The sequence below is a fragment of the Malaclemys terrapin genome, chromosome 17, assembly GCF_027887155.1.
Source record: "Malaclemys terrapin pileata isolate rMalTer1 chromosome 17, rMalTer1.hap1, whole genome shotgun sequence".
Taxonomy (NCBI): domain Eukaryota; kingdom Metazoa; phylum Chordata; order Testudines; family Emydidae; genus Malaclemys; species Malaclemys terrapin.
The window spans coordinates 26620033-26691508 of NC_071521.1; the positions used below are offsets into that span (position 1 = coordinate 26620033).

At 49.1% G+C, this 71476-nt stretch overlaps 1 protein-coding gene across 5 annotated transcripts; it reads right to left on the minus strand.

Moving 5' to 3' along the window:
• Nucleotides 1–5525: 5525 nt before the first annotated feature.
• WDR31 (WD repeat domain 31) lies at nt 5526–38528 on the minus strand. Of its 5 annotated transcripts, XM_054007118.1 has the most exons (12): nt 37369–37435; nt 31520–31645; nt 29454–29583; nt 29222–29329; nt 28424–28498; nt 21015–21159; nt 20828–20928; nt 17308–17375; nt 15882–16023; nt 14266–14428; nt 7266–7362; nt 6899–7034 (listed from the first exon to the last, which is right to left on the minus strand). In XM_054007118.1, the coding sequence occupies exons 2-12, from the start codon at nt 31564–31566 to the stop codon at nt 6974–6976; spliced, it is 1137 nt and encodes a 378-aa protein (XP_053863093.1). In that variant the 5' UTR covers nt 31567–31645; nt 37369–37435; the 3' UTR covers nt 6899–6973. The 5 variants fall into 5 exon arrangements, with proteins under 5 accessions (XP_053863091.1, XP_053863090.1, XP_053863094.1 ...); XM_054007116.1 differs by lacking the exons at nt 7266–7362; nt 37369–37435 and adding an exon at nt 38315–38528 and having other exon boundaries at nt 5526–7034; XM_054007115.1 differs by lacking the exon at nt 7266–7362 and having other exon boundaries at nt 5526–7034.
• Nucleotides 38529–71476: the final 32948 nt, after the last annotated feature.

A 71476-nucleotide genomic window follows, 5' to 3' on the forward strand; every position in this document is an offset into this window, starting at 1 on the left:
GGGCAATTATCAAGTGATTCATCCCCTGTCATCTAGTCCCAGCATCTGGCAGAGGTTTAGGAAACCCAGAGCATAGGGTTGCATCCCTGACAATCCTAGCTAATAGTTAATGGACCTACCTTCCATGAAAATGAAGGCTAATGAAGGTGCAAATTTAGGGTAAATGTATTTACACAGTAAAGAATGTAAAGTGCCATAAGAGCAACAGTTATTACAATTTACCTTTTTAAATGGAGACTGTTAGCTTTTGGCCTAATGCTTGTCTAATCTAGACCATAGCCCACAAAGAGCAGGGAAGGGAGGGAAAGGCAGTATTCGTCTGAGCTGACAGTGTTCTCGTGTCAGGTACTCAGCCTCGCCTTCACTACAGACAGATGGAGCCTGGACTTGGGTTTGCTGATGAGCAAGGGGTATCCGGCAGGACCAGCTTTAGCACTGACATAAGAAGGCAAATCCCACTGCCGTTAATGCAGGTGTGTCCACTGCACCAGTACAGTCGGACTTGGCAGCCATCTAAGATGATTTCATAGTTATTCAGTCTCATCTCTGCTTTGGCTAAACTCCACCACATGCAGATATCTTGGCCTAACTTGCAGACAAACAGGTTACTTTCCAAAGCTAGGTCTCAAGTGTGACCTTTCTACACTGCTGCAACTTGGAGTCTCCTGCCTCACTGTGCATCCCTTACAAACACTCTTCTCCCTGGCTCACATGGCAGCTCCCACAACAGGGTTTGGTTACCAGGGGTCAGCAGCTGGGAGTGAGGGGTTCTGTTACTCCCACGCTGCATCAATGGCAGCTTAAAGATACACTGGTAGAGTCCTTAGTGTAAAACTTTAAACCCTGGATGGTCAGTTTCCAGCCCCAGCAACCATGACACGGCCTGAAATGGGCCATGTGTCCTGTGCACTGTCTGGCCCCAGTGAGGGGCACAGTTTGACATAAATCAGAGATGGGTTTTAAAAGACCCTTTGATGTGCTGTAAGTGAAAAGGTGCCAAAGTGCTACAGAAAGAGCTGTACACTGGTATTAATCCAAATCCCTACAAGAGAAAAGGGGAAAAGACAGATCACTGAGGACAGACATGAAACAACATTACACAACAAGACAACCCAGCAGCCATTTTAACTGGTGGGCATTTAGACAATTTTTAAAAAATTGGTTGGCTCAGGTATAATCGTGTGAAAAAAGTGCCCAGAATCCAAGCCAGTGCTACAAGTGCTACCCCACTACACAGTCTCATCAGTCCAGGCAGAGGAGTCCCAAGTGACACGCTCTGCAGTGGGCATCGCCCCTAAACCTAGCACAACCACCATGTTAGATCACATCTGGGTGTCACCATTAGGTTCAGTAGAGGGGAGCTGCTAGCATCCCCTGTATTTAGGTTGCCCTACACTCTCCATTGGCAGAAGTTCTTGTGACCTTCCTTTGAGCAGCTCTCACACCTCAGCCTCTGAGATGAGGCACAGGTTTGGTCTTGGAGGTCAAGATGTGTCTTTTGCTGGCTGCACGTAACCCTGATCAGGTCTGGCCCAGTTAGAAGGGGCTGACAATCACCATTTCCCAGCTGTGTTTTCACAAAGCACAGCTCACCTTGGAAGCATGCCCTGCAGATCCTAAAGGATCATACATGCGCCCTGCCCCAGTGCCTTATTACAGCACCCCCCAGAGAGCTGGGTCTCTGGGCAAGACATGGACACAGTGAATCCAGGGGACATGGAGCAGGGGAAAAGGGGACATCTTTGGGGGACCACTACAGATGGGGGAGCCAAGGGCACAAAGAACATTGGGAAGCTCAGAAGGTCACAGAACCCTTGGGGAGGGGACAGAGAGGAGCAAACTATCCTTTGGGGAACAAAACGGGGGTTAGAGCTCAGGGGAGGCACAGTTTGCTCTGTGTTCCCTTCTAATGCCACAGAAGGGAACAGCCTTCTCCAGCATCCAGACCCTGCAATTAGACTTTAGCTCATGGGGTATCAGTTCCCAATGTGGACCTATGAAAGTGTTATTAGCCATAGTCACATACGTAGCAGGCAGCTCTGTCAGACAAGACCAGTAAGGGAACAGCAGCAGCAAGGACACAGCTAATGCATGTGAACTGGGAGGGTTTCACCTGGTGCCATGATGGAGAAAAACCCCCAGTCACAGTTCACATGTGCTGAGGGGATCTCCCAGGAAGCCCAAAGAGGCAAGTCCTTGGGGACCAATAAGGCAGCAACTCAAAATACCATTAATTATTTAGTCAGATGGGAATATTCCAGGTATGTCAGGGATTACAGTGCACATTAGCACCACCTGTTTCATCTAGTTCTATCTGCAGCACAGAGAGCAGCCAGATGGGTCGGGAGCCCATAGCCCAGGGTTTCCTCCTTCCCAAAGACTCCATCTCTGGAAATGTAGATCTACAGAACCTCACCTCTGGCCAAGGAGTGTACAGCCACATTCAGGAGGCAGCGGGAACGACGGCGCCAGCCCAGGGCCAGCTGCCTGCCAGGCCACACCCCCAACACAACTCAGAGAACCCTAAGGCAGTGCCAATTAGCCTACTAACCAATTCTCCCTTGGCCTGTCCAAGGAAGAATACCCTGGCCAGGGACCCCCCTGGTGATACCCCTATGCCACAAACAGGGAGTGGCATAGCTGCCAAGTTTTATGCAGCTACATGTGTGAAATTTCTCACCAGTGAGAATCACCAATCTCCCCCTTCCGAGCAGTGGGAAGAACCTGAGAGGAGGAGGAGGGGCTGAGGTAATGCAGGAGGTGTCCAAGGGCAGACTACAGCAGAGGTAATGGGCTTGTTTATAGCAGAGAAGGACAAGTGAGCCTTAGGCAGCCTGGAGGGCTGTTACGGGTGGGGCTCTCCATCCTTCTCCCCATTACCCTGCATCTTCCATTCCTCCAGCTTCTCCTCATCCCACCAAAACCTAGCCACATTTCCCTCTGCTCCAAACCCCCTGCTGAAAAGTGAGTGGGGCAGAGAGCTGCTTCTGTCTCCAGTCAGCTGGAGGTAGGCTGGGTATCAGCCCAGGGAGCAGGGAAGAGACTCCCTGCTTTAGTGCTGGTGTCTGGCACCACAGCTGCCCCAGGGCGATAAATGCAGGAAGAGTCTTGCAGCCCTGCTGGAAGCCTGAGACTCCATCAGGGCTGCAGGCAGGCATAAGGCAGAGGGGAAATGCATGAGTGTCAGGCCCAGTGGGTGACACTGGACAGCACAGTGAAGGGGTGACATAGCAGTTGCTATATGAGCTCTGTGCCACCACAGCATCCCCACTGCAAGGGGGTGACCCTTCCACGGGCAAGCACTCTGAGAGCATAGCACAAAGCATCTACATCACATGATCTGGGCCGTAGCTCCTAGTGCCCAGTAATCAAGCACCAATCAAGGATATTAACCAACACAGTCGGCATTTTCCAGGCTGCCAGCCAAAGATTGGCTAGCCCCTGCAAACCCCACAGGGGGAGCCAGATCTGTACATACATGGAACTCTCTCAATAGCCTTTCTTGGTGGAGAAGCACCCTGTATTATACTAAGCATCCTCCTCAACCTCTGGCACACAGAGGAGAGGAAACGTCTCTTGCCTACTTCTGCTCTCACTCAGGGCATCTCAGTCAGCAGTAACCCCACAGCAGTCACTGGAGCTGGCACTGTGAGCTCCGAGCCTATTGAATCAGGAAAAGAAGCCTCTGCCAGTGGTGGACAGACTCTCCCCATAGCACTGTGAACCTCAGAGCCAAACACACCCATGGAAAGGAAGGCATCTAAGAGCTGGTTACTGACTCACTGGACCACTTTCTGCACTGAAAAGCTGGCTACCACCCTAGGTACCACACCAGGGCAAAAGGGGCAGGCTGAGACCAGGCAAACCTGTTAAAAACCCCGGCCAAACCATCTGCAGATTCAGCTTTACCTGGAAGTTAAAACTCTCCCTAGCTCCTCTTCTGGGGTTCTCCCTGCGCCACCTCTCCCTGAATTCTTTAGCCATGGCTTCCGCTCAACAGGCTGGCAATGTGCCAAGAACATGTGATTATTTCTTATATTCCCTTACTGAATGAGGGAGGCAACCTAGTGACCAAGGATGTGGAAAAAGCTAATGTACTCAATGATTTTTTGCCTCTGTCTTCATGCACAAGGTCAGCTCTCAGATTGCTGCACTGGGCAGTACAGCATGGGGAGAAGGTGACCAACCCTCTGTGGAGAAAGAAGTGGTTCGGGACTATTTAGAAAAACTGGACGTGCACAAGTCCATGGGGCCGGATGCGCTGCATCCGAGGGTGCTAAAGGAGTTGGCGGGTGAGATTGCAGAGCCATTAGCCATTATTTTTGAAAACTCATGGCGATCGGGGGAGGTCCCAGATGACTGGAAAAAGGCTAATGTAGTGCCCATCTTTAAAAAAGGGAAGAAGGAGGATCCGGGGAACTACAGGCCAGTCAGCCTCACCTCAGTCCCTGGAAAAATCATGGAGCAGGTCCTCAAGGAATCAATTATGAAACATTTAGAGGAGAGGAAAGTGATCAGGAACAGTCAGCATGGATTCACGAAGGGGAAGTTGTGTCTGACTAACCTAATTGCCTTCTATGATGAGATAACTGGCTCTGTGGATGAGGGGAAAGGAGTGGATGTGTTATTCCTTGACTTTAGCAAAGCTTTTGATACGGTCTCCCACAGTATTCTTGCCGCCAAGTTAAAGAAGTTTGGGCTGGATGAATGGACTGTAAGGTGGATAGAAAGCTGGCTAGATCGTCGGGCTCAACGGGTAGTGATCAATGGCTCCATGTCTAGTTGGCAGCCGGTTTCAAGCGGAGTGCCCCAAGGGTCGGTCCTGGGGCCGGTTTTGTTTAATATCTTTATTAATGATCTGGAGGATGGTGTGGACTGCACTCTCAGCAAGTTTGCAGATGACACTAAACTAGGAGGCGTGGTAGATACACTAGAGGGTAGGGATCGGATACAGAGGGACCTAGACAAATTAGAGGATTGGGCCGAAAAAAACCTGATGAGGTTCAACAAGGACAAGTGCAGAGTCCTGCACTTAGGATGGAAGAATCCCATGCACTGCTACAGACTAGGGACCGAATGGCTAGGTAGCAGTTCTGCAGAAAAGGACCTAGGGGTCACAGTGGACGAGAAGCTGGATATGAGTCAACAGTGTGCTCTTGTTGCCAAGAAGGCTAACGGCATTTTGGGCTGTATAAGTAGGGGCATTGCCAGCAGATCGAGGAACGTGATCGTTCCCCTTTATTCGACATTGGTGAGGCCTCATCTGGAATACTGTGTCCAGTTTTGGGCCCCACACTACAAGAAGGATGTGGAAAAATTGGAAAGAGTCCAGCGGAGGGCAACAAAAATGATTAGAGGTCTGGAGCACATGACTTATGAGGAGAGGCTGAGGGAACTGGGATTGTTTAGTCTCCAGAAGAGAAGAATGAGGGGGGATTTGATAGCAGCCTTCAACTACCTGAAGGGGGGTTCCAAAGAGGATGGAGCTCGGTTGTTCTCAGTGGTGGCAGATGACAGAACAAGGAGCAATGGTCTCAAGTTGCAGTGGGAGAGGTCCAGGTTGGATATCAGGAAAAACTATTTCACTAGGAGGGTGGTGAAACACTGGAATGCGTTACCTAGGGAGGTGGTGGAGTCTCCTTCCTTGGAGGTTTTTAAGGCCCGGCTTGACAAAGCCCTGGCTGGGATGATTTAGCTGGGAATTGGTCCTGCTTTGAGCAGGGGGTTGGACTAGATGACCTCTTGAGGTCCCTTCCAATTCTGATATTCTATGATTCTATGATTCTTCCACCCCATTAGTCTTTTTTATCAGCTTGCTTCTGCCTTGGATTGTGGAGAAATAGCAACCTTCACAGCTGCTGCCAAAGCTTTTGGTGACAGGCTAGGAGCATGAATTCTCTCCCCCTTCCAGCAGGGTGCATGTACACCAACCCTGGTTGTAGAACAAGCATTCGTTTTGGGGCACAGCATTCGACACCATTAAACAGCACACTGAACCTGAGCAATGAGAACTGGGCTGAGCTTCTCTAGCCGACATCTTAGTATGTTCATTCAGTTAGCCAATCACTGGTATGTTCCGAAACAAGCCATTCATTCCACATGCTGACATCTGAAAGGTGGTTTTCAGATCCGTAGCAAGTTTGCTGCTTCACAGCACAGTACTCAGCTTCTACGTGAGATAACAGAATGGACCCTTTGTTCCTCAGTCTGCTACTGCACACAGCATCAATAACCCAGGCTTCTCGGTGAGCCAGACTCTGCCCTGGTGGCAACAAATGGGGAACCCGACGTAACATTGATAAGGGAAGAGGGACAACGATCCATGATTTTTCCTTACCTCTGCTGACAAGCATCCAGGCCTTCGTTTATAGGTTCTTTGTAACAAGAAAAGCAACGCAACCTGCAGCATAGCAAGGAATAGATGCTTGCACGACAGGATGGAGGCTACCCCACTGTGGTCAGCAGGATGTTCCCAGAAACACACTTCCCTGTAGGCTGGCAGCCTGTTTCACTAGAGTCTCTGCTTGTGTCTCTTTTCTCATCTAACTGTTAGACCTATAACTTGTTTGCTTGTGATTTTGTGTGTCAAATGCGCAAGGCTTATTTCAAGTTAAAATTTGGCCTAAATGCATCTATGACTTGGCTTTAAAAATGGATGCAGCTAGTTTCCATAATCTCAGAAACTGGAACCTGATGACCCTGCTGGCTCTGTACTGTTGCTTATTTGGGGCTAGGGACATTTCAGGTGCCTGGCCATTAAACCTAGTCAGCCAGAAAATGAGTACCAGCAACCGAGAGACTTCTTAACCAGAGAGGCAATTCCTGTTTTGGATTTTGACCATGATGGTCTGGGGCAGACAGGGTCACTACGAATCAGAACGTTGCCACCTCCTGGAGCTCCAGGCCTTTAACGCTGTTTATTCTGAGTAAGTGAATTCCTGAGTTGAAGCTGGCACAGAGAAGTGTGGAGCTGTCACAGACAGCCAGGGAAGCAAGGGGTCCAGATCCGTCGAGGCACAAGGTGACCAGGCAGGCTGTGGAGAGAACAGGGAAGCATTAGTCAGTCAGATGTGTTTCGGTGTAATTCAGAAGTACATTGAGACAACAAACAACTCACCTACAGAAAACAGGGGCTTTTTAAAGGGGAGGAGGGTGCAGTTATAGGGTCTTTCTACAGACACACATGGATGACACTCAAAGGAAGCTATGGCCCAGCATATGAAATCTGGCCCCACTTTGTCTCCCAGGTCAGGTACTTCTCCCACCTGACATTACCGCCACAGCACCCTGCTGTAGGAGGCTTCCTAGGGCTCCTAGTGGCCACGGGGCCCTCTGCAAGCCAGGTGTTAGCAGCTGGTATTTCTAGGATTAAAAAAGGGACATGATCAAGATTCCCTCTTGCCTCTCTCTCAACCCAAAGAAGTGAGAGCTTCTACTGCTCAACAGTCCCATGACATATACATGTGCTGAAAACCAGCACAAAACTAGGCCCCACCTGGGTCACGTCATCTCTTTGCTCTTCTGCTCTCCCCGCAATGGCGGATAGGAATAGAGATTAAGGGGAGATGACATGGCAAGCAGGTGCAACATGTATCCGGAGTTTAGAGACAGCAGGTCACCCAGATTGTGAGCTGGGACTCCAGACTGTTGCGGTGCTTATTTTGCAGGGGCTGCTCTCAGGATCGGCTCCTGCTGTGCCTCCGATTGGCTCTCTCAGAATGCTGATCCGAAGCCCATTCAGGAGCCAACATAGCCTTAAGAAACTCCTGCAAGCCTGGGACAATGGAGGAGTCAGTCCTAATACACACTGACTGCGACAGCAATGGGATTGGCACAGTTTGAGACACATTCTCAGGTACCCATTACATAAGGGGTTGTTAGGAACTGTACATCCTCTCGTAATAGCTGGTATGTTACAATAGCATGTGGAAGGATCTATGCCTGAGGGTTAATTGTTTTGCTTAGGCACTATCATTTAGCAGATTTTCTCCTCAGGACATTCCCATCAAACAGAACATGCTGTTCTCACAGTGATTTGTCTGCAGGGTCCTGTTTCACCAACACATTAATTCCTTTGACCTAATTGTTGCTGGATTTATTGTTCTCAGTCATGGGGATGGGGGTGGGATCACATTCAGAAAGAAACCTCAGAACTTTAGAGCCTTACTGCTTTGCAGAAGGTGCAGCTGAAACCCGTAACACATTAGTCTCAGAGCAGAAAACACAGTCAGCCGTCATATTAATTCAGCACAGCCTGATGATTTTGATCACCACCAATGGACATTAAAACAAGCCTCTCTTCCAATGCCAATAAAATTCTTCGTTACTGCACTTCTGGGGATAACCCTAATTAATGCCATACAGATTCCTTGCCCTCCCCCTGCTTATTTCTTTATTACATTTTTTTTGGCAATGTACATTTGATCACCAAATTGGGGGTTGGGAAGTAATTTTCCCCAGGTCAGACTGACAGGAACCTGAGGGTTTTCACTCTCTTTGCAGCATAGGGTGCAGATCACTAGCTAGGATCATCTGGATAATATCTCACTCAAATCAGTTCCCCATCATTAAAGGATCCTTGGGCATTGGCACATCTTGGTCACCCACCAGCTGCCCTGGTTCTCTGCCTATGGCACACAACAGTTCAGTCTCCTGAGGGCTGCAATACTTTGGTCTGATTCTGGTTGTGTGGAATGGTGTGCAAGGCTGTTAGAATGACTTAGACTTGAACTTATTTCCAACATGAAGGAGGTTTCAGCACAATATATATTTTAAATGGAGACTAGAACATCAGACATTTGCACCTATATCTGGAGACAGCCTAATGTCATGTCTTCTAGGACATTTGTATTAGCTCCTCCCATCCCAGTGGCACCAGCACTGACTTTCACAGGGTATTTACAAAACAGGCAAACAGAATCAAATTCACTCAGTGTTGTTCTATATTTGTACAGCCCCTGGGTGCTTGGGATCCTGGGCCATGACTGGGGTTCTAGGCACCATCGTAACACAAATTAATAATACATGATTTTGCACTCAGAGTCTTAGTTTAACTATTATTAAAACAAGTGCAGTTATCAACTGCTGGTTAAGACTGAGGCTAACATACCAATAATGCATTCAGCATACTGCACTCATGCAGGAGGACTAAGGCAGTTTATCGTGGATCCAGCCTGAGCTCAGGTTCCTTCACTGCCAGGGCTGGAGAGTGGCCTCTACAACCAGCAGACTGTGGGATGAGTGTGGGTGTGTGCAGGAAGCTGAACTGTCTGTGGGCAGAGAGAGAGTCTATGCAAACGCCTGTTTACAGTAGACACATTGCATAAAAGGTGTAGTCAGACGGTGGAAAGGGAAATATAAAAAGGATTGCCAGTCTCTAGAGAAAAAAGAACGAGGAGTACTTGTGGCATTTTAGGCTTGGTCTACACTACCCCCCCTAATTCGAACTAAGGTACGCAACTTCAGCTACGTGAATAACGTAGCTGAAGTCGAAGTACCTTAGTTCGAACTTACCTTGGTCCACACGCGGCAGGCAGGCTCCCCCGTCGACTCCGCGGTACTCCTCTCGCCGAGCTGGAGTACTGCAGTCGACGGCAAGCACTTCCGGGTTCGACTTATCGCGTCCAGACTAGACGCGATAAGTCGAACCCAGAACTTCGATTTCCAGCCGTCGAACTAGCTGGTAAGTGTAGCCAAGGCCTTAGAAACTAACCAATTTATTTGGGCATAAGCTTTTGTGGGCTAGAACCCACTTCATCAGTTCTAGCCCATGAAAACTTATGCCCAAATAAATTGGTTAGTCTCTAAGGTGCCATAAGTACTCCTCGTTCTTTTTGCGGATACAGACTAACACGGCTGCTACTCTGAAACCAGTCTCTAGAGAGTCACTTCTGCCATTTTGTATACCTCTGCCCTTGCAACATCAAGTTGAGAACAGGAAGATGGCATTTCTGCAACACTCTGAGCTCTACAGGTGGGTTAAAAAAGTGCCACATACAACAGGAATTTGTACGTAACTAAATTTCATACTGGTTTATGTACATAGAACTGCACCTAGATTAAGGCTAAAATTCCATCAAAAGGTTCTGGCAACACCATGCCCCACATGACCAAAGATCCAATGCTTTGCTAACATCACCAGAGCTCTGACACATAATCACATGATAAATTTGTTAGTCTCTAAGGTGCCACAAGTACTCCTGTTCTTTTTGTGGATACAGACTAACACGGCTGCTACTCTGAAACCTGTCATAATCACATGAGTTACTACATGGCCACAGAAGAACATGCTGGTGAAGACCGTTTCTGGGGAAGACCATCCAATTTCACTCTTTCCCTACAATTTTAAACAACTGCATTTTAAGAGAAATGTTTAACAAAAATGTCTAATCATCATCATTTGCATTAGATACGCTCATGTGGTCTGCTCAGTAACAGGACTGTAAGTTCAGCTGTTTCCCAGCTGTATTCTCCCCTCCGTATTCTAAACTGGATGGTAGATAAGCAGCAACTAACACAAGCCTCCGAGTATAATAATAATAATAGTGCTTAGGAGGTATTTGCTCTTTGTTCTCAGATCATTGTAAGGCCAAACCTCATCACACCCCTTGGGTGGGAGGGGCTGGGAAGCAAGCAAGATTAATTCCATAATGCCTGTAATTCCCAGTCACAACATTCAGGGCCAGGTTTTTTGCTGCCCCAAGCAAAAAAATTTTTGGCTGTCCCCCACCCCAGCCCTGGGCTCTCCCCTGCTCAATCCTGCTGCCCCAGCCCTGGGCTCTTCCCCCCCACCCGCACCCCCTGCTGTCCCAGCTCTGGCCCCCACCCCCACCCGCACCCCCCTGCCGCCTCAGCCCTGGATCACTGGTAACTCGCTCCCAGGGCAGGTCATTCAGCAGGAATTTTGGATGTGCACAGAACACAGACAGGATTGGTTCCAATATGGTTACAGAACTGCAGTAAAGTGGAACAATTTTCAGCTTGTGTGATTGGAGGGTATCTGGATGCATATTATAAGACTGTCCTAAATGAGGAAAAGTTGAGGTGCCTTTATTATTCTTTTGTTCCACTCTTTGTTTCTATGGGGAATTTGCCAATGCAATATCACTGTCTTCCTTTTAAACAAATAAAATAAAAAAATGGCAATGGCTGTTGAAAATAGCAATTCCACTCCTAATAACCACTGGGAAGCATTTCTTGCTCAATTTTATCCTACTTTTTCTACAGCAAGTTACAGTGGATCAGTATATTTGATTTGGGAGAAATGAAGTAACAATGCAGAGCGCGGCGTGGCTGACAGGGCGGCCCGGATGGATTGAGCCGCTTGCATCGGGGCCTCCAGCAGCCAGAGCCCCTCCTCTGCTCCTCCCCTGCAGCCTCAGCACGCTGCGCTGGCAGCACTCTGGGGGGACGGGGCTGCGCGCTCCGCGGGGGAGCGCAGCAGCGTGTCTGGCTGTGCTCGGAGCCAGACATGCCGATCTGAGCGACACGGTCAGGGGGCCGGGGGGGTTGGAGAAGGGGTATGGCATCTCGGGGGGCAGTCAAGGGACAGGGAGAAGGGGGGGTTGGATGGGGCAGAGGTTCGGGGGAGCAGTCACAGGCAGGGAGGGGGGGGTTAGATGGGTCAGGGGTTCCGGGGGTGGGCAGTCAGGGGACAGGCAGCAGTTGGATAGGCGTGGGAGTCCCGATGGCCTGTCAGGGGGCGGGGGTGTGGATAGGGGTCGGGGCAGTCAAAGGACAGGTAGGGGGTGAGGTTCTAGGGGGGCAGTTAGGATGGGGGAGTCTCAGTAGGGGGCAGTCGTGGACAAGGAGAAGGGAGGCTTAAATAGTGGGTGGGGTCCCAGGCGGTGGTTAGGAGCAGGGGTCTCAGGAGGGGGTGATCAGGGGACAAGAAGCCGGGTGGGTTGGATGGGTTGGGGGTTCTGTGGGGGGCAGTCAGGGGGCGGGAAGTGGGAGGGAGTGGATTGGGGCGGGGCTACCCCCGTGGAGTGTCTTCTTTTTTGAATGTTAATTATGGTAACCCTACTGTTCATAGTGCCACCCCATTCTAGCAGTGAGCTCTCCATTCACAGCAAGCTGCAGCATGAGGTCTCAGCTACCTCACTCCCTCCCCCTCCCTTTCCTGTTGCTAGTGGCCAAGGGAATGCTGGGAAATGTAGTTCTTTCCCTGCTCCAGGGTTGGCTCTATAGGCAGGGAGCTAACCAAGGAACTACAGCTTCCAGGGCCCCCTGTTGGTTCTTAGCTCCTATGCTGGATCCCTGCCGTCCCTGCAAATGTGCCGCCCCAAGCACCTGCTTGCTTTGCTGGTGCCTAGAGCCAGCCCTGCGAACATCAACCAAAGTGAGCGGGAATGTTTAGTAACCAGGCCCTGGCTCCAAAATTCAATTACAGCATCTAGTCCAATTGGGACAACACCTTGGCATTTCCTTTCATATGTTATCCTGTCCTCCCAGCTGCCGGACTGTCTCATCTGTAAAACTGCACGCTTTATAGCATCCTTTCACTTTAATCAGGATGCGACTGAGTTCTGAGGCTACAAACCTGAGCACTCATTATTTTTGTGATATAGAAACTGAGTCCAAGCTGTTTATCACAGGTCACGAAATAGCCATTTCTGTCAAAACCCCATAGGCTGGATCTGGGTCAGTGACCTACAGAATAAAGCAGAGGTCCCCAAACTGTGGGGTGCACCCTCCATGGTAGCATGGAGGAGCATCTGGGAGGGCGTGGTGGGGCCCAGGCCAGCCCCCATGGGCGGTGTGGAGGGAGCACCACCCAGCCCCTTCCTGCCCCCAGCTGCATCCCCATCCCCAGTGCAGCTCTGCACCCGGCCGGAGCTCCACTCCCGGCCCCTGCCAACTCCCAGCCTCAGCTGCTGGCTGCGGCTTCGTTCCCGGCCTGGGGCCGAGGCAAGCAGTGGAGCTGCACCTGGCCACAGGCCCAGCTGCAGCTCCATTCCGCTCCTGGCCGTGGCCCTGCTGATGCCGGTGAGTTCTTGACCTGCCCCTGCGCCGCCCCCATTTCAACCCCTTCCCCAAATCCGCGCCCCGTCCCAGTCTCTTCCCCGCCTTCTCCCCTGAGCACGCTGCGTTCCCGCTCCTCCCCCCTTCCTCCCAGAGCTTGTTACGCCATGAAACAGCTGTTTCACAGTGGCAAGTGCTGGGAGGAGAAGCGTGGATGCGGCGTGCTCAGGGGAGGAGGCAGAGGCAAATTTGAGCGGGGGCGGAGAACTTGGCAAATTTTTCCTCTATGGCTCCCAGCACCAGACCCATCCCCAGTTGAGGCTCCAGCCTTGGCCCCCTTAACCCTTTCCGTGTCCCCCCACCCACCCAGAGCCATATCCCCACTCCTCGCCCCGGGGAGGAGGGGTATGGACATGGGTAAGGGAGGCGCGACCCTCCAAAGTTTGGGGACTGCTGGGATAAAGGCTCAGTAGCACATCACCAACCATCTGAGAGAGGAATAAAGAGGGACGTTTTAACACCCCATCAATACGTGGTTCCTCCCAGGGGCATGGCTACACTTGCAGATGTAGAGTGCTGGGAGTTAAAACAGCCTTCGGAGACCACAGCAGGGAAAACGCTACCCTGTGTTTACACTCTCAGCTGGAAGCGCATTGATGTGGCCACATTAGCAGGTCTTGCAACATGCATTATGGTAGCTATCCCAGTGTGCAAGTGGCTGCAACATGCTTTTCAAATGCGGGGGTGGGGGGTGGAGTGTGACAGGGAGTGTGTTGTGTGTATGTGGGGGAAGAATGGGTTTTTGGGGAGCTGAGAGTGTGTCAGCATGCTGTCTTGTAAGTTCAGACAACAGTAGATCCCCCCTCCCCCCTGGCCTCTCTCTCACTCACTCAAAGCAAGCAGCATTCCTCAGTAATGGTTGCTTTGTCCTGGAGCAGATAAGCATAGGGATGTCAGAAACGGAGCTCTGAAAGGGCATATCTGCATTCCTACAGCTGAGTTCAAAACAATGAAAAGAGTGGCCACTTGACCTAAGGGGATTATGGGACATTTCTGGAGGTCAATCAGAGTGCAGTGATGGAACATCTTGTTCCCACTGACGCTTGGGCGTTTCAGCCAAGGCGCAGCAAGTGCTATGCTTCTCGTGGAGCTGAATTACCAGGAGCGCTCCAGCTGCAGAGTCCAGGTGCTCTAAGTGCCTTGCCAGTGTGGATGGGTCAGGAGTTAGGGCGCCCGGGGCTGCATTAATGCGCTCTAACTCGCAAGTGTAGCCAAGCCCTAAGTCACATTTCGAGGCCGTACCTCCGCTGTCTTGGTTCCAGACCTTCACCATGCAGTCATGTGATGAAGTGGCAACGACTGGGATCAGACCCACACCGTTGGGAAGGAAGACACAGGATGCTGTGGTTTGGAAATGCCCCTTGTACTCACGCACTCGGCTTCTTGTCTGCCTTAGGTCCCACAGCTGCAAAGGAACAGACACAAAGAGCTCAACCCGAAGGCCACTTCACCAATTTACTAAACAGAAATTAAAAGTTACAGTGATTCGAGTGAAATCCCTGCAAGCTGCATGGACACTTTTCAAAGACACCATAATAGAAGCTCAATTTAAATGTATACCCCAAATTTAAAAACCCAGTAAAAGAACTAAAAAAGAGCCACCGTGGCTTAACAACCATGTAAAAGAAGCAGTGAAAGATAAAAAGGCTTCTTTTAAAAAGTGGAAGTCAAATCCTAGTGAGGTATACAGAAAGGAGCATAAACACTGCCAAATTAAGTGTAAAAATGTAAGAAGGAAAGCCAAAAAGGAGTTTGAAGAACAGTTAGCCAAAAACTTCCTTTTATTTGTTTTAAACCTGCTGCCCATTAATTTCATTTGGTGGCCCCTAGTTTTTATATTATGGGAACAAGTAAATAACTTTTCCTTATTCACTTTTTCCACACCACTCATGATTTTATAGACCTCTATCATATCCCCCCTTAGTCTCCTCTTTTCCAAGCTGAAAAGCCCTAGCCTCTAATCTCTCCTCATATGGGACATGTTCCAAACCCCGAATCATTTTAGTTGCCCTTTTCTAATGCCAGTATATCTTTTTTGAGATGAGGAGACCACATGTGTATGCAGTATTCGAGATGTGGGCGCACCATGGATTTATATAAGGGCAATATGATATTCTCCATCTTATTCTCTGTCCCCTTTTTAATGATTCCTAACATCCTGTTTGCTTTTTTGACTGCCGCTGCACACTGTGTTGATGTCTTCAGAGAACTATCCACGATGACTCCAAGATCTTTTTCCTGATTCGTTGTAGCTAAATTAGCCCTCACCATATTGTATGTATAGTAGGGTTATTTTTTCCAATGTGCATTACTTTACATTTATACTCATTAAATTTCAAATTTCTCACAAAATTTGCCATTTTGTTGCCCAATCACTTAGTTTTGTGAGATTTTTTTGAAATTCTTCGCAGTCTGCTTTGGTCTTAACTATCTTGAGCAGTTTAGGATCATCTGCAAACTCACTGTTTACCCCTTTCTCCAGATCATTTATGAATAAGTTGAATAGGATTGGTCCTAGGACTGACCCTTGGGGAACACCACCCTCTCCATCCTGAAAATTTACTATTAATTCCTACCCTTTGTTCCCTGTCTTTTAACCAGTTCTCAATCCATGAAAGGATCTTCCCTCTTATCCTATGACAATTTAATTTACGTAAGAGCCTTTGGTGGGGGACAGGTAATACCAAGGCTAAAGCCAGTCCAGCGCACAGGCTGCACTTCCTGGCAGGATTGCTCTCAGAGCACCAACGTGAACCCCCTGAGCCCTGCTGCCCGCGAGACAGGTTACCATCTATAGGTATCAATTTCTGGAGAGATCTAGAACAAGCAGCAATTTGCTGCCCAGCCAGAAAACTCACTGTGGCTTCGCAGCCCTCCCCACCAAAGCCATTGCTGCTGCTGATGCAATACCGGCCATCCTGGCTTACATCACAGTAGGTCTGAATATACTGCTTTACCGGGAACCTATGGGCCACCTGCAGCTCCCGGCTGTCCCAGATCCTGGAAAGGAGGAAAAAAGAACAAGTGAGGGAGAGTTAATATAGTGTTTGAACTCCTCGCACCGTCTGGCCAGTTACTGGGGCAGACTCTACAAAAGAGAATGCAAGCTGGCTATTTTGATGCATGCTCATGACAATATGCACAACCCAATCTCTTCACACCTCCAGCCTGGGCCTCTTCTCCTCTATTTCAAAGGTTACCGAGCTCCATGACTCATCCCCATGTTCTGGCCCAGACCTGCCAATTCTCTAGTTCTTTGTGGTGTTCCACGTGTGTGAACCAGAGCCCTCCTTCCCTCCACCCAAGCTAGAGTCATTCCTCCCTTGAGATCTAGCTTGCTCCATGGGCCTAGCACAAAGGGCCCAGTCTTGGTTGGGGCCTTGAGGAGAAGCTACTGAAATACTCATGTTAAACAACAACACTTCCCCCTTCAGACCACAACATGTTTTCAGCCCCATTCCCTTTGCCTCATCCATCTCCCACCCTGTAGCTCGGCTGCATGGGGATTTCCATCTTGGCCACTTTGAAATGCCGGTTTCTTTTCTTTGCTGGTGGCTCCCTTTGCCTGGGAGAGGGCTGGGCAGCCCTGGACACTGCTCCTCTTATAGCTGGTCACCCTCCTGCTCTGCTGCGTATCACGTATGCTGTCTGCAAACTTACTAGCAATGGTAATAATATTGATCAGTGATGACAAAGCCATGCCAAATACTAACGTAGCTTCCACCCAGTGACAAGTGGTATTGCTCACAGCACTGGTGCCCTGATCATGCGCTACCCCACCGTAGATCATGCTCTCCACGAAATATGAGGTTAGCACAAGGTTTGCTTCTAGCAACACAGCTTGGGAGACAACTTCACTAACCTAGAAAGCCACTCCCTGCTGTGGTTTGTGCTGCGGACTCCAAACAATAACCTCCTTATTACCCCAATTCAAGCAGTAATGAAGTACTCTATTGGTGTATCTACTTCCTCACCAGGGTTAGAAACACCTGGGCTGCCAAAAGATGGGTTGAGGAATGAAAGATGCCACTGCCGCCCACCCAGTGAAGGAGAAAGGCGCCCGACAACCATAGTGCACTGGTCTGGAGATGCCGAGGCACTCATTCTGGACCCAAGTGAGCAGCTCTGCAGTCCAAGGCCATTAGCAGCCCCCATCCCACCAACAGGCCTAATCACCAGCACTGTCCATGGGATGGTTTTACAAAGCTCTGGGACTCCTCACCCACGTTCTCCTGAATACACCAAGTCTCACCTCTGCAGCTGGTTCCCACTGCTAGGCTTTACCTGATTGTTTTATCCTCTGACGTCTGGATGACATACGGCTCTGCAGGAACCCAGCACAGGTGTGTTACCTGCCGAAGGGAAATAAGTACCAGAATCCTGTCCACCTACCACAGCCCAAACGAACCCCTGCCCAACATACACTGCTCTTGGGGCCCAGCCATCCTCTGTCCCAAGCAGCCATCACTGGAGCCAGGAGGGCTGGGCGGAGCTACCTCTGGATCCCATCAATGCTGCTCCCTTAGTAGCCAGTGTGTGATCTGAGGTGCAACGAAGGAGGAGAGGGGACTTGGTCAGTAGGTATGGGCTCTTGTAGCGTTAAACTGCCCTACACAAAATCCCAACGGGACATTTCTATGGGTAATCGAAAACCCTCCTGTCTCAGGACATGAGACCACCTTTAAGGGAGTCAGAAAGAAGCTTCCCCATGGTCAGGTTACTCCACATTGTTCTCTACAGGGATTCCTGCCCTTCCCTCTCAAGTAGCTGGCACTGCATGCTGTCGATGGCAAGAGACGGGGCTAGCTGGACATTGAGTCTGACCCAGTCTAGCCACTTTTGTGCTGCGGAGTGGAAAGTGGGAGTTCAGGTTCTAGTCCTGACTCATTTCAACTCTCTGCCTTTGGGCAAGTCACCTGGAGCCTGATTTCGTGATGGGCTAAGGGATGGCCCTAACCCTTCAGTGCCCCAGTCTGCCCAGCAGTACCGGGTTTACCATGGCGCCAGGCCCAGAGTCAGAAGGGGCGCCGGCCAGCCCAATGCCCCGGCCGGCTGAGATGGCCAGGAAAGCTGCCCCCACCCCTTGCCCCCCAAGCCCTCTCCCCTGAGCTAAGCGCCCTGGGAGGCTGCAGCAGGGATCGGGCGCACCCAGCCACCGGAGCAGAGAGGAGGGTGCTGGGGCCGGGTCACTTCACTTCCTGCTGCCCAGTGAGTGTGGGGTCGGGCCCGCCCTCCAAATCATCAGGTGGCAGGAAGTGGAGTGACCCGGCCCCAACCCGCTCCACTCCACCAGTGAGTGCTGGGGGGCGGTTTCCTGCCTGCCTCCCAAGCCTGGGGAAATGGAGCAGTGGGGAAGGAGCATGGGAGGAGAAGGGAAGAGGATGGGGGAAGCAGAGGCGGGGGGGGAGGGGAGCTGGAGCCCAGCATGCTGAATCCCCTTGGCAGAAGCTGGGGCTTCCCTGTTAAGCAGGCCCATCGAACCCTCACCCTAACAAGCCCCACCTCCCCTGCATCTGTACCACCCTGATGAGCCCCCCCCCCCAGACACCCTCCCCACTGAGCCTCAACCACCTGTACCTGGACCCCCACCCAAATAAACTCCACTTCCCCTGCACCTAGACACCCCCCCCCCCCGCTAGCCCCAAACACCTTCACCTGGATCCCCTGCAGAGTCCCATTGCCCCTGCACCTGGAACTCCCCAATGAGCTTCTGTGCATCCAAATCTCCCACTGAGCCATCCACACCCAGACTGCCCCCCAGAGAACTCTCTTATCCCCACCTGGATCCCCCCACACTAAGTCCCTCTGCACTGGGATCCTGCTGCCGGGCTGAGCCTGCTCACCCACACCTGGTGCGCCTGGCACATGGGGGCAGGGGCCCAGGGTGTTTCTGTGGCAGACCTGGCCCGTGCACTGTGTCATGGTTGGATGCAGTCTCACTGCTGAGTCCCTATCCCGGGGTGGGGTGGGAGGAGGCTGCATGGTGATCTCCCACCTCCATGCAACCAGTGGCCTGTGCTCTCCACTGCCACGTTGGAGCCTCCAGATTTATTTATTGACAAATAAAATTTGCAGAATTTTAAAATACCGTGCACAGAATTTTTAATTTTTTGGTGCAGAATCCCCTCAGGAATATGGGGTGCTATGCAGCTGTGATGGCGGGACTGTGAGGAAGGTGGTGGACAGTGGGGAGGTCTATGGGCAAGGGGCGCAGGGCGAGCGGTGTGGTGTGCAGGGTGCTGTGCAGTTGTGGTGGGAGGCCAGCGGCGGAGGTCTCTGGGAGGGGTGAGGGCTAGTCATAGAGGCACTGGACATAAGGGTGGGGCGCTAGGCAGAGGGGCGGTGTGGTGCAGGCCCACCCCCAAGGGGAATGGGCCCACTGGCAGCACAGGGCTGGGCAGACCAGTGTGCGTCTGGCAGCTGCAGGTTTCTAAACAGTGCCCTCCTGCTGGGCTGCGTGGAGTGGGGCTGCTCCTGCCACACTGTGCCTCATTGCCCCCAGCCTGCCCTTCACTCTGGAGACTGACCATCCCACCACCCTGCACCTTCCCCCATGGGGACCCACAAATATGTTTGGCGCCGGGCCCATAAAAAGTTAATCCGGCCCTGGGATAGGACATACCCTGCCTCACACGAGGAGCCATGAGGCTTAACTCATGTGCCAGGCAAAGGCAGACAAGGGGGCTACACGTGCAACAGGTTATCACAATTACTACTTTGTACAATGATCACACTGACGTGACAGCAAATCAGTGTTGCACTATCACAGCTCTCAGACGCTATCGTAGGGTCTTAAATGACGGGTAAGAAAGTGGGTGGCAGTGACAGAACAGCACGTGTGCTGCAAGTAGATGTCACCAATGCAGTAATTGAAGTGCAGAGATGATGGAATGGAAGCTGAAGCCTGCTTTACCTCACACCCTCCTGCTGGGGTCTCTTCCTGCTCTTGGGGATGTGTGCAGGATTACGCTAAAATGCTGTTGCATTATTGCTCCTCTCGTTTTGCATTGTCACTGAGCACTCTGGGGCAGGGACCTCACTTCCAACAAGTCCAAGGTGTCCAGGACACATTCAATTTCCTCAGCACGGAAGTCACTGCTGAGTGTGACCCACGCTCCCCCAGGTAGTTACACCCATTCACTCCAGGCTGCCTCTGATCTGCTAGACTTAGGACTTTTGCTGGGATTCCTGGTTGATCAAGCTGGGACCCAGTGTGAAAGGCTTCTTCTAAAATTCACCTTAGTCATTCTGGAAAGCTAGGGTCCATGTCCTGGAGCTTTGGGTTACACCTGCACTGCTGGGTTTCCCCAGGGGAGTTTTAGGTTGGTAGATGTGCCAGATAAAGCACTGGGAAGCAAACGCTGCAGTGCACCCAGGATAGACACCTCCCAGGTACCAGCCACACGCTCTGCGGTTTTGCCATTATCTGGAGGGGCAGAGAATGTGCCCTCTCACCACTGGCCTCCTTGCAGAGGCTTCTTTCAAATATGCTGATCAGTGCAAACTGGGCATCTGGTGAGGTGGACCCACCACTTCCAGTTACCAGGGCCCCTGAAGTGCCATCCATTGTGAATAGCTTTCAGTGGCTACTGCCCTGGCCTGCCTGAGGTCAGAGCATTAATGAAACATGCAACTGGAGTTTGTGTGGGGGGCAAGGCCTGCTCTCACCACATGCACAAGGAAACCCCTGCATCGCTGCTAGGGCAGCAGCAAAAATAGCTTCCCCTTTGCATAGATTCACATGCACACGAGCCAGTGGGTAGGGAGCTGCCATTCTAGGGCAAACAGGGACATCTGCTCTTACCAGATTCCTGGAGATGGCAGCTCTCCGCAGACACTCCCCGGTCTCTATGTCCCACTTGCACATGGTGTTGTCCCGTGAACCTGTGCACAGCTGTAAAGAATCTACAACCACAATGACTTTATGTAAGAGAGGGCAGAGAAACCAGCATTACTGCAGCTGCCAGCAGTAGGAGTCAGCTGGGCCTCACCTGGGCTCACCGCCAGTCCAGTTACAACCAAGTCATGTCCTGGGAAGTGCTGGCTCGGCCCCGAGTTCCTGTGTAGCTCCCACATCATGACTGTCTTGTCACGGGAGGCGCTGAAAAAAATGTTGGATTCAAAGACACAGGCCACCTGCACAGAATAGAATGAGAGATACAAGATCCATTTACCAGCTCAACCCAATGGCAAGGCAAGAAAAGCCCAGCAAGTCTGCAATGGTTTCAGAGCTCTGCACTTGGCTGCAGCCATGTTCCTACCTGTCAGGCCCAGGAAACACATAGCTCTGAAAGGGGGATATTTTGACTTACAAATTCCATTTTGTACTCACATGAAGATAACTCCAAGCTGTGCAATTCAGGGCGATTACTGTAGCAAAGTGAATTCTTGTTGCTGGCTGCAGAGCCTTATAGCTCCCCTCAAGAGTTAAACTAACCCAGAAACACACTCCTCAACTTATATGGAAGAACTGTGGACAAATGTTAACTAGTAGATTAACATGAGGCTCTTAAGTGATCCAGGTCACAGTCATGGGCAGAAGACAAGAAGCAAAGGAAGAGATTTAGAATATATCCAGGACCTTGAGCTCTCAACGATTCCAAGGCAAGGACCCTACTCCACCACTGACCCGAGAGACACAATCCTCTCATGAAAAAAGGTTGAGAACCACTGGTTTAATTAATCCACTACTCGCTGACATAGCACTGTCTACACGGAGGGTTAGGTCGGTACATCTGTATCACTCAGGAGGATGGATTTTTAACACCCCTGAGCCATGCAGTTATATAGGTCTATAGTGTAGACCAGGCCTAAGCTTTCATTAACAAAACTAAATCACTCTCCAACCCTTCGGGGTGTGAAAGGAACTTCCCAGGTACGAACCAGACACAAACTGAGGCAGTTCTGTTCTTCTGACTCTACAGAAGCCTGAACCAAGCGCTCAGAGAGGTGTGAACAGTTCCTCCCTGGGAAGTGAGAGCTCTGATACCTAATGATGGCTATTTAAATGTCAATAACTGCTTCGCTGCTGATCATTTTGGCCGAAACCTGCAGAGCTGTGCCTAGCCACCTTTAGTGGATGCAGGGGTATAGTAGGGAGGCAGGAAGCGGTCACAGGCTGGTAGGGCAGGGAGAAGGAAACAAGGTCCTCGATCTGTTCCCCCTCCATTCCAAAATGTCAATGATTGCTGCCGTGTTCACCTACAGAGAGGAGGAGGGGAAGCTTACAAGAAGTGGAAATTTGGACAGATAACTAGGGAGGAGTACAAAAACATTGCTAGAGCATGTGGGGTGTAATCAGGAAGGCCAAGGCACAATTGGAGTTGCAGCTAGCAAAAGATGTGAAGGGTAACAAAAAGGGTTTATCCAGGTATGTTAGCAACAAGAAGGTGGTCAGGGAAAGTGTGGGACCCTTACTGAATGGGGGAGGCAACATAGTGACAGATGATGTGGAAAAAGCTGAAGTACTCAACACTTTTTTTGCCTCGATCTTCACAGACAAGGTCAGCTCTCAGACTGCTGCACTGGGCAACACAGTACGGGGAGAAGGTGAGCAGCCCTCAGTGGTGAAAGAACTGGTTAAGGACTATTTAGAAAAGCTGGATGTGCACAAGTCTATGGGTCCAGATCTAATGCATCCAAGGGTGCTGCGGAAGTTGGCTGATGTGATGGCAGAGCCATTGGCCATTATCTCTGAAAATTTGTGGTGATCAGGACAATTGGAAAAAGGCAAATATAGTGCCCATATTTTAAAAAGGAAAGAAGGAGAACCCGGGGAACTACAGACTCACTTCGGTCCCTGGCAAAATCATGGAGCAGGTCCTCAAGGAGTCCATTCTGAGGCAGGTGGAGGAGAGGAAGATGATCATGAAGTGTCAACATGAATTCACCAAGGGCAAGTTATGCCTGACCAACATCATGCCTTCTATGATGAGATAACTGGCTCTGTGAATATGGGGAAAGTGGTGGATGTGATATATCTTGACTTTAGCAAAGCTTTTGATACAGTCTGATGACAGTATTCTTACCAGCAAGTTAAAATGGAAGTATGGATTGGATGAATGTACTATAAAGTGGATAGGAAGCTGGCTACAATGTTGGGCTCAACAAGTAGTGATCAATGGTTCGATGTCTAGTTGGCAGCTGGTATCAAGTGGAGTTCCCCAGGTCCTGGGACTGGTTTTGTTCAACATCTTAATTAATGAACTGGATGATGGGATTAATTGCACCCTCAGCAAATGTGCAGATGATACTTAGCTGGGGGAGAGGTAGATAAGCTGGAGGGTAGGGATAGGGTCCAGAGTGCCCTAGACAAATTGGAGGATTCGGCCAAAAGAAATCTGATGAGGTTCAACAAGGACAAGTGCAGAGTCCTGCATTTAGGAAGGCAGAATCCCATGCACCGCTAGAGGCTGGGGACCGACTGGCTAAGCAGCAGTTCTGCAGAAAAGGACCTGGGGATTACAGTGGATGAGAAGCTGGATATGAGTCAACAGAAGGCCAACTGCCTATTGGTCTGTATTAGTAGGAGCATTGCCAGCAGATCGAGGAAAGTGATTATTCCCCTCTATTTGGCACTGGTGAGGCCACACCTGGAGTACTGCGTTCAGTTTTGGTCCCCGCGCTACAGAAGGGATTTGGACAAATTGGAGAGAGTCCAGTGGAGGGCAACAAAAATGATTAGAGGGCTGGGGCACATGACTTATGAGGAGAGGTTGAGGGAACTGGTCTTATTTAGTCTGTAGAAGAGAAGAGTAAGGGGGGATTTGATAGCAGCCTTCTACTACCTGAAGGGGGGTTCCAAAGAGGAATGAGCTAGGCTGTTCTCAGTGGTAGTAGACGACAGAACAAGAAGCAATGGTCTCAAGTTGCAGTGGGGGAGGTCTAGGTTGGATATTAGGAAACACTAGTTCACTAGGCGGGTGGTGAAGCACTGGAATGGGTTACCTAGGGAGGTTTTTAAGGCCAGGCTTGACAAAGCTTTGTCTGGGATGATTTAGTTGGTGTTGGTCCTGCTCTGAGCAGGGGATTGAACTAGATGACCTTCTGAGGTCTCTTCCAACCTTAATATTCTATGATTCTATGCAGTGCCACCCCAGTGCCAAAACCTCCACTGAACTCGGGTGGCAAACGCCCAAACTGCCTCCCAGCCTAACGGTCCCCAACTCTGCTGCACGGATACAGGGTATACACACACGAGCGGGAGCCATACAGACTCCTGCCTCCTCTGCAACCATTTCAGTCCCCACGCAGTGCAAGTATAGCATGCCGCAGCACACAAGACACTAGAGGGCAGAGTAAATCAAGACCTCCTGCAATGGAGATTATACCACACTATCGTCACACAAGACCTCCTGCAATGGAGATTATACCAAACTATTGTCACAGGCTGGCCTGTTCACCTTACATTCAACCCACTTGCCTCCTAGGGCACTGTGGGATTTAGCACTGCCATCCCTCAAGGCCTTGTTACAGGAGTTAGGCTCAGCTTGCCACAGAACAGACAGGGCACGGGCCACATGAAATACTCTACAGCCGCATTTCTCAAACTGGGGTCTGCAAGGGCATACAGGAGGCACTGGGAGCGAAGGGGGAGGTGCAAGTACAGGGCATGCTTCGGGGAGGGGGTGGAAAGGGGTGTGGAAGAGGGGCACCGTTGGAGAGGGGGTGAGGCCCGGGGCTGAGTGGGGGATTTGCGAATCTCTGAAAAATTTTAAATCAAAACGGGGATCCTCAGGTTGCTAAAGTTTGAGAACCACTGCTCTACAGAAATGCCAATGGGTTAGGAAGGAGCTGCAGTTTGCAAGAGAGCGTGTTTTTGGTTTAGTTCCTTACACGCTGAGGGGACTCTCCAAGGTACTCTGCATTTTGGTAGGGCCTCTCATCTGAGGCCAGCCCTTTTCTAAGCAGAGAGCACATTATTAATCCCCATTTGCAGTGGGGGATGTTGAAGCACATGGAGGGGAAATGACTGACCCAAGCTCATCCAGGAAGGTCAGCAGCAGAGCCAGGAATAGAACTCGAGTCTCCTGAGTGCCAGCCTCTTCTCCCAGTCACTAGTTCCCATTGACAGTCAACAGGGGCTCTTGAAAATAAGGGATTACTAGCAGAGGCTAGAGCCAGGCATGACCTAACACAGTTGCACAGTTTAGCTATGTACCTGCAACACCCCATCTATTCCAGCCCTTCATGTCTGGTGAGCTGTTCAAAGTGCACAGTGGCTTTGTGATGTACACAACTGGGGACCAAGCAGCGCCATCCCTAGCTATTTTGGTGCCCTACACAGGCCTGTGGAGGAGGGAATGGGGGGATAGGCGCCACGCCTCTGTGGGGGGGAGGAACGCTTGTAGTCAGAGCTAGCACTTAAACTTTAGTTTATGGAGGTGGTACGGAGTGGGTAGGCAAGCAGAATTAACCTGCTTTCCCAAAATTGAGTGCACAGATGAACTGAGCTCTCCAGAGCTAGATCCAGTAATGGGATTGTGTAAACCGGGGGCCAGTTTAGTCTCCATGGAGTAAACTGCTGCCACGATACCCCTGCAGCAATCGCTTTGATTTAATGTTTTCTATATCTGCTGTTACTCCCTGTGACCTTAGTGGTTAGTTACTATTCAGGCTCCTAAAGGTTGTTTCTGCTAGGGGGAGAAACAGATGATCGAATCAGGCATTTCTTGATGCAATCATATTTATTTACAAAGAATGTACAAAGGTTGTTTCTCTGAACACAGTAGGAATCATACAGCAGGAGACAGTTTCTTTGTTCACAGCTCCAAGCCTCCTTCCAGCCAGCACTGTACCCCAAAGCTCTCTCCCCTAACTCAGGGTCCTGCTACAAGTGTTTCTATGGTTGTCTCTGGGGCTTGCTTGCTGCTGCTGCTGCTTTTCTCCACATGCACATAGCTTCCTCAAACAGTATCCAGCCACCCGTGTCTGCATCCAGCCCTGACACCACCCATGTCACCCACACATAGCTCAGATTCCTGAACAGCCTTGCACACGGCCTGCGTTTTGGGCAGCAGCTCCTATTGTTTCAACAATGTATTCCATAAAGGTGCTTAAATGTTTGTACATGTATCCTGAGTGAAAGGCCACCTTCAAAAAGGTTTCACGCAGCATAACAATATATCTCTCACAAATCTACACTAAAAGAACATATTCAGGTTGTGAGCCAAGCACTCAAAAGTTCGCACATGCCACAATTAAGGTTGCTGGTGCAACCTTAATTCAGCTCCATTGTGTATATCCATTATGATCATCTTTAATTACACAAGCTCAAGTACAGGTTTTTGCCTCACTCAGAGCATGGTGCTCACTGAATGAACAGCTAGTCAAGGTTTTGTTTTCTCCTCCTTGTTCAATGGGTGGCCACACCCTGCATTGACAACAGAATTATTATTTTCTCAAGGGCTTTTTGATGGGGCTCATCACTTTAGTATCTGAGCGTTCACCAACATTAATCTTCACAACACCCCCATAAGAAGAGAGGATGGGATTATCCCCATTTGACAGATGAGCCGCTAGGGCAGAGAAAGATTAAGGACAAAACTTCCCACTGATTTGAGGAGCCCAATTTGAGACACTTAGGACCTGATTTGCAGAGTCCTTAGCGTTCTATAGCACTTTTTATATTTATACCACAGCTCCCAGTGACTTCAGTCCCAGCTGAGAGTGCTCCACACTTCTGCAAATTAGATCCCAGGGTGCCCAGAGAATAAGGAAGCCCCACAGCATCCCAGTTCCAATCTCTGGGTCCAGCCAATCCCAGTTCCCCCCTTTCCCTAGCTCCTTGTCTAACTTCCCGCACCAACTGTCTCCCAGTCCCCCGTCCTGCACCTGTTCCCCTTCCCAGCTCCCAGTCTCCTCCCCTCCAGCTCTCAGTACACACTCTTTCCTTCTCCCCACCAATTCCCAATCCCAGTTTCCTTGTTCCACTCTACTTCATTCCCTCTCCCCCACCAAACTGGCTCTTCTCCCTCTGCATCTGAGGCAAGTGGCTTCCTCCTCCATGCTGCCTGGGTACTGGCAAGGGGGTCCTGAGAGCACAGGAGAGACTGGCTCCCTACTCTCAGTTCCAGTGCCTAGGCTTTGGCCTAGCCAGGAGGTGCAATTACAGGGAAAGTCCAGCTTTGCCCCCTAGCTGCTCAGTCACTCTGTGGGGATGATGCGTGCTCAGCCCGATAGCACAGAGGGGCTGGAATATCCTCAAGGAGGATGGAATCTTTGAAGATTTTAGCTGCTAAACTCTAGGAAACTTTGAACATGAGCAAACAGATTTTTTTTCCAAAGGCTTATTACTAGGGCAGATTTTAACAGGAACACCAAAACACTCATCCCTGACACAAAGGCCATTTTCTGCCAAAGTTTATGTTCCTGCTCCAATGCATAGATGCGCTACAGCCTCTTGATGAAATAGTCACCAGCATTTCAACATTTTGCAAAACAATGCATTTGCCCCAGCCTCGCTCACAGAAACAGCTGACCCATTTTGGCTGAAACTTTGCAAAACAAGTTAGCCTGGGGCCAGCATGGAAAATTTCAACCAAAATGGTTAAAGTTTGGCAAAGTTATAAGCAACAGAAAAATTATCTTAGGCAACCTTAATAATAGGTGGTGCTACCAGTCCTGCCTCGCTATATAACTGATGGGGGGGAGGGTGCATGCATGCATGTGTGCACATTCACCTGCTATTTGCTACAAAGAAAGCCTAATTGCAGAGCCGTAACTAGGGATTTTTGCGCCTGAAGCAAGGGACAGGGGCGGCACGTCCGGCTCTTTGGCAGCGGGTCCCTCTTGGAGGTTAGGACTTGCCGCCAAATTGCCGCCGAAGGAGAGACTTTCTGCGCCCCTCACCTTCCGCACCTGAGGCAAGTACCTCACTTGCCTTGCCCTCATTATGCCACTGCCTAATTGGCTTCACAAATAGAATACCAGGTCTCAGATCAAAGCCCTTTGGGGGCTGTGAGTAGCTATTAGTCTGTACCCATAATCTAGTAGCATAAGACTTGAAGACAAACTGATATCGTCCCTGAAATAAAAACCTGACCCAACAATTCATCCTGCTGTCATGGTATCTTGATATGAAGGAATGAATACATATTATAGCTGCATAGAGCCAGTGCTGTTTGGATGTTGTCACTGCATATTCATCTCTAGGGAGCAGAAACCTCACTCTTCCTAATCGTGAAAAATCAACTCATATTATGCAGCGAGAGGATCTATCCAGGGCACCTGAGGCAGTTTGCAGGGTATCTGGCATGTTCCATCCCTTCCTTGCTGACCAAGCAAAGTCACATCAGCTCTGGATGATGACTAATCATTGTCCCTTGTTACGTCTGTCTTTGACAGAAGTCAGTGATCCACATAAAACTCACCCAGCACTTTTGACAAGTCTGAAATTTACCTTAGTCACTTCGCGTTGATGTCCCACGAACCTCTTCAGCACTGCTCCCGATCTCCAGTTATACACAACTACAGTCTGGAGAGAGAAACGTCTATGTGAATTCAGCCAGCACATCCATGCATGCAGACTGACATTACTTCCTACCTATCAGAACAGTAGGACAATGAGATTGCCTAGGGAGGCTGTGGAAGCTCCTTCACTGGAGGTTTTCAAAAGGAGGCTGGATGGTTTAGATACAACAAATACTGCGTCTTAACAGGGGCTTAGACTAGATGACAATTGCAACCCCGTCTAACCCTTTGGTTCTATGATGCCCTTTGAATTGGAGGATTGCACAGCTGTGTTGCGTGGCATTCCAGGCACCCTGGTAAGGGGGCAGTGATTTAAAAATAAACATTATTTGAAACACTATTGCCACATCTTAACGTCCTCCTGACTTCACAGTCTAACTCAGTCTCTGCTCTGGTAGTGATCCCCCTGTGCCAGCAAGGCCTGCATGCTTGGTGCCATCAGCTCAGCCTTCTCTAACTGTGTTAGCATCACAAGAGACACAGTGCTTATAGCTGGGAAGGTATATTTATTCTGGAACCCCTCTTCAGAGGTGGGCTGGGTAATTCGTTGCCCACAAAGGTGAATTTCATGGAGCCATGATAGTTGGTTATGAGTTCCTCTGAAATAAAGGGATGTTTCACGGTTTGAAATGCTTCAGAGCCAATGAATTGGCCCACAAGAGCTGTTTGTCTAGCACAGGTGCCAACAATGGCTCATGGCCGCTGTGTCCCTCCCCATCACAAGTACCTGGAAATGGGAGGGGCACTCCTTCCCCGCCCCAGCTGGTGGACAGTCAGTGGCCTGGAGTACTGACAGCCTTTGCATTTTTATTTTAACCAACGGTCGGTCTGATGCCTGTGAACACATAAACCCTGTCATTTGAATCAAGTCATTTGCCCTTATGTCTATGGCAGGGAGTTCCAGACACACTTGATTTCCTTGCATTCATTTTGTTCCTGTGAATTTTGACCCACCCTACCTTGTCCTTTCCTCCCGACACACAGAGATCTGATGTTAGAGCAGCCACAGAAGTGACGGCGCCAGTGTGAGCAGGGCTGTATTGCTGAACAGCCTGCGCAGGACTGTCCTCTTCCACATAATCATCAGGCCTGCCAAAGAGGGAAAGACACACAGCAGCAGGAACTTCAGTACATGTTACAGAGAAGTCACTGTATGCTGTAGATCACTCATCCTACTTCTGAAACCACATGGCATTGGCTCCAATTAGACTGAATTTAAGGATAGGAAGAAACGCGGCATATTGAAATGCTGGAGAAAGGCAAGCCAACACGCAAGCTCTGGACAATGCAGAGATCAGCTCTCCGGGGACGTAAATGTGTTTCCTAGATATGACATAATAGGGTCTCCTCCACCTCTAATTCCTAAACCTGCAGAACAGTTACTCACCTCCACTATGGTGCATGGGATCGACTTTAACAGAACTTCACCAGTCTCCCTACTACAGCTGGCAGATGATGGTCTGACTCAGCCACTGTTCCAACAGTTCAGACATTTTTTGCTGTCTCAAATATCCCTCACAATAACAATCCTGTTCTCCTTCCTGCTGCTCTGTGCCCTTGGCTTATCTCCAGTACTTATGGGCCAGTATGCCCATCTCCCTACTCATGGAGAAAGGGAGAATTTAACTCTTTCTTCGCAGGGAGCCATGCATGTCACTTGCTCAGGCTACTGAGGGTGCCTCTCTCACTCTCAGAGACTAGACTGCTCACCATTTCTCCCATGCACACAGGACTGGCTCTGGCTTTTTTGCCGCCCCAGGCAAAAAATCCTCCCGCCGTCTCCCGGCGGGGAGGGCGGCGAGCCTGGCCGGGGCCCCGCTCTCCCCGGCCAGCCGGCTGTAGTGCCGGGAGGAGGGCGGTGAGCCCGGCTGCGGCCCCCCTCTCCCTGGCCGGCCGGAGCGCTGGGGGAGGGCGGCGAGCCCGCTGCGGCTCCGCTCTCCCCTGGTGAGCGCCACCCCCCTCCAGGTGCCACCCCAAGCACATGCTTGGTAGGCTAGTGCCTGGAGCCAGCCCTGCATGCACAGGTACGTCCCCTCCTACAATAGCATATCCCCACCCCTCCAGCAGGAGTTCCCCTCTCCCTCCCATACAAAGAGCTTGCAGCACATCATTCTGGCTCAGGAATACAGGAACTGCTCCCAACACAGGCTGTCAGCACCACCACTTGGTTCATTACGAGAGCAAGACAAAGCTGAATGGGTTGCTGTTAGGATACTCTCAAACCCTTTTTGCTGCCAGATACTTTGATACAGCTCCCAGATCATTCAGTTTGAGGGAAGCTCTCCATTTCCATGTGTGGTTGGGGGAGGGAGAGGAGGGGAACTATATCTGAAACTCTCTCTGATCTCTTCCATGGTGGCACCAGCACCTCCCTTGGATTAACACTGGAGAGTAAGGGATCACTGCTTGCCAGTGCCCACCGGAATTTCCCCTTTGCCCTGGCTAATAGCTATGAAAAGAAAATAACGTGTGTGTGACAGTGCAGCTAATTGCATCCCAGCTGTCCTGGTAGACACTATACTGCAGGGCTAAGGACAATTGTTTGCTAGATGGCCCAGGGTGCAGGACTAGCAGAGCACTATCTCCTTTGTCAAGAGGAGCCATATTCCACCCAAGATAGTACACCCAGGTACTTTGCACCCTTGCCTAGGAACTGCCCAGGTGGATGTCAGTGACGCTCTCTCTCGAGAGAGGATGGATTAGTTTGAGTGAGCTGCCAACACACTCCATCCACTAAAGCAACTTTTAATGTTCAGGGCTACAAGCAAATGCAGAGTCGGGGTGGAGTTGCCATTTTAGCCACACAGTCATTGCAGTGCTGGGATCTAGGCCACTGCTTTTGAATGTGTGTGGAGGCAGAGACAGGTATTTTAGACCATTGAGAAATTAAGAACCTTTAGAATCAAAAGGAAAAGTTACATTTCATAAAACCCAGATGATTACATATGATCACTAACCTCCCTGCCATACAATTATGGGGTTTAGTAACTTAACATGGAGATCGCATTCCCAGGAGATTGTTTACCTGTATTTGGAGGTGCTGCAGTTGATTTTACTCTGCAGTTTCCCCATGAGCCAAGGTGAGCAGCTCCGTAATACAGCATGTAGTGCTCAGCATCGAAACCTCAGCATCTCAGTCAATCTCTGGGAGCTGGGGGATTAGGAGAGGACACATTATGGGGAATTTATAAATTGATTCTGATCTTTACAGCCATTGGATCCAATGCTGATAATGCATCACTTTCACTATAGACCCAGTCATTAGCTTCCTTGCATTTCCCTTACTCCTCTTCCCATTCCCATATCCATCACTTCTGACAACATATGCTTGCTGCTTCTCTCTGCACAGTTCCAGCTGGGAGGTGTGGCCAGCAGATACTGCTTTATGGGCAACTCAATCAGCATCTTATTAGCAAACACCTCAAATGAGAATGGCCCGTAGTACTAGCTGAAAGGAGTGTGTTTCTCCTGGGAGCGTGCTGTCTGGGTTTTACTATTGTTTTGTTGGTCTTTGTGACTAGTTTATTGTAATTAACTGAATTCTGTGCTAGTGCCAGGCTGGCAGATCGTTACCCTGTGGCTGCAGAACAGGCATGGCATAGGAAGTGTCCTCATTATGTACCTCAGTCCCTACTTGAACTACCTCAGCCTTACCCAGTCAATATGGGCATTCAGTCCTTGACCTTCATGGTGCCAGTTTCTGGCAGGTTTTATGACGTGGACAACTACCAACTCACTTATCTGTCTGAGACTCCTAAGCTGCCTACATTAAGGATAACGTTGGTCACAGCAAGACTAGAGATGAGCTAGAGACCTAGAACTGTAAGTCTTTGTGTCCCATTACCAGGCCCCCGATCCACCCAGGCTCCCAGAGAGCATCACGCTAACCTTCGGGGAAAGCCCAAATAATGCTAACCAGAGGAAAAAATAGGCTGTTGTTCAAGAGGTTTAAGTAATGCTGAACCCACCTGGCCCTGTGTCACCCAGAACCCAGTGAATGTGCCATTCCCAGCAGCAGGGAACAAACAAGTATCAAATGGGTCCTGGGGACAGTCACCTTGGGGTGACCTCTCCAACTAATAGTTGATACACGCTGGCAAAGCAGCAAAGGGGAAGCCTACACTGTTGTGCCCATGTTCTAACTGTTCTGGGGTAAAGGCTCCAATCACTCCACTGCCTTTTACTAGCACTAAACTCACTAAAAGCATTAAATCAATACAGGAGAGGTGTAGCTGTCCATAGGCTGGTTTCAATGGTCGTGAATTACCAGGTACAGTAATCGGATTCTTCTCAGCTGGAAATGCTCTAACTGGATTCATTTCAGTCTGACCTAGCTGTATGCTAAAGCTCCTGTCTTCCAGGTCAGCAGAAGTCTGCTGAAAATTCACTGACTGCATTTACCTGTTTGTCAGAGCAAACAAATCAAAATAACCTTCATGTCACTGATTACAGAAGCCTGAAGCACAGATGCTAGAATTGCTAGGTCAGAAAGAGTACTGGCTTCCTGGCAGACATTCCCCTACTAATTTTACCCTGCTATCCTTTGCAATTAGCAATGAGTAAAACCTAGTTAAGCTCTGCTTATTCAATCCAGATGTTTATAAAGCCAAAAGGTTTAAAGTGTTTAAACCAATCTCATAGGCCAGGGAGTGTATTAATTGGGTAACTGACTTTCGTTCAGTCAGAACAAGACTGAGTTTGCAAACTATTTCAGTGTCCTGGGAATAGAGGTGATTTTTTTTTATTTATTTATTTGGCAACAGGAAGAAGTTGGAAACCCAGTCTGTATTTTATTTAATAGAATTTAACTTTGATTATTTCCTTGGCTTTTAATTAAGCTGATATTGCAAATATTAAAATTAACTGCATGAAACAGTGAACTGGCAGAAAGAAAGCAAAACGACAATAGTGCCTTTTCCTGGGGGTTTGCTTGCATCTGCAAAATGCTTTGAAGATGTGAAGGGACTATCATTTACTATATGTCTGTATAGTGCCTATTACAATGTGAGCCCCTGAGCTGGTGTAAAAAAAGTAATAATGGTAACAGTGCTAAGTGCTATTAATAAAGTGAGACTGGGAAGTCCAGCATATTTATAAGATTTGCTTTAACAAACCCTCTAGCAATCTACTAGTAACATCTGAAGAAGTGAGGTTTTCACCCATGAAAGCTTATGCCCAAATAAATCTGTTAGTCTTTAAGGTGCCACCAGACTCCTTGTTGTTTTACTAGTAACAGACATTCCTAGCCATTTTGCAGACCAGTTTTCCTCGTGGCTAATTATTCCTCATTACATGCGAGCAGCACAAATTTTCCATTCATAAACACCTTCAGATTCTAATTGCACTATAGAATCAAGGCAGATAGTTAGCACTGTGAGAAAAGAAGGATTCAAGGAATAAAAATACAAATTGCATTTTGTACCTCGAGAATGCTTCCTTGCAACTGGCTAACTATAGCATAAATCTGCAGATCCCTCTGCAACTTTGAATGCTTAATAAGAATGCAAGCTTCCAGAGTCTTGCTGCATTTTGGGCAAGCCCTCTAGTACCCCAATACAGTATGTCATTTCTTGGCAGACTTTCCATGTAAATTTACCATCCTCCTGTATGTATGCCAGGCACTATAGTAACAGTCTAGTAGAATGAAGTTCTACTGTCAGGGCTCCCATGGTAATTGAATGACACCTAGGTATGCTTCATAAAGAGTGCATTTCATCATAGGGATTTATTTTTTTAAATGTACATTGCTCTTTAGCAACCCATTCCTGGCAGCAGAAAGTATTTGCATTTAAACAAGTTTTAGTCTCCTCATTCTATTGTGACACAGCAGTGGCTTTGGGAAGCAACAACAATATCCCTAATAACAAACAGTCATGGTATAACACACAGATGTGAAACTAAACCACAAGATCAGACCCCAACATTTGATTATCCAGGTTCATGGCAGTGTCACAGCACCCTCCAGTCATGCACTGAACAACATGGCTAAATATCTGTCACCTGTGGCTTGTTCTCTCTCTCATCCTCTCCCCAAGGAGAGCTGTACATACAGTGGAGCGTTTTGATGGGTTTACTGTTTTTTTGTTTTGTTTTGTTTTTAATATGTACAGACTGATTGGACCAGGCCATGAAAGAGAAGGTGCTTGGCCAGCCAGATCTCTTTGGGACTTACATATGATTATGAAGGAGAGAATCAACACAAAGTGAGAGCATACTGTATGTGATTGAAAGAAAACTACTCTGTTTAAGCTAATTAGTACTGTTTTTCTTTCCTCCCTCTATGCAGATACAAAACACCCATTTACAAAGCCGATAACATCATTTGAAGATTTGGGGAAACCTTAAGTAAATTTTTTGGGGTTCTTAAACGGCTCCTTTGACCCATTTTACAATGGTGCTGGTTAGCAGAATCCTGGATTATTCTATGTTCCAGCAAATACACTGCAGTATTAAAGCCTCATTAACATATTGCAATATTTTAAGACCATCAACCAGACATTTTAAAGCAGTACCATACATTATTTAGGCATAGAAGGTTGGGGTTTTCAAATCCCACTGAAATCCTGAACTTTCTCAAAGTGCTTGGAAAATTCCAGCAAAAATAAAAGCCTCTTTGTTTAAATTAAGTCACACTGGGTTGGCATTTCCCCTTGTGCAGCTAGGGCCACGTCTCCACTGCAACAAACGTGGCTTTTTTACACCTGTTCACTGTCACACAGTAAGATCCTAGTGGACACAAAGCATTGTCACTTTTACTGCAAGGTAAATAAGCGAGGTCAACCCTGGAGAGGGCACGGTGTTTATCTCGCAAGGAACACTATGGTGCCATCCCTTCGCAGAGATTTTGTAGTAGGATAGCTAATACACATTCATTATTCCATGGTAAAAACACACTGGTTTTGGAGGTGAAGACAAAGCCTAGAAGTTTGATTCCTGCTCTCCCCCCCCCCCACCCCTTTTCAATGCTTGTCTTATTGTAATGTGGATAAACGTAAAGTAATGCACATTGGAAAAAATAACCCCAACTATACATACAATATGATGGGGGCTAATTTAGCTACAACAAGTCAGGAAAAAGATCTTGGAGTCATCGTGGATAGTTCTCTGAAAATGTCCACGCAGTGTGCAGAGGCGGTCAAAAAAGCAAACAGGATGTTAGGAATCATTAAAAAGGGGATAAAGAATAAGACTGAGAATATATTATTGCCCTTATATAAATCGATGGTACACCCTCATCTCAAATACTGCATACAGATGTGGTCTCCTCATCTCAAAAAAGATATACTGGCACTAGAAAAGTTTCAGAAAAGGGCAACTAAAATGATTAAGGGTTTGGAACAGGTCCCATATGAGGAGAGATTAAAGAGGCTAGGACTTTTCAGCTTGGAAAAGAGGAGACAAAGGGGGGATATGATAGAGGTATATAAAATCATGAGTGATGTGGAGAAAGTGGATAAGGAAAAGTTATTTAGTTATTCCCATAATACAAGAACTAGGGGTCATCAAATGAAATTAATAGGCAGCAGGTTTAAAACAAATAAAAGGAAGTTCTTCTTCACGCAGCGCACAGTCAACTTGTGGAACTCCTTACCTGAGGAGGTTGTGAAGGCTAGGACTATAACAGAGTTTAAAAGAGAACTGGATAAATTCATGGTGGTTAAGTCCATTAATGGCTATTAGCCAGGACGGGTAAGGAATGGTGTCCCTAGTCTCTGTCTGTCAGAGGATGGAGATGGATGGCAGGAGAGAGATCACTTGATCATTGCCTGTTAGGTTCACTCCCTCTGGGGCACCTGGCATTGGCCACTGTTGGTAGACAGGATACTGGGCTAGATGGACCTTTGGTCTGACCCGGTACGGCCATTCTTATGTTCTTATGTAATGATCTTCCCATTAGACTCTGGGAAAGTATGGAGGGAGTTGTGAATGGTGCTAACTACATATTAGCCATTTGTTATTAGTTAACTAGCCTTATTTTTTTAAAGGGAATATTACATGCTGTTTCCCTGGGAAAATAGGTCCCTCTAGTCTCCACTCCAAATGCCCCATATTAATAACCTTTACATGTTAGCAACTACACTAACAAATACAGGGCCACAAGTCACTGTTTCTATGCACCTCGTGCGATTGATTCACCAAACCAGAGGCTGGCAGAATGGCACCGTTTGCACCAGTGCCAATGACTCCACAACATACAAGTCAGCAGTCAGGGCTGCCATAGCTCTTAGCAGACAGGAGAGCTTCTCCCGCCCGCGTCGGAACTCCACCGCCCCCCGAGGCCGGACTAGAGCTGTGTGGAGGAGAGAAGCGCTGCCTACAGCAGGAGCTGCGTGGCTCAGGGGTCTCCTCTATTCCCACACAGCTCTAGGCACAAGTCTGTAGTGCAGACCCCAGCCCAACTCCGGAGCGATAACTGCTGAGCCAGGGCTGCGTATCTCACTCTCGCTGGCCAAGACCTGTCCGGGAGGACGCATCAGGATATCGTGACCAGTGCCCTAGGCTGCTCCTGACCTACACCGAACAGCGGAGACCGACCCAGGGCACCTTCTTCCCCTCGTGGGCCTTCAGGGAGAGCACTGGTGAGCCCGGTTATCGCCCCACCCGGGAGCAGGAGGAGCCGGGCTCTACGCCCACCATCGCCCCGCAGGGCCAACCCGGGGTGTGTGTGTGTGTGCGGGGGGGGGGAGACATACTCCATGCCCATCATCGCCCGTGGGGCTGGCGAGGCGAAGTGGGGGGAGGAACCGCGCTCCTGACCACCATCGCCCCGTGGGGCCGTCCGGATCTCTCCGCCGGAGCGCGCCGCGGGGGGTACCCAGGGCGACAAGCGGGGCCCGGCCTGGCGATGCATTCCCAGCCCCACCCCGCACTCACCTGCCCGGCCCGCTCCGCTCCGCTCCGCTCCTTAGCGACCAGCGCCGGAGTCGGGGGTGGGGCTGCGCCGGGAGCCAGCTCCGCCCCCGGCCCCATAGGACAGCGCGCCCCCCCTTCCTCGAGGCCCCGCCTCCAATGCAGCTCCCCAGTACTTCGCCCTGCACCCCTCCCACTGTACCCCCGCCCCCCCACTGTCTCAGCTCCCAGTACTGCTCCCCAGTATAGCCTCCTAGGCCCGGCACTGCCTCCAGCCTACTCAGTATGTGGCAAACACCATAACAACCCTTTGACATTTTTTACTGGAGATACAGAAAAGACATTTGACATGTAAAGTATTAAGCGTGGCTTTTATTTGAACAGCATCCTTTGTTTCCCTTCCCTTTAGCTGCAGAGAGTTTTAGAAGGAACCCCCCCTGATTTGGCTGTCTGTTAAAGGGGATCAAAGACAATCATAGCTACCCTTTCGGGTTAAAATAAGGAAAAGTTTGCTGAGCTGGCAAATGCTGTTGTTGCTATTGTCAAAAGTCCAACCGCAGGCGCCAACTTCCTCTCTACCTGGGGGGTGCACAGAATAAGATTAAGGGCAGTAGCCACAGTTAGGGTTGCCAACTTTCTAATCACACAAAATTGAACACCACTACCCTACCCCTGCCTTGCCCCTTCTCTGAGGCCCTGCCCCCACTCATTCCAGCCCCCTTCCCTCCATCATTCTCTCTCCCTGGCACACCCTCACTCACTTTTACTTGGCGGGGGCAAGAGGTTGGAGTGCGGGAGGGGCTCAGGGCATGGGGTTGGGATGCAGGACAGGGTTTGGGATGTGGGCTCCAGGAGGGAGTTTGGGTGTGACAGGGGGCTCAGGGCTTGGGCAGCTGTGTGGGGGGGGCAGGGTGCGGGCTCTGGGAGGGAGTTTGGGTGCGGGAGGGGGTTCCATCTAGGCAGCGCTTACCTCAGGTGGCTCCCAGTCGGTGTTGCTCCTGGAAGCAGCCAGGATGTCTGCCCCCTAGGCGGAGGCAGGGCCAGATGGCTCTGCGTGGTGCACGCTGCCCTCATCCACAGGCACCACCCCCGCAGCTCTCACTGGCTGTGGTTCCTGGCCAATGGGAGCTGTGGAGCCAGTGCTTGGGGTGGGGGCACCTAGGGGCCACAGAGACATGTCTTGCTTCTGGGAGCTGCATGGAGCCAGGGCAGGCACGGAGCCTGCCTTAGCCCCACTGTGCCGCCAGCTGGACTTTTAAAGGCCTGGTCAGCGGTGCAGACCGGAGCTGCCAGGGTCCCTTTTTAACTGGGTGTTCTAGTTGAAAACCAGATGCCTGGAAACCCTAGACATGGTGTAAGGTCTAAGGCCTTTATTTTGCAGCCACATTAGGACAGCAGCAGCCATGAGCCAAAAAAAACCAGAAAGTCACATCTGCACATTCCATCTAAATTACATTAAAACAATGAAATATCAGGTTGTTAAGAAAGCTGCTCCTGTCCTAACAGTAGCCAGCACCACCAGATAAAGAAACAGATCTTAATATGTTTAAAGAAAACTTTGTTTGATAAGTGATTCCTTGCAAGACAGAATACTATCAACAGTTGTGATTGTGAAATCTCTACTTCTTTATTGTTTTGCCTTTCTGGTCCCTACTTCTCTATTGTTTATCTGTATGGTTTCTGACTCGTTCTTTGATTGTCTATGCCTGTTGCATCACTGATTATGCAAGATTTAAATCAACTAATGTGGTGGGTATGATTGGGTAAAGAATTGCTTTGCAACATGTTAGGATTGGTTAGAGAATTATTTTGTAATATTTTAATAAAATGATTGGTTAAGGTACGCAGGACTCAAGTTTCACTATATAAACTGGGGTCCAAGGAGGAGACCAACTGGGAAAGAAAGGAAAAGGAAAAACGAAGAATAAGAAGGAAATACCGGGAAGAAGAAGAAGAACTCACCTCCAAGACACAGCCCAAGATCAGAGCTGCTAGAATCCTCCACACAACTGTGATGTGCAGCAACCAGAACCCAGATGAGACCGATCTTGCCAGGCCAACAGGGAAAGTCCTCCTGCATGATCAGCATTGAGCAGAGCATTGTATGCTTAGGTGTGTAATCTGCTTGGTGATGGTTAATAAATAGAGGTTAAGGATATTACTGTGTAAGGCACTTTCACCACGAAGAGGTCCCACAATCCGCAGAAGGTTACACCCTCAGTCCTAGGAACTGGGTAAGAGTAGGTGCCTTTCGCCTGGATCCTTAGGAACTGGGAAAGGGTGCGGGTGCCTAAATTAACCAGTGAGGGTGCCCTAGAGTGTGCAGGTAACAACAGAAGGTAAGAGGAAAAAGGAATTAGCTAGGTTTCAGGAATTAGCTAGTTAACTTGAGGAAGCAAAGGAGGAAGTTAGACAAGTCTTGTTGTAGGGGAATTTGTGCTTCTACAACCAGTGGGTCTCAAACTTTGTATTGGTGACCCCTTTCACATAGCAAGCCTCTCAGTGACACCCCCCTTATAAATTAAAAGCACTTTTTTATATATTTAACACCATTATAAATGCTGGAGGCAAAACGGGCTATGGGGTGAAGACTGACAGCTTGCAAGTGCCCATGTAATAACCTCACTATCCCCTGAGGGGTCCCGATCCCCAGTTTGAGAACCCCTGGTCTACACACAAAAATTGCATCTGTTTAAATGCAATCAGTTTAGTTAAACTGGTGCAAACCCCTTGTGATATTGCACTCCATATGTTTTATGGCAATATGCTAATGAGTGTGAATATAATATAACTGGAATATGCTTTATGCAAAAGGTCTCTTGTAAGGTATCATAACAAAGCTTATAATCTATGGAGTGTGTTCATCCTATTTGTATGAATGTGTCATTTCTTGTATCTGAAGCTAGAAATATGAATTATTACTCTGAAGTCCTATTGTAATTATGCAAAGTGTGGCCATTAATGGTGGTTTAGAATCCTGATGGCTCCCATTGACCAGGACAATTGGTTGTAAATGGCTCTGTTTACTTGTAAGCCGTCCTGTGTTCCTGTGAGTCAGGTGGGAAGAACAGAGACTTTGGGCTGGGCTACACTATGGGGGGAGGTTCAAACTAAGATACGCAACTTCAGCTATGTGAATAGCGTAGCTGAAGTCGGGGTATCTTAGTTCGACTTACCTGGCCGTCCTCACGGCAGCAAGTCGACTGCGGCGGCTCCCCCATCGACTCCGCTTCCTCCTTTTGCGGAGGTGGAGTTCCGGAGTCGACGGGGAGTGCATTCGGGGATCGATTTATCGCATCTAGATGAGACACGATAAATCGATCCCCGATACATCGAATACACATACCCTTGGAGTCTCACAGGACATGTGACCATGTCACCTGGTACTGGAATCCATCTTAAACCTGGTGCTTTTCCATTTAGGCCTGGTCTACACTACAAGTTTAGGTCGACTTTAGCAGCGTTAAATCCAATTAAGCATGGATACGTCTACACGATGAAGCCCTTTCTTTCAACTTAAAGGGCCCTTTCTTTACTCCGGTTTCTTTACTCCACCTCCGACGAGGGGATTAGCGATAAAATTGGCCTTAGCAGGTCGGAATTGGGGTAGCGTGTCCTCTTTTTGCAGGATTGAAATATGGTAACCCTACTATAAAGTCACTGTACAGAGTGAATGGTAGCACAGCACATGAAGGTGAAACCCCTCCTGCCCCTGCCTGTGCTGCAGCTTGTGACTCCATGGCTTATGCCTGCACTTAGACCTGCACTGAGGTGTGTGCCAACATCTGCCCCAGACCCCTCTGGAACTGCCAGGCTTCCGGACATTGGAGGACAAACAAGGATAAAAATGACCCTGCTCAGCAGGAGCACCTGAAGCTCAGTCCCATGAGATTCCTTGGGTTATGGACTTGACACCTGCTCACTTTAAAATAAAAATAGCAAACAAGAAACAGACAAACCCCTTGTGACCAAGTGCCTTGACCAGACACTGATCCCTCCTGCACATCGTCACTTGGGGCAGTAGCCAGCTGACTCTGACTGCCAGGGCAGGGCGGGAGATTTTCATGGAGAGGGATTAAGGGATAAAATAGAGTCTTTTGCTGGAGCAAAGGGAGAGCTTTTTGCAGTTTAATTTTACCAATTGATAAACCCACCATCCTGCTACTGCCCCAGCTCAGAGTCCATTGTCACCTCCCCTAAATACTGGCAAAGCATCTTGGTGGCCCTGAGACACACCCCTTAGTCTGGCCCTTCTCTCACATGCAAAACCTTCACTGATGCCAGAGCAGCCACCTCCCAATTAGGTCCCCTGGCAGTCACAGCTCTTCGAGCAGCTCCTCTGGGTGATGCCCTCAGTGTCTGTGCAAAAACACCTAGCAGCTTTTTCCTCCTTGGGCCAGTGGTGAGTTTCCCTGCCTCTCACACAGGAGCCCAGGTGTTGATTCCCCAACAAGGAGGTTGCAATTTTGACACAAATATCCAAAGTTGGACACTGAGGTCTGGCCTATACTAGGAATTTCCTTTGGTGGAGCTACGTTGCTCAGGGGTATAAAAAAAGCCACCCCTTGAGTTATGCAGCTATTGACCTTACCCCAGGTGTAAACCAGTGCTAGACTGACTCCCATCGCCATAGCTACTGCCTCTCAGCATAGCTACTGCCAATGGGAGAAGCCTTCTCACCACTGTAGGTAGCATCTTCACTGAGGAGCTGTAATGGGGCAGCTGCACCGCTGTAGTGTTTTAAGAGCACACAAGCCCTGACTCAGATCTTCCTTCTGATCAGCCCTGAGCCAGGTCTCTATAACTGCTAATTATTCCAGCCTCTGGGAATGAGATCACAGTAGCCACAATTTCAGCTCTAGTGGCTCTTTTCTCTCACAGAGGAACAATGAACAAAGTCTGTTACTGTTCAGCAGGTGATGAATATCTCTCTGTGTTCTCTGCCGTTCATGGTGGGGAGTTTTCCTATTGATAACATTTCTTGCTGGGAAAGAGAAGAGGCGTTTTCTCTCTGTTTCACTTCTCCCCACCCGAGGAGTCTGGAGCCTTTGGAGCAGAAAGATCCCAGGAGCTGAGGATGAATCCAGGGAGTGAGTAGCTGGCAGGAAAGAGCCCTAGTACCTCTTCTGGGAACGCAGGTGAGGTATGACTCCTCCCTTCTCTAGACTCTTCCGGTGGGGCTATGAAGAGCAGGGTGTGTGTGTGTGATAAATTCCATCCAGCATCCCCCTTTGATCTACATCTGAGCTCTCAACTGTCCCCTTGGCAGCAGCAAACAAGGAATATTTTCGACAGCCCAGGAGCCCCCAGCCTGGGACAAAAAGCAACTCCAGACTTTCTCTCTCTCCCGTCCTGGAAATCAAGTTCAAGTTTTTACTTCTTGTAAAAAGAAGCCTCAACCCCATATCTGAATTAACGTCACATTTCTCACTATTTGACAGAAACAAATGTCATTTCAATCCCAGGTGAGTCCACTTCAGTTGTTTCTCAGCCAGAGTCCTTCACCCATATTCCTTAGGACATTGTGCCACTGTGTGGGTGCTTCATTTCCCACCTCAGTTGCCACACAGAGAAACAATTTCCTTTGCGCAGATCCATGAACAGCAAAACATTTATGTGCCTCTTACAGAGGGGAGGGATAGCTTGATGGTTTGAGCATTGGCCTGCTTAAACCCAGGGTTTTGAGTTCACTCCTTGAGGGGACTGTTTAGGGATCTGGGGCAAAAAAATGGTGATTGGTTCTGCTTTGAGCAGGGGGTTGGACTAGATGACCTCCTGAGGTCTCTTCCAACCCTGATCTTTTATGACTACCTGAGCCAGAACATTCAATTCTATTGAAACCTTCTCTCCTGCAATGGAAATGGTCAGACAGAGGGAAGGTAGCCACCTTTCTCCCTGACAGTGAGATATTCGCTCTCCTCTTTCTTCATGCTGCTGTTGTTATTCCATACTTTGGCCGGATGAGAACTGGAACATGCTAGGAGAGCACCTGCCCCACTGAGCTTTGTACGCTGGTTTGCAGACCTGATGTTGTTCACACGGCTTCACTTGGCTGAATCAAACTGAAATCTGAATCTTTGGAAGTTTGCCTGACACTGGTCATCTTGGCTGTTTCATGTTTCTGTAATGAGATGGCTGATTTACTTGTATATACCATCTTTGCTTTACCCTGGTCTGGGCAGTCCTGACTGCCAAAAAAACTCTCACTGCTCAGCACTGAGTGATGCCCATAAGCCTATTTCAAGGACGATCCTGCCTGAATCCCACCCCTCCCCTTGTTTAAAAAAAATGATTCTGGAATTTCTGGGGAGTTTTGAAAGCCATGATCACTAGGGAAAGATCCTGGCTCTGCTTAGGCATCCACTGCTGCAGAGATCTGCAGAGAGATCAGCAAACCTTGATTTGAAAGTGATTTGTATCCCACAGGCATGTTGAATACAGAAGAGGGCCTCATTGTGCTATTTGACAGTGGTGTAACTCCCTTGACTTCTATAGATCTACTCTGGATTTAACTGGCTTAACTGAGAGCAGAGTTTGGTTCAAGAGTCTCCATTCACTCTCAAAGTCAAAAAGCATTGATCCACAGATGGAGACCTTGGCACTTACTGTTAGCTCGAAGGAAGAGAAAATGACCTAGATGGAAAATCCCTCCTGGAAGATTGAAAGAAGACTTAATGTGTAACGTCACCAGGTCCTGGCCTCCCCAGGAAAAGAGATGAGAGAGTCTCCTTGTGCCACTGAGCTCTGGGGCAGGATGGAATGGAGCATGGAGCAGGATGGAGCTGTTGCAGGGCGAATTGCTAGTTGAGGATACCACCCAGGGACATTGCAATGCTTAACTTTTAGGCACCCTGCGGTATCCAGGCTCCCCATACAATGCATGGGAAGAGTTAGATGTGTGTGTGTGTGTGTGTGTGTCTCTGTGTGTGTATATACATAGATATTAGTTATTGGTCATAAATCAAATTGTGTTATCATAATAAACGTGGCATCTTGTCCCCTGAAACAATCCTGTGTGGTTTTGTCTGCATAACAGGAGTGGCCCACTGACCCACCTCTGAACGCATGGGCCACCAGCCTTGTAAGCCTATCTGCTTTCAGAAGCTGCAGCCTGATCGTGTCGCTTCTTCTCTGTATTCCAAGTTGACCTTGAACTCCTTGAAATGTCAGGTCAGCAAAGCTAGTATTACTGAGATGTTAGTCCATGGGCAGTACTGATGGAGGCCTGCTTTCCCCACAATCATTCTGCTGTTGGTGAGGGAGAGCGGCACGGTCCCAGGTGCCCTGCCCATCTGTCAATGACTGAGCTCAGACACGCTGGGACAGAGTTTATTTTTTCTAGGAAAGCTGATATCTTAAGGGATTTTGAATGGGGGAAGCAGGATGATGCTAATCTAGCAGCACTTGAATAAGGCCCTTTATCTTTGCCTTTGCCTTCCTGTGTCACTGTCTACAGTTTTTAAATAATGTTATGGGTTTTGTTGTTTTTCATATCAGCTCTGCCAGTTCATGGCAGCTCTTCTCCTCACTCGAAAACTCCAGCCATCATACCCCATCTGTGGCAGCCACATTATAAGGAACTTGAATCGACTAAGGCCTGGTCTACACTATGAGTTTAGCAGTGTTAAATCGAATTAAGCCTGGACACGTTCACATGACGAAGCCCTTTCTTTCGACTTAAGGGGCCCTTTAAACCGGTTTCTTTACTCCACCTCCGACGAGGGGATTAGCGCTAAAATCAGCCTTTGCGGGTTAGATTTGGGGTAGTGTGGACGGACTTCGACGTTATTGGCCTCCGGGAGCTATCCCACAGTGTTTCATTGTGACCGCTCTGGACAGCACTCTCAACTCAGATGCACTGACCAGGTAGACAGGAAAAGCCCTGCAAACTTTTGAATTTCATTTCCTGTTTGCCCAGCGTGGAGAGCACAGGTGACCACGCAGAGCTCATCAGCACAGGTAACCATGATGGAGTCCCAGGATCGCAAAAGAGCTCCAGCATGGACAGAATGGGAGGTACGGGATCTGCTCGCCATATGGGGAGACAAATCAGTGCTAGCTGAACTCCGTAGCAGTAAACGAAATGGCAAAATATTAGAAAAAGTCTCGAAGGCCATGAAGGACAGAGGCCATAACAGGGATGCACAGCAGTCCCGCGTGAAAATTAAGGCGCTAAGGCAAGCCTAACACAAAGCCAGAGAGGCAAACGGAAGGTCTGGGGCAGAGCCGCAAACATGCCGCTTCTACGCGGAGCTGCATGCCATTCTAGGGGGTGTAGTCACCACTACCCCAAACGTGTGCTTTGACTCCATCAATGGAGAAACACACAATAGGGAAGCGGTTTCGGGGTACGCCGAAGATGATGATGATGATGAAGACAATGAAGATAGCTCACAGCAAGGAAGCGGAGAAACCGGTTTTCCCAACAGCCAGGATATGTTTATCACCCTGGACCTGGAACCAGTAACCCCCGAACTCACCCAAGGCGTGCTCCCATACCCTGAGGGCACACCAGGGATCTCTGGTGAGTGTACCTTTGTAAATATTACACATGGTTTAAAAGCAAGCGTGTTTAATGATTAGTGATTAATTTGCCCTGGCAATCACGGCCAGTACAGCTACTGGAAAAGTCTGTTAACGTGTATGGGGATGGAGCGGAAATCCTCCAGGGACATTTCCAGAAAGCTCTCCTTCATGTATTCCCAAGGCATTTGCAAAAGGTTTCTGGGGAGGGCTGCCTTATCCCGTCCGCCATGGTAGGACACTTTACTATGCCAGGCCAGTAGCACGTAGTCTGGAATTATTGCATAACAAAGCATGGCAGCGTATGGTCCCGTGTTTGCTGGCATGCAGACAACGTCCATTCCTTATCTCTCTTTGTTATCCTCAGGAGAGTGATATCATTCACGGTCACCTGGTTGAAATGGGGTGATTTTATTAAGGGAACATTTGGAAGTGCCCGTTCCTGCTCGGCTGAACAGAAATCTTCCCCGCTGTTAGCCACACGGTGTGGGGGGGGGAGGGGTGAAGTGATCATCCCCAATAATTGGGTGTGGGAGGGGGAGGGGGGTTAGTTGGGTTTGTGCTGCATGTTAACCCGGAAACCCCAGCCCCTCCTTTTACATTGCAAACCCATTTTAAATGGCCAACCCAATGGGTCCTTGGTATGGGAAATGAGGGCGCTGCTGTTTGAAACCATTCCCACATGTTATGAAGGTTAAAAAAGCCAAAAGACTGTGGCTTACCATGGCTGCCTGCAAGCCAAATTCTGTTGCCTGGCACTGCGTGAGTGATCTCTCACACCAAACCGGCAGGCCCTCAATATAAGAGGAAAAATGCGACCTTGTAACGAAAGTACATGTGCTGTGTAATGTGAACAGCAAAATTTAACGTGAAAGAGTGTACCCATTGTTCTCTAAAATGTGTCTTTTTTAACCACCTCTCCCTTCTCCTCCTCCAGCTGCAAATGTTTTTCCTTTGCAGAGGCTAGTGAAGATTAGAAGGAGAAAACGGTGGACTCGGGATGATATGTTCACAGAGCTCCAGATGTCCTCCCACGCTGAAAGAGCACAGCAGAATGCGTGGAGGCAGTCAATGTCAGAGTGCAAAAAAGCACAATATGAATGAGAGGAGAGGTGGCGGGATGAATCGCGGGCTGAACAGAGCAAGTGGCGGGCTGAAGATGATAGGTGGCGTCAGCTTGCAGACAGAAGGCAAGACTTGATGCTCCGGCTGCTGGAGCATCAAACTGATACGCTCCAGCATATGGCTGAGCTGCAGGAAAGGCAGCAGTAGCAGAGACCACCGCTACAGCCCCTGTGTAACCAACAGCCCTCCTCCCCAAGTTCCATTGCCTCCTCACCCAGATGCCCAAGAACATGGTGGGGGGGGCCTCCAGCCACCCAGTCACTCCACCCCAGATGATTGCCCGAGCATCGGAAGGCTGGCCTTCAAGAAGTTTTAAAGTTTTAAACTGCAGTGTGTCCTTTTCCTTCCCTCCTCCCCCACCCATCCCGGGCTACCTTGGCAATTATCCCCCTAGTTGTGTGATGAATTAATAAAGAATGCATGAATGAGAAGTAACAATGACTTTATTGCCTCTGCAAGCGGTGCTTGAAGGGGGAGGGGAGGGTGGGGTGGTTGGTTTACAGGGAAGTAGAGTGAACCGGGGGGTGGGGCGGAGGGTTCATCAAGGAGAAACAAACAGAAGTTTCAAACCGTAGCCTGGCCAGTCACAAAACTGGTTTTCAAAGCTTCTCTGATGCGCACCGCGCCCTGCTGTACTCTTCTAACCACCCTGGTGTCTGGCTGTGCGTAATCAGCGACCAGGCGATTTGCCTCAACCTCCCACCCCGCCATAAATGTCTCCCCTTTACACATTCCACCACCATTCGGCACTTGCTCAGCCTATAGGCTGAACTATAGTTGAACAGGTCCTGATTACTGTCCAGGCTGCCTGCGTACGGCTTCATGAGCCATGGTCCCCAAGGTAGGGGTAGGCTGGGTCCCCAAGGATAACGATAGGCATTTCAACATTCCCCAACCGTTATTTTCTGGTCTGGGAAGAAAGTCCCTTCTTCCAGCTTTCGAAACAGACCAGAGTGCCTGAAGACGCGAACATCATGTACCTTTCCCGGCCATCCCAAATTGATGTTGGTGAAACGTCCCTTGTGATCCACCAGGGCTTGCAGCAGCATTGAAAAGTACCCCTTGCGGTTTATGTACTCGGTGGCTTGGTGCTCCAGTGCCAAGATAGGGATATGGGTACCGTCTATTGCCCTACTACAGTTTGGGAATCCCATTGCAGCAAAGCCATCCACTATGACCTGCACGTTTCCCAGAGTCACTACCCTTGATATCACCAGGTCTTTGATTGCCCTGGCAACTTGGATCACAGCAGCCCCCACAGTAGATTTGCCCACTCCAAATTGATTCCCGACTGACCAGTAGCTGTCTGGCGTTGCAAGCTTCCACAGGGCTATTGTCACTCGCTTCTCAACTGTCAGGGCTGCTCTCATCCTGGTATTCTGGCGCTTCAGGGCAGGGGAAAGCAAGTCACAAAGTTCCATGAAAGTGCCCTTATGCATGCAAAATTTTCGCAGCCACTGGGAATTCGCAGCAACACGATGCGGTCCCACCAGTCTGTGCTTGTTTCCTGGGCCCAGAATCGGCGTTCCACGCCATGAACTTGCCCCAGTAAGACCATGATTTGCACATTGCTGGGGCCTGTACTTTGTGAGAGGTCTACGTCCATGTCAATTTCCTCATCACTCTCGTCGCCGCGCTGCAATCGCCTCATCGGCTGGTCTTGGTTTTGCTTTGGCATATCCTGGCTCTGCATATACTCCAGGACAATGCGCGTGGTGTTTATAGTGCTCATAATTGCCGCGGTGATCTGAGCGGGCTCCATGATCCCAGTGCTATGGTGTCTGGTCTGAAAAAAGGCGCGAAACTGACGGAGGGAGGGAGGGGCGACTGACGACATGGCGTACAGGTACAGGGAATTAAAATCAACAAAGGTGGCTGTGCATCAGGGAGAAACACAAACAACTGTCACACAGAATGGCCCCCCCAAAGATTGAACTCAAAACCCTGGGTTTAGCAGGCTGTTGATTTCACGGAGGGAGGAGGAAGCAAATGAATACAGAACAAATCTGGTCCATCTATTTTTTACATCTTAAGCTGGCAGCAGTCAGTGCAGCATGACTGATAGCCATCGGCATCTTCTGGGTGCTTGGCAGAAGATACTGTACTACGACTGCTAGCCATCATCGTCAAGACAGTTCACTAGGACTGCCGGCAGGACTGAGTCTCCAGGAGACAAAGCATGTCTGCCCAGGTGCCTCTGATCAAACTGGAATACGACAATGACGGGTACTAGTCATAATACACCATCTACTGCCAACAGGCAAGGGGCTGCTGCTGTGTAGCAATGCAGCCCCATGTCTGCCAGCACCCAGATAGCTGATGAAGGCTACCCATCATACTGCACTGTCTACTGCCAAAAGGCAATTATCTGCTGTTGTGTAGCAATGCAGTACCATGTCTGCCGGCACCCAGAGGACATATGGTGACAGTGAGCTGTGCTGAACTGAGCGGGCTCCATGCTTGCCGTGGTATGTTGTCTGCACAGGTAACCCAGGTAAAAAGGCGTGAATCGATTGTCTGCCGTTGTTCTGACAGAGGGGGAGGGACCTGACGACATGTACCTAGAACCCCCCACGACACTGTTTTGCATCATCAGGCATTGGGATCTCAACCCAGAATTCCAATGGGCGGCGGAGACTGGGAACTTGGGATAGCTACCCACAGTGCAACGCTCCGGAAGTCAACGCTAGCCTCAGTACTGTGGACGCAGTCCGCCAACTTCATTCACTTAGAGCATTTTATGTGGGGACACACACAATCGACTGTATAAAACTGATATCTATAAAACTGGCTTCTATAAATTCGACCTAATTTTGTAGTGTAGACATACCCTTAGAAGGAGGGGTGGGACCCAGAGAGACAAAAGATTCCCACCTTGTGCCAAAGCCATAAAAGGGGGTGGAACAGAACAAAGACGGCTGCCAGTATATTTATATGTATATAGCACCTCTATATTTACAGAGGCGAGCTGAACCGATGTAAACCAGATTTCAAATGATGTAAGAATGTCCACACTCAAGGCTTCACAGCTTTCACTAACTCAGATTCAAATCACACCTTAGGTAACCTGCCGCAACTCTGTGTGCAGGGCAGGCCTGAGACTATAAAGTAGGGTTACTATACATCCGGCTTTTCCCGGACATGTCCGGCTTTTTGGTCCTCAAATCCCCATCCAGGAGGAATTTCCAAAAAGCAGGACATGTCCGGGAAAATAGGGAGGCATGGTAAGGGAACCGCCTCCTCCCCGGGCTCCAACTTTCCGGGGCCAGGCGGCGGCTGTTCGTTCTCCCCACCTGGGCAGCCGGACTCGGGAGCAGACACTGCTGCAGCTCCCACTGCTGTGGGGGGAAGCAGCCAAGCATGTGGTGCTCAGTGGCTGCGGCTCTGGCACCTGGGGCGTGAACCCCCTGAGCCCAGGCCTGCTGTGGGGACCCCACTGGTGCAATCCTGCGGGCGGCCCCAGAGTGGGGGCAGCAGGCCCCAGCCCCACCGTCCCGCTCGGGTCCCGCAGGGGAACGAATGGGGCTGCCGATGCCTCCGCCCCAGGGCTACCCGTGGGATTGCACCAGCTGGGCAGCCAGCCCAGACGCGACTGGCCAGGGGCTGGGCATGCGCATCATGCATGCTAGGTTGCCGCAGCAGGCCCGGGCTTGGAGGGTTCGGGCCCGGGCGCCAGAGCCGCAGCCGCCGAGCGCCACGTGCTTGGCTTCTTCCTCCCCCCGCGGCAGTGGGAGCTGCAGCAGTGGCTGCTCCCGAGTTCGGCTGCCCAGGTGGGGAGAACGAACAGCCACTGCCTGGCCCCACAGGCCGCCCCCTACTCTCCCTCCAGGTACCGCCCGAGTCCTGCCTGCACTCGGGGCCAGGCCGGACTCACTCACCCCGGCTCCGCGCTCCCCCTGCGTCTCCCGGGCCTCCCTCCAGTGCTTGTGGAGGGAGGAGGAATGGTTGGGGGGGGGTTGGGGTTTTTTTTTGCTCTGGTCACCCTGGGCGCGGAGTTGGGGTGGGGACTTTGGGGAAGGGGTGGAGTTGGTGTGGGGCCAGGGCCCTGTGGAGTGTCCTCTTTTTGCAGGATTGAAATATGGTAACCCTACTATAAAGTCACTGCACAGAGTGAATGGTAGCACAGCACATGAAGGTGAAACCCCTCCTGCCCCTGCCTGTGCCGCAGCTTGTGACTCCATGGCTTATGCCTGCACTTAGACCTGCACTGAGGTGTGTGCCGACATCTGCCCCAGACCCCTCTGGAACTGCCAGGCTTCCGGACATTGGAGGACAAACAAGGATAAAAATGACCCTGCTCAGCAGGAGCACCTGAAGCTCAGTCCCATGAGATTCCTTGGGTTATGGACTTGACACCTGCTCACTTTAAAATAAAAATAGCAAACAAGAAACAGACAAACCCCTTGTGACCAAGTGCCTTGACAACACACTGATCCCTCCTGCACATCGTCACTTGGGGCAGTTGCCAGCTGACTCATATGGTAAGGTCCCAGGGTAGCCCAAAAGAGAAACAGCGCCAACCTTCAGCTCCCACCCAGGAGAGAAAATGCACTTCAGAAGTGGGCTTTGAACCCGTGTCTATTAAAAGGCCAAGACCCACACCTTAACTGCTCAGCCCTCCTAATGAGGTCACTAAGGCTTTTGCTGCAAAACAGCAACATCTTGGGACATCTCCAATGGCACAGCTCTGTTTGGGCTTATGCACATCCCGAGGTGACCATTGCAAGAACAGATCCCTGCTAGAAACACACCCACTCAGTGATGATTCCCCATTGACAATTACATTGAGACAGATCAGTTAACCAGGTTTTAATCCATTTGATGTGTGCCATGTTAATTAAACAGCGTTCTAAGGTTTTTTAATAAAAATATTGTGTAGTACCAAGTCATACACCTTACAGAAGTCTATTATATCAACAGCATAGGTGGCGTGTAATGGAGGCCGGAGGAGGCTAAGCCAAATCTCACACCATTGGGGGTGGGGGAAAGTGGCGGATTTGGGCCCCCAGAAAAATCTCCCCCGGTCACAGCCCTGGGACTGGAGGAACTCTTGCTCCCCGCCACAGGCCCAGGGCCATGACAGGGGCACAGAGCTTTTCTGGTCCCAGGGCTGGAATAGGAGAGGAGCCATGGGGGAAGAGGTGGAATGGGGTGGAAGTGGGGAGAGACTCCAGGCCGGGAGCTCCAGCCAGGGCTGAGAGTTCTGTCCGTGGTCCCAGTCGTGGCTGAGAGCTCAACACTGGCCAGGACTGAGGTCACAGTCCTCCCCTCCCCTCAGCCATGGCTCCGACTGAAGTCTCAGCCCTCCCCTGCCCCCAGCCAGGGCCGGATGGGGGGGGGGTGTTTGAGCGCAGCAAGAGGGGACGTGGCATCGGCCAGAAGAGGTGGGGTATGGGGTTAGCCTCTCCAAGGGGAAGCTTCACCCGCCACCCATGATCAACAGTACTACGTCAGCTAATCTTCTAATCTCATTGGGAAAAAAAGATACGAAGTTAGTTTGACAGGACCTGTTTTCCATGAATCCATGTTAATTTACATTAATTACCCTCCTTTATCAATTGAGTCCCATATCAGCCACTCTATTATCTCATCTGGGATTAATGTCAGACTGACAGGCCTATAACTACCCACATCATCCTATTTACCCTTTTTAATTGGGTTAGAAAGGACTGAAAATTGTTTTCATCAGACGGTGGCTTGTATGAAACAAATCTGGTGGGTCTCAGTCCAGATCACAGCAGACAGGTGTCCCCATCACAAAGCAACCCCAACTGGCACTAGTTGGCAGCCTCAGCAGAGAGGTTAATGGCTGAATGAGCCCAGGAGAGTGAACCCCATGCTCTGCCCAGGAGCGGCGCCAGGGTTTTTACCACCCCAGGCAGCAGCGCTCCTCCTCAGAGCATTCAGCGGCTGGGATCCTTCCGCTCTGTGTCTTCAGGGCGCTTCAGCGGCGGGTCCCAGAGCGAGTGAAGGACCCGCCGCCAAAGCGTCCCAAAGACGCGGAGCAAAAGGACCCCCGCTGCCGAATTGCCGCCAGGGATGGCAAAATGCCGCCCCCCAAATCCTGCCACCCTAGACGACCGCCTAGGGTCGCCTAGTGGAAGCGCCGGCCCTGGCTCTGCCCTAGATCAGAGTTAGGTACATGCTGGCAGCACAGTATGTGAAAAGTTACTTGGCTGCTATCTGGACTGTGTATCTGTCATGAAGTGTGGGGGAGTCAGGGCACTGCACCCCCCACTTCCTGCTATTCACCGTGACTCTCAGCCAGCCAGTAAAACAGAAGGTTTATTAGACGACAGGAACATAGTCTAAAACAGGGGTCTCAAACACACGGCCCGCGGGGTTTTTTCATGCGCCTCCCCGTCCCTCTGCCTACCCCGTGGCACCGCGAGCCCCGCACCGCTCCCTGAAGCGGCTGGAACTATGTCTCTGCAGCCCTGGGCAGGAGTGTGGGGGGGGAGTAGAGGGCTCCGTGCTCTCGCTTCCAGGCACTGCCCCCCCGCAGCTCCCGTTGGCCGGGAACAGGGAACCATAAGAGCATAAGAAAGGCCGTACTGGGTCAGACCAAAGGTCCATCTAGCCCAGTATCCTGTCTACTGACAGTGGCCAATGCCAGGTGCCCCAGAGAGAGTGAACCTAACAGGCAATGATCAAGTGATCTCTCTCCTGCCATCCATCTCCACCCTCTGACAGACAGAGGCTAGGGACACCATTCCTTACCCATCCTGGCTAATAGCCATTAATGGACTTAACCACCATGAATTTATCCAGTTCTCTTTTAAACTCTGTTATAGTCCTAGCCTTCACAACCTCCTCAGGTAAGGAGTTCCACAAGTTGACTGTGCGCTGTGTGAAGAAGAACTTCCTTTTATTTGTTTTAAACCTGCTGCCTATTAATTTCATTTGATGACCCCTAGTTCTTGTATTATGGGAATAAGTAAATAACTTTTCCTTATCCACTTTCTCCACATCACTCATGATTTTATATACCTCTATCATATTCCCCCTTAGTCTCCTCTTTTCCAAGCTGAAAAGTCCTAGCCTCTTTAATCTCTTCTCATGTGGGACCTGTTCCAAACCCCTAATCATTTTAGTTGCCCTTTTCTGAACCTTTTCTAGTGCCAGTATATCTTTTTTGAGATGAGGAGACCACATCTGTATGCAGTATTTGAGATGAGGGCGTACCATCGATTTATATAAGGGCAATAATATATTCTCAGTCTTATTCTCTAACACCTTTTTAATGATTCCTAACATCCTGTTTGCTTTTTTGACCGCCTCTGCACACTGCGTGGACATTTTCAGAGAACTATCCACGATGACTCCAAGATCTTTTTCCTGACTTGTTGTAGCTAAATTAGCCCCCATCATATTGTATGTATAGTTGGGGTTATTTTTTCCAATGTGCATAACTTTACATTTATCCACATTAAATTTCATTTGCCATTTTGTTGCCCAATCACTTAGTTTTGTGAGATCTTTCTGAAGTTCTTCAGTCTGCTTTGGTCTTAACTATCTTTAGCAGTTTAGTATCATCTGCAAACCTTGCCACCTCACTGTTTACCCCTTTCTCCAGATCATTTATGAATAAGTTGAATAGGATCGGTCCGAGGACTGACCCTTGGGGAACACCACTAGTTACCCCTCTCCATTCTGAGAATTTACCATTAATTCCTACCCTTTGTTTCCTGTCTTTTAACCAGTTCTCAGTCCATGAAAGGACCTTCCCTTTTATCCCATGGCAGCTTAATTTACATAAGAGCCTTTGGTCAGGGACCTTGTCAAAGGCTTTCTGGAAATCTAAGTACACTATGTCCACTGGATCCTCCTTGTCCACATGTTTGTTGACCCCTTCAAAGAATTCCAATAGATTAGTAAGACACGATTTCCCTTTACAGAAACCATGTTGACTATTGCTCAACAGTTTATGTTTTTCTATGTGTTGGACAATTTTATTCTTAACTATTGTTTTGACTAATTTGCCTGGTTCCTACGTTAGACTTACCGGTCTGTAATTCCCGGGATCACCTCTAGAGCCCTTTTTAAATATTAGTGTTACATTAGCTAACTTCCAGTCATTGGGTACAGAAGCCGATTTAAAGGACAGGTTACAAACCTTAGTTAACAGTTCCACAACTTCACATTTGAGTTCTTTCAGAACTCTTGGGTGAATGCCATCTGGTCCCGGTGACTTGTTAATGTTAAATTTATCAATTAATTCCAAAACCTCCTCTTGTGACACTTCAATCCGTGACAGTTCCTCAGATTTGTCACCTACAAAAGCCAGCTCAGGTTTGTGAATCTCCCTAACATCCTCAGCCGTGAAGACTGAAGCAAAGAATCCATTTAGTTTTTAAGCGATCCTTTTGTATCTCAATCATCAAGGGGCCCCACTGGCTGTTTAGCAGGCTTTCTGCTTCTGATGTACTTAAAAAACATTTTGTTATTACCTTTGGAATTTTTGGCTAGCCATTCTTCAAACTCCTCTTTGGCTTTTCTTATTACATTCTTGCACTCAATCTGGCAGCGTTTATGCTCCTTTCTATTTGCCTCACTAGGATTTGACTTCCACTTTTTAAAGGAAGTCTTTTTATCTCTCACTGCTTCTTTTACATGGTTGTTAAGCCACGGTGGCTCTTTTTTAGTTCTTTTACTGTGTTTCTTAATTTGGGGTATACATTGAGTTGGGCCTCTATTATGGTGTCTTTAAAAAGTGCCCATGCAGCTTGCAGGGATTTCACTTTAGTCACTGTACCTTTTAACGTCTGTTTAACTAACCCCCTCATTTTTGCATAGTTCCCCCTTTTGAAATTAAATGCCACAGTGTTGGGCTGTTGAGATGTTCTTCCCATCACAGGGATGTTGAATGCTATTGTACTATGGTCACTATTTCCAAGCGGTCCTGCTATAGTTACCTCTTGGACTAGCTCCTGCGCTCCACTCAGGACTAAATCTAGAGTTGCCTCTCCCCTTGTGGGTTCCCATACCAGCTGCTCCATGAAGCAGTCATTTAAAGTATCAAGAAATTTTATCTCTGCATTTCGTCCTGAAGTGAAACGTTCCCAGTCAATATGGGAATAATTGAAATCCCCCACTATTATTACTATTATTGAGTTCTTAATTTTGATAGCCTCTCTAATTTCCCTTAGCATTTCACCATCACTATCACCATCCTGGTCAGGTGGTCGATAATATTCTTATTAGAGCATGAAATTTCTATCCATAGAGATTCTATGGAACATGCAGATTTGCTTAAGATTTTTACTTCATTTGATTGTACATTTTCTTTCATATATAGTGCCACCCCCCCCCCCCCCCACTACCTGTTCTGTCCTTCCGATATATTTTGTACCCCGGAATGATTGTGTCCCATTGATTGCTCTCAGTCCACCAGGTTTCTGTGATGCCTATTATATCAATATCCTCCTTTATCACAAGGCACTCTAGTTCACCCATCTTATTATTTAGACATCTAGCATTTGTGTACAAGCACTTTAAAAACTTGTCACTGTTTATTTGTCTGCCCTTTTCTGATGTGTCAGATTCTTTTTTATGTGAATGTTTATCATCTGATCTGGCCCCTACTTTATCCTCTTCCATCCTCTGCTCCTGACTATAACCTGGAGATTCTCTATCATTAGACTCTCCCCTAAGAGAAGTCTCTGTCCGATCCACATGCTCCTCTGCAGGAGTGGCCAATGGGAGCTTTGGGGGAGGAGCAAGATCAGCACATGGCGCCGTCCCCCGTCCTCCATCCCCCCCACCCCGGGACTCCGGCTGCTTCCTGGAGCGGAGCGGGGCCAGGGGCCAGGGCAGACAGGCAGGTAGGGAGCCTGCCCTGGCCACAGTGTGTGGTGTTGCCACCCCGGAGCCGCTCTAGGTAAGAGGCACTGGGCAGGAGCCCGTACCCCAACCCCCTGTCCGGAGCCCCCTGCCACATCCCACACCCTCCCGCACCCCAACTCCCTGTCCTGAACCCCCTGCCACACCCTGCACCCCGACCTCCTGCTGCACCCCTCACCCCTCCTGCATCCCACATCCAACTCCCTGCCCTGAGCCACCTGCCGCACTCTGCACCCCAACCCCCACCGCACCCCTCACCCCTCCTGCACCCTACATCCCAATTCCCTGCCGAGCCCCCTGCCATACCCCGCAGAGCTCCTGCACCTCAACTCCCTGCCCTGAGCCCCCATCACAGCCCTCACCTCTCCTGCACCCCCTGGGGGCAGGGAGGGGGCAGAGTTGGGATGAGGACTTCTGGGAAGGGGTTGGAATGGGGGCAGGGAAGGGGTGGGAAGAGGCCGGGCAGGGGCGTGTCCTCATGGAAGGGGTGGAGTGGGGGCGGGGCCGGGGGCAGCAAGGGGTGGGTGTCAGTGATGCGGCCCTCGGGCCAATGCACTAGTCCTCATGCGGCCCTCATGGTCATTTGAGTTTGAGACCCCTGGTCTAAAACAGAGCTTGTAGGTACAGAGTATAGGACCCCTCAGTCAGGTCCATCTTAGGGAGTAGGCAGGGCCGTCCCTAGACACTGTGGTGCCCTGGGGGCTAGCCCCAGGACTCCCAGTGCTCTATGCAGGGATGGAGGGCTGCACCCAAGGTCTGTGGGAGGCAGGAGCAGGCTTGGGGGGCAGGGGGGAAATCACCCCCCAGCATGAGCCAGTGGAGCAGAGCAGGTTGGAGCTGGGTCACTCCACTTCCTGCTGCCTAGTGATTGCAGGGCGGGCCCGACCCCACACTCACAGGGCGGCAGGAAATGGAGTGACCCAGACCCAGCCCGCTCCGCTCTGCTCCCCTGGCTCCAGCCTTGGGACCTGGGGGAACTGCCCCCCAGCACTCACCAGCAGGGTAGCAGGCGGAGCGGAGCCAGCTGGGGCCAGGTCGCTCCACTTCCTGCTGCCCAGTGAGTGCAGGGTACACCCGACCCCTGCTGAAGTCCCCTGGGACTTAGCTCAGGGGTGGGGCGGGGCTGGGGCAGAGCAGGTGTGGGAAGGGGTAGAGCTGGTGGGGGTGGGGCACAGCAGGGGTGGGAAGAGGCGGGGTGGGGGCAGAGCAGGGGTGGGGGCTTTGGAAAAGAGGCAGGGTGGAGCAGGCGTGGGGGCAGCTTTCTTGGCTGGCTCAGCCGGCTGAGAGATCAGGCTGGCTGCGGGAGCAGCACGCAGCTGCGTGGGGCACCAGGAAATTTGGGGCAATTTGCATCCCAAGAAAGGGGGAAAGTTAATAGGCAGGAATTGTAGACCAAGCTGGATGAGCAAGCATCTCAGGGAGGTGATTAAGAAAAAGCAGAAAGCATATAGGTAGTGGAAGATGGGAGGGTTCAGCAAGGAAAGCTACCTTATTGAGGTCAGAGCATGTAAGGATAAAGTGAGAAAGGCTAAAAGCCATGTAGAGTTGGACCTTGCAAAGGGAATTAAAACCAGTAGTAGCCATATAAATAAGACAAAAACAAGGAAAGAAGAAGTGGGACTGCTAAACACTGAGGATGGAGTGGAGGCTAAAGGATAATCTAGGCATGGCCCAATATCTAAACAAATACTTTGCCTCAGTCTTTAATGAGGCTAATGAGGAGCTTAGGGATAATAGTAGGATGACAAATGGGAATGAGGATATGGAGGTAGATATTACCACATCCGAGGTAGAAGCCAAACTCGAACAGCTTAATGGGACTAAATCGAGGGGTCCAGATAATCTTCATCCAAGAATATTAAAGGAACTGGCACATGAAATTGCAAGCCCATTAGCAAGAATTTTTAATGAATCTGTAAATTCAGGAGTTGTACCATATGAATGGAGAATTGCTAACATAGTTCCTATTTTTAAGAAAGGGGGAAAAATGTTATCTGGGTAACAGGCCTGTTAGTTTGATATCTGTAGTATGCAAGGTCTTGGAAAAATTTTTGAAGGAGAAAGTAGTTAAGGACATTGAGGTCAATGGTAATTGGGACAAAATACAACATGGTTTTACAAAAGGTAGATCGTGCCAAACCAACCTGATCTCCTTCTTTGAGAAAATAACAGATTTTTTAGACAAAGGAAATGCAGTGGATCTAATTTACTATGATTTCAGTAAGGCATTTGATACGGTTCCACATGGGGAATTATTAGTTAAATTGGAAAAGACGGGGATCAATATGAAAATTCAAAGGTGGATAAGGAACTGGTTAAAGGGGAGACTGCCAGGCTGGAGGAAGGTTACTAGTGGAGTTCCTCAGGAATCGGTTTTGGGACCAATCTTATTATTACTGACCTCGGCACAAAAAGTGGGAATGTTGCTAATAAAGTTTGCAGATGACACAAAGCTGGGAAGTGTTGCCAATTCAGAGAAAGACCGGGATATCATACAGGAAGATCTGGATGACCTTGTAAACTGGAGTAATAGTAATAGGATGAAATTTAATAGTGAAAATTTAGGGATTAATAACAAGAATTTTAGTTATAAGCTGGGGACGCATCAATTGGAAGTAATGGAGGAGGAGAAGGACCTCGGAGTATTGGTTGACCACAGGATGACTATGAGCCATCAATGTGATATGGCCGTGAAAAAAAGCTAATGCGGTTTTGGGATTCATCAGGCGAGGTATTTCCAGTAGAGATAAGGAGGTGTTTATACAAGGCACTAATGAGACCTCATCTGGAATACTGTGTGCAGTTCTGGTCTCCCATATTTAAGAAGGATGAATTCAAACTGGAACAGGTACAAAGAAGGGCTACTAGGATGATCCAAGGAATGGAAAAGCTGTCTTATGAAAGGAGACTCAAAGAGCTTTGCTTGTTTAGCCTAACCAAAAGAAGGCTGAGGGGAGATATTATTGTTCTCTATAAATATATCAGAGGGATAAATACCAGGGAGAGAGAGGAATTATTTAAGCTCAGTACCAATGTGGACACAAGAACACATGGATGTAAACTGGCCAGCAGTAAGTTTAGACTGGAAATTAGATGAAGGTTTCTAACCATCGGAGGAGTGAAGTTCTGCAACAGCCTTCCAAGGGGAGCAATGCGGGCAAAAGACCTAAGATCTGGCTTCAAGACTAAGCTTGATGAGTTTATGGGGGAGATGGTATGATGGGATAGCCTAATTTTGGCAATTAATTAATCTTTGACTATTAGCTGTAAATATGCCCAATGGCCTGTGATGGGATGTTAGATGGGGTAGGATCTGAGTTACTACAGAGAATTCTTTCCTGGGTGTCTGGCTGGTGAGTCTTGTCCACATGCTCAGGGTTTAGCTGATTGCCATCTGTGGGGTCAAGAAGGAATTTTCCTCCAGGGCAGATTTTCACCTTCCTCTGCAGCATAGGGCATGATTCACTTACTGGAGGATTCTCTGCACCTTGAAATCTTTAAACCATGATTTGAGGACTTCAATATCTCAGACATAAGCTAGGGGTTTACTACAGGAGTGGGTGGGTGAGATTCTGTGGACTGCATTGTGCAGAAGGTCAGACTTAAAGTCTATGAATCTATGAGTAAGGGTAAGGATGGCCTTGGGGTAGGGAGCCCAGACCCTGGTTCTGGACCTCCCTCCGTTTCTCCAGCCAGCGCCAAACTGAACCCCCTCCAGCAGTCTCACCCAGCTATACACCCCGACTCCTCCTTCAGCCTTTGCCAATTTCCCAGGCAGGGGGTGTCACCTGGCCCCAACTGCCTCCTGGGCTCAGGTTATGTGCTGCCCATCAAGTATTATCCCTCAAGTGAAGTCACACCCTTATATCCCACCACCATCTAGTATTAATGCAAACAGTAAACTAGTAAAACTCCCATGCAACATTATCAGGTTAATACTCCGTCACATCTCTCCCCCCTTCAAGACTGAACTAAGTGGGGAAGTCCAGGCTCGCCCCTCTCCGGGACAACATATCAGCTTGGCACTCCCCTTCACATTGACCACCTCCATATCATAATCCTGGAGGAGCAGGCTCCACCTCAGGAGCTTGGCATTGGCTCCTTTCATCTGGTGTAGCCAGGTCAGGGGAGAGTAGTCAGTATGCATACGCAGTGAAGTGTCGCCCAAATAGATATGGCTGGAGTTTCTTAAAAGCCCATACCATATCCAGGCATTCCTTCTCTATAGCCGCATAGTTTTGCTCCCGAGGTAACAACTTCTTGCTCAAGTACACGATGGGATGTCTCTCCCCCTTTTCATCAACCTGCATTAACACACACCCAGCCCCATGTCTGAGGCGTTGGTGAACACCATAGAGGGGTTGTCAAAGTCTGGGTTTACCAGAACTGGGCTACTGACCAGAGCCTCCTTCAGCGCAAAGAGAGGCCTCTGGCACTGCTTGGTCCAGACCACCTTGTCTGGCTTTCCCTTCTTGCATAGCTCAGTGATGGTGGCAGCTATGGAGCTAAAATGTGGCACAAATCTTTGATAATACCTCACCATCCCAATAAAGGCCTGTTCCTGCTTTTTGCTCTGAGGAGGGGGCCAGTCTCTGATCACTTGCACCTTGGCTGGTTCTGGCTTTAGGCAGCTGCTCCCCACCCACCCAGGTAAGATACTTCGGCCATCTCCACCTTGCACTTCTCAGCTTTTATGGTCAGCCCAGCCTCTTGGAGTCAGTCCAGCACTTGTTTAACCTGGGACAGATGGTCCTCTCAGGTCTGATGTGTCTAAAGACACAGATGTCATCAATGTACACCACAGCAAAACTCTCCATCCCCCTCAGTAGCTGATCCACCAGGCGCTGGAAGGTAGCCAGCGCCCCCTTGAGGCTGAAAGGCAGGGTCAGGAACCAGAGCCCCAGAGGGGTGATAAAGGCAGATTTCAGCCTGGCATCTGCATCCAGTGGCACTTGCCAGTAGCCCTTTGTAAGATCCATAATGCCTGTTTTTCCACAGTTGCTATCTGGTAACCCTACATAGTGGTAAAGTAGCGAGCTCCTCCCAGCTTAACTAGGAGCTCGTCAGGCCTGGGCATGGGGTAGACATCAGACATGGTGATTGTAGTAAGCTTCCGATAGTCCACACAGAACCAGATTGAGCTGATCTTGGGGGGGGGGGGGGAGGAATAGTTCAGTGGTTTGCACGTTGGCCTACTAAACCCACAGTTATGAGTTCAATTCTCAAGGGGGCCATTTAGGGATCTGGGTCAAAAATCTATCTAGGGTTTGGTCCTGCTTTGAGCAGGGGGTTGGACTTGATGACCTCCTGAGGTCCCTTCCAACCCTGATTTTCTATGTTTTGAGGACCCAAGGTCTTGAAGATGGCTGGATGACCCCCAAAGCCAGCATGTCACTGACCTCTCTTTCCAGGTCCTGAGCAGGGGAGCATCTTATAATAGGATGCGATCCTGTCTCCACCTGGTGGACAGTCAGATTAGTGAATCCAGGCTGGTTGGAAAACAGCTGTTGGTACAGATGCAACACCCCTCTGATCTCAGGTTAGCTGATCAGAGAGGGAAATTGTTTCCAGGGAGGAGCCAGATCCTACCTCAGGGAATAAATCAACTAAAGGGTCATTTCCCTGCTCCTCCCAATGTCCACACAGCCAGCACCACATTTCCCCTGTCATAATATGGCTTAATCATATTAACATGGTACACAGACAGTTCTACCACATAGAAATGAGGTAAACCTAATTTAATTGCTTGACAACCTTGAAAGGGCCTTCCCAGGCAGCTTATAGTTTGTTTTTTCTCACAGGGATGGGAACCATCACCTGGTCTCCGGTGGCGTAGGCTGGCCCATACCATATGGTCATATCAGACCTTCTGTTTCCTCTGGGCTCTGGCCAGATTCTCCTTGGCCAAGCCCATGAGCTCAGCAAGTCTTTCTCAGAAGGTCAAGATGTACTCCACCACTGATTCTCCATCAGGCATGGCCTTCCCCTCCCATGCATCTCTCATCAGGTCCAGGGCCCCCTTATCCTTCTTCCATATGACAGTTCAAAAGGCAAAAACCTGGTAGACTCCTGGGGCACTTCCCTGTACACGAACAGCAGGTAAGGTAAGTACTTGTTCCAATCCTGCAGGTGCTGGTTCATAAAGGTTTTCAGTATCATCTTTGAACCTCTCCACCAGCCCACAATTCTCCCACAAGAACCGGAGCATGACTGACATGAAGTTGGATCCTTGATCTGTCAAAACTTCCTTGGGGAATTCCACACGGCTGAAAATGGTCAGCAGTGCATCTGCCACTGTGACTGCCACGGCCTCAGGGTAACGGGGAGCAAAATCTACCACCACCAGAATGTATTTCTTCCCCAACCAGGTCGTCTTGCTGAGAGGCCTCACTATGTCCATAGCCACATTCTGAAAAAGGCTCCTCTATGATGGGCAAAGGTCTCAAAGCTGCTTTCCCCTTGTCCTGGGCCTTCCCCACCCTCTGACAGGGGTCACAGGATCGGCAATACTCTTGGACAGTGGTAAAGACCCCAGCCCAGTAAAAGTTCTGTAGCAGCCTCTGCCTGGTGTGCCAGATTTCCTGGTGCCCTGAGGGAGGGATGTCATGGGCCAGGTACAGTAGCTTGCAGCGATACTTCAGGGGGACCACCAGCTGCCTCCGGATCCCCCATGACTCCACTTCCCCTGGGAGAGCCCATTCCCGGTACAGGAATCCCTTCTCCCACAGGAACTTCTCAAAGGCCATCAGGTATTCATCTATGTACTTTCCTTCCTTAAACTGGGACAGGATGCGCTTATCAAAGCTCCATGCAGTCCTGCGTCCCCCTCCCCTCACTCACCACAGCAGGGGGCTCTCTGCTCCTCAGTCTTGCCAACTCCAGTTCATGCTGCTGCTGTTTCTCCTGATCCTCCAGCTCTAGCTCTTTCAGTTTTATCTCCCTCTCCTATTCCAGCCCCCTCAGCTCCAGTGGGGAAGCTTGGCCGTGCAGATTCCCTGCTGGCCACGAGGGCCTACCCCCCCCCCCCCCCTGAATTTTCCCAATACCGCCCCCCCACCCGTTTTGTGAACTAGTTACATGCAGTGTGGCCAATTTAGTGATTGTTTGGAAATTTGAATTGAAATTGAAACATTAATACACACTTTAAAAGCATATTAAGTGTATGATAAAATACATGTATCTGAAAAAGTATAATATATTTGAAAAGTATGATGATAGACTAGCTTCCTTATACAGCTTTTGTTTTTTGTGACTGTCAGTGCATTCATTTCAGTGATGTTGGCCAACCTAATAATTTCAAATTATGATTTGTAAGCAAAGTCTAAATGAGCTCTCCCTGACAGATAGTGATGAGCTAAGGGCTGGGGGAAAAGGCTTCAGAACCAGATTGTATTTACATTCACATCTAATCTACCTAGGAATCCAGAAAACAGAGCTGTGTTGCCCAAGTGACAGATTTTGGCTGGGTTTGGGTTACAAATCACTTGAATGTGGGGGGAGGGGTGGGGGGAATGATATGTTGTTTTTATTGTATGAGTAAAGGGCAGTAGAACTGTCCTTAGCCTGTGCTGATTGAGGGCATCAAGAGAGAGGGTGGGGACAGGTGTTTTGCTTGATGATCTGCCTGAGTCACAAGTACTATTTGACCTTCCCCTCTCCAATGTTTAAAGACAGAGCTGATTAGGCTTCATAGAGAGTCTTTTGTTTCATTAAGTGACCACTAGAGCTGAAATCTCTGATAATCAGGGCTAAGTGCTCAGACCTGCTGTGGGATAGTGTTTCTGTGGAAGAGATGGCCCAGTCTGCACTAGCACCGAGGTTCTCCCCCCCCCCCCCCCCCCGAGATCTGAAATCACTGAGAGTCGGGTGGAACCACGAGAGACCGACTCGCAGAGGTCACAGTGGCAGGTGACAGCAGAAGGGACAGTGCAGGTCCATTGGGACAGAGCAATAGAGTGAACGGTGGCAAGACAAGCAAAGAGTGAACAGCGGCCAGAGCATTGGACTATGTTTTAGTGACTTTTCTCCAGAAGCTAGATTTGTGACTGGGAAACTTAAATAAATATATGTTTCCTCATAGCCCAAGATTTTTAAAATGAATTATTTGCCAAGATCATTATCTTACATCATAGCTATCTCAAGAGGTCATTATCTTGGGGAGTTTCTGTACTAAACTTTTTTATTATTATAATTATTTTTTATGTAAGAATGGCTATATTGGGTCAGATCAATGGTCCATCTATCCCAGTATCCTGTCTTCTGACAGTGACTATTCTAGGTGCTTCAGAAGGAATGAACAGAACAGGGAATCATCAATTGATCCATCCCCTGTCGTCCACTCCTAGCTTCTGGCAAACAGAGGCTAGGGACACTCAGATCATGATGTTGCATCCCTGCCCATCCTGGCTAATAGCCATTGATGGACCTATCCTCCATGAACGTATCTAGTTCTTTTTTGAACCCTGTTATAATTTTGGCCTTCACAACATCCCTGGCAAAAAGTTCCACAGGTGACTGTGCGTTGTGTGAAGAAATACTTCCTTTTGTTTGTTTTAAACTTACTGCCTATTAATTTCATTGGATGACTCCTGGTTCTTGTGTTAAGTGAAGGGGTAAATAACACTTCGTTATCATTTTCTACAAACCAATCAAGATTTTATAAGACTCTATCATATCCACTCTTAGTCTCTTTTCCAAGCTGAAAAGGCCCAGTCTTTTTAATCTCTCCTCATATGGAATCTGTTCCATACCCCTAATCATTTTTGTTGCCCTTCTCTGTATCTTTTCCATTTCCAATATATCTTTTTTGAGATGGTGTGACCAGAACTACACACAGTATTTAAGATATGGGCATGTCATGGATTTGTATAGTAAAAGTGGAGGAGCTTGGTTTGCCACTGATCAGCTAAGCCAATACTGACAACCTATATGAAAAGGCTGCAAAACACCATGCCTCTGGACTCCATCAACATGCAGAAAGCCTTATAAGCCAGTCACTGTCAAAGCCAATTTTACAAGAACTTAATGAGGCTGTTAAGAATGCTGGAGACACAAGTCAGTTTATAAAAAGAACAGGAGTACTTGTGGCACCTTAGAGACTAGCAAATTTATTAGAGCATAAGCTTTCGTGGGCCCACTTCTTCGGATGCTGTAGCCCATGAAAGCTTATGCTCTAATAAATTTGTTAGTCTCTAAGGTGCCACAAGTACTCCTGTTCTTTTTGCGGATACAGACTAACACGGCTGCTACTCTGAACTCAGTTTATGTGAAACAACATGGCAATTGCATCATACTTTCTATTTAAGCAAGAGATACCACACACTACAAACTAGAGGCCTATGTTAAGTGCATTGTCACTTGTTAATCCTGAAGTTGGACACTGGTTCCGAACAAGACTGGCAAATGCTCACTATCTTTCTGCAAAAAACTCAGCTGACTCTCTTGAAACATATGGTGCAACAGTGAAAGACTCAGGAGTTGAAAAAGTGAAGAATTCTCTCACCATATTCAAAATATGTGCATACATGGCTGATGAAAGCACCAATGCAAATAGGCATCAAGTATTAAGTCATTGTGTAAGTTATCTTGATGTCTGTGGTAGGCCAGTAGATGCATACTAGATTTTCAGGTTATATAGAAGACATATCAGCTGCATCTGTGACATCTTAGAAGAGTTAAATGCTTGTAAATTGAACCCCAAACAGATGGCTGCTTGTGCATTTGATGGAGCTACAAATTTCTCTGGAAGACATAGTGGAGTACAAACTTTGCTCAGAGAAAAGTGTAACCCTAATCTTTCCTATACACACTGTAGAGGCCATCTACTCCAGCTAGCATTAGTACAAGCTGCAGAATCATCAAAATGGCTTTTTTTATACTCTTTTTTCAGCAAGAGTCCAAAAGGACTGAACATTTTGGAAACAAACAGAAGATACACTGGGATTGAAGTTCAAATGAGTCCAAACTGGGAAAACCTGCTGGCTTTCTCATGAGTGATTCTTGGCAGTTGTTTTAAAATTACTGCAACCATTATTACTGGCTTTGGAAAGTATCCACCAAGATAGGACAGATCTAAGTAGTGAGAATGGTGGACTACTTTTGTTACTAAGTTCAGAGAAGACGATCACCATTCTCTCTCTTGTAAGTCTACTGTTGAAACCACTTGGGTCATTAAACATTGTCATCCAGGCATCTGCTACAACGGTAGTAGATCTTTGTCCAGAAATAGAAGCTATCCTTTGATCAGAGATACCCATTGAAAATGTATTGGAAGAAGCAAATTCTTCAGTCGAGAAGTTGACTAATGAAGGTACTTATATTGACTCCATAAGTAAAGAGGAAAAGAAATGTTTGTTAAGAGAGCTGAAAAAGTACACAGACTTGATTCTTACAAACCTACAATAGAGATTTCTGGATTCTATTCAACCTTCACGTAGCTTTTACAGATGCCTGTCTTATAAAACACCCACAGTTGAGTGGAGTGAGGCACTACCAGCAATGGGGCTGCTATGTGATTAGGACAGAATAGAGAATTTTGAACAAATGAAGATTTAACTTCAACTTCTTTATCATCAATAGTGGTTCAACCCAATCTTTGTGCTATGTTTCCTGGGATGAAAGTAGGAATTCATCTCTTGCTAATCCCAGTCACAACAGCTACAATTGAGCATATTTTTTCCTCATTGAATAGAATTTTGTGTTCTGAAAGAAGTCGCCTTCTGCCTGATCATGAGCATATCATGAAGGACTGGAAGTAACGGACACACAAGAAGACACCACGGAGTGCAAAATTACAACAAGGAACCAAGACAGATGTAGATGTAGTGCTTCATAGTAGGCTTGAGTAGCCAACTTTAATTTTTGTTAAATGAGTTAAATCTAATAAAATGGTCATGAAACATTTTGCAGTTTTTACTATGGTGCCATACAGCCCACCTTTGCCCTCATGGTCTCAGCCCTCATCGGCCTTCCTCCCGAATATTCCAACACCCCCCCTAATATCAATTCCTGGGGAAAACACTGTGTGGAGGGCACAGTGCCCCTGGAGTTTGCCGGGCTCCTTCCAGCCCCTCCCCTCGCCATAGGTAGGAGGGGCCTAAAAGTGCCCTTGGCAGCAGTCTGATCACTCCCAGCCTGGACAGACACCGGCACTGGCACTGCATCTGCCGGGCTGCTTCCCTCCTGGGCAGGAATCAGCTCCTCTGAGCGATCCTCCTCCTCCATCTGGGCAATCAGCTGTGCTTTGGTGAGCTTTCCAATGCACAACCCTCTCTCTCTGCACAGCTCTACAAGGTCCATCTTAAGGAGATGGTTATACATCTGCCTGCTGTTCCCAAGTTGTGTGCTCTCAGTGCCCCACGGTTTCCAGGAAGAACCCCTACTGTGCCAGCCCTTCTCCTGGTCACCACCTCTCTCCCAGGGTCAAGCTGCAGACTCCTCCACTCCTGGACCTGCTCACCAGGAGGACCCCGTTCCTGCAGCAGTCCTTCTCTCTCCCAGGGTCAAGCCACATACACCTCTGCCCCTGGAACCACTAACCGCAGTCCTCAGGGGGACCCCATTACTGCAACAGTCCTTCTCAGTGGTCACACACTCCCAGGGGTTAAGTTGTAGCTCCTTCATCTCCTGAAACCGCTCTTAGCCTTCAGCATGCCTGGTTCTCATTAATCCCCCTTCGTTTTACTGTTCCCCAGTCACTCACTGCAGAAATGTCCATCCACGGGGTGCAGTACATCCCACCCCGTCCACCAGTTGTCATGCAGCATATGGGAGTCAGAGCCTTGCACCCCCCCAATTCCTGCAATTCACCATGACTCTCAGCCATCCAGTAAAACAGAAGATTTATTAGATGACGGGAACATAGTCTAAATAGGTACAGAGAACAGGACCCCTCAGTCAGGTCCTTCTTGGGGAGTAGGGAGCCCAGATCCGGGTTTTGGGCCCCCTTCCATTTCCCCCGCCAGTTCCAAACTGAAACCCTCTCCAGCAGTCTCACCCAGCCACACACCCCAGCTCCTCCTCCAGCCTTTGTCCAATTTCCTGGACAGAAGGTGTCACCTGGCCCCAACAGCCTCCTGGGCTTAGCTTATGTGCTAGCCATCAAATATCATCCCTCAAGTGAAGTCAGACCCTTATCATAGAATCATAGAATCATAGAATATCAGAGTTGGAAGGGACCTCAAGAGGTCATCTAGTCCAACCCCCTGCTCAAAGCAGGACCAATTCCCAGCTAAATCATCCCAGCCAGGGCTTTGTCAAGCCGGGCCTTAAAAACCTCCAAGGAAGGAGACTCCACCACCTCCCTAGGTAACGCATTCCAGTGTTTCACCACCCTCCTAGTGAAATATTTTTCCTGATATCCAACCTGGACCTCCCCCACTGCAACTTGAGACCATTGCTCCTTGTTCTGTCATCTGCCACCACTGAGAACAGCCGAGCTCCATCCTCTTTGGAGCCCCCCTTCAGGTAGTTGAAGGCTGCTATCAAATCCCCCGTCATTCTTCTCTTCTGGAGACTAAACAATCCCAGTTCCCTCAGCCTCTCCTCATAAGTCATGTGCTCCAGACCCCTAATCATTTTTGTTGCCCTCCGCTGGACTCTTTCCAATTTTTCCACATCCTTCTTGTAGTGTGGGGCCCAAAACTGGACACAGTATTCCAGATGAGGCCTCACCAATGTCGAATAAAGGGGAACGATCACGTTCCTCGATCTGCTGGCAATGCCCCTACTTATACAGCCCAAAATGCTGTTAGCCTTCTTGGCAACAAGAGCACACTGTTGACTCATATCCAGCTTCTCGTCCACTGTGACCCCTAGGTCCTTTTCTGCAGAACTGCTACCTAGCCATTCGGTCCCTAGTCTGTAGCAGTGCATGGGATTCTTCCGTCCTAAGTGCAGGACTCTGCACTTGTCCTTGTTGAACCTCATCAGGTTTTTTTCGGCCCAATCCTCTAATTTGTCTTGGTCCCTCTGTATCCGATCCCTACCCTCTAGTGTATTTACCACGCCTCCTAGTTTAGTGTCATCTGCAAACTTGCTGAGAGTGCAGTCCACACCATCCTCCAGATCATTAATAAAGATATTAAACAAAACCGGCCCCAGGACCGACCCTTGGGGCACTCCGCTTGAAACCGGCTGCCAACTAGACATGGAGCCATTGATCACTACCCGTTGAGCCCGACGATCTAGCCAGCTTTCTATCCACCTTACAGTCCATTCATCCAGCCCATACTTCTTTAACTTGGCGGCAAGAATACTGTGGGAGACCGTATCAAAAGCTTTGCTAAAGTCAAGGAACAACACATCCACTGCTTTCCCCTCATCCACAGAGCCAGTTATCTCATCATAGAAGGCAATTAGGTTAGTCAGGCACGACTTCCCCTTCGTGAATCCATGCTGACTGTTCCTGATCACTTTCCTCTCCTCTAAATGTTTCATAATTGATTCCTTGAGGACCTGCTCCATGATTTTTCCAGGGACTGAGGTGAGGCTGACTGGCCTGTAGTTCCCCGGATCCTCCTTCTTCCCTTTTTTAAAGATGGGCACTACATTAGCCTTTTTCCAGTCATCCGGGACCTCCCCCGATCGCCATGAGTTTTCAAAAATAATGGCTAATGGCTCTGCAATCTCACCCGCCAACTCCTTTAGCACCCTCGGATGCAGCGCATCCGGCCCCATGGACTTGTGCACGTCCAGGTTTTCTAAATAGTCCCGAACCACTTCTTTCTCCACAGAGGGTTGGTCACCTTCTCCCCATGCTGTACTGCCCAGTGCAGCAATTTGGGAGCTGACCTTGTGCGTGAAGACAGAGGCAAAAAATCATTGAGTACATTAGCTTTTTCCACATCCTCGGTCACTAGGTTGCCTCCCTCATTCAGTAAGGGGCCCACACTTTCCTTGATTTTCTTCTTGTTGCTAACATACCTGAAGAAACCCTTCTTGTTACTCTTAACATCTCTTGCTAACTGCAACTCCAAGTGTGATTTGGCCTTCCTGATTTCACTCCTGCACGCCTGAGCAATATTTTTATACTCCTCCCTGGTCATTTGTCCAATCTTCCACTTCTTGTAAGCTTCTTTTTTGCGTTTAAGATCAGCAAGGATTTCACTGTTTAGCCAAGCTGGTCGCCTGCCATATTTACTATTCTTTCTACACATCGGGATGGTTTGTTTCTGCAACCTCAATAAGGATTCTTTAAAATACAGCCAGCTCTCCTGGACCCCTTTGCCCTTCATGTTATTCTCCCAGGGGATCCTGCCCATCTGTTCCCTGAGGGAGTCAAAGTCTGCTTTTCTGAAGTCCAGGGTCCATATTCTGCTGCTCTCCTTTCAGGATCCTGAACTCGACCATCTCATGGTCACTGCCTCCCAGGTTCCCATCCACTTTTGCTTCCCCTACTAGTTCTTCCCTGTTTGTGAGCAGCAGGTCAAGAAAAGCTTTGCCCCTAGTTGGTTCCTCCAGCACTTGCACCAGGAAATTGTCCCCTACACTATCCAAAAACTTCCTGGATTGCCTGTGCACCGCTGTATTGCTCTTCCAGCAGATATCAGGGTGATTAAAGTCTCCCATGAGAACCAGGGCCTGCGATCTAGCAACTTCTGTTAGTTGCCGGAAGAAAGCCTCGTCCACCTCATCTCCCTGG

Coding starts and splice junctions, on each gene's coding strand:
- WDR31 (XM_054007116.1), bottom strand. CDS start 31,566: ATGGGGAAACTGCAGAGTAAAATCAACTGCAGCACCTCCAAATACAG. Junction 29,330..29,453: donor TGTCGGGAGGAAAGGACAAG/GTAGGGTGGGTC, acceptor ATGTGTTCACAG/GCATCAGACCGACCGTTGGT. Junction 16,024..17,307: donor TCAGAGGATAAAACAATCAG/GTAAAGCCTAGC, acceptor CCTCCTTTCCAG/GATCTGGGACAGCCGGGAGC.